Source organism: Strongylocentrotus purpuratus, unplaced genomic scaffold (genome assembly GCF_000002235.5).
Source record: "Strongylocentrotus purpuratus isolate Spur 01 unplaced genomic scaffold, Spur_5.0 spur5_scaffold_19, whole genome shotgun sequence".
NCBI lineage: Eukaryota > Metazoa > Echinodermata > Echinoidea > Camarodonta > Strongylocentrotidae > Strongylocentrotus > Strongylocentrotus purpuratus.
The window spans coordinates 16,483,262-16,555,350 of record NW_022145604.1 but is presented as its reverse complement, the minus strand read 5'-3'; the positions used below and the strand labels follow the sequence as shown (position 1 = coordinate 16,555,350).

General features: G+C 38.8%; 3 protein-coding genes across 4 annotated transcripts; 1 reads left to right on the top strand and 2 right to left on the bottom strand.

Moving 5' to 3' along the window:
• Positions 1 to 17,971: 17,971 nt before the first annotated feature.
• LOC115926065 (glycoprotein-N-acetylgalactosamine 3-beta-galactosyltransferase 1-like) lies at positions 17,972 to 25,193 on the bottom strand. The gene is made up of 3 exons (XM_030990426.1): positions 24,841 to 25,193; positions 21,356 to 22,035; positions 17,972 to 18,766 (listed from the first exon to the last, which is right to left on the bottom strand). The coding sequence occupies exons 1-3, from the start codon at positions 25,112 to 25,114 to the stop codon at positions 18,317 to 18,319; spliced, it is 1,404 nt and encodes a 467-aa protein (XP_030846286.1). The 5' UTR covers positions 25,115 to 25,193; the 3' UTR covers positions 17,972 to 18,316.
• A 13,840-nt stretch (positions 25,194 to 39,033) lies between these two features.
• On the top strand, positions 39,034 to 44,487 carry LOC100888953. The gene has a single exon (XM_003728309.2). It carries the CDS (start codon positions 39,034 to 39,036, stop codon positions 44,485 to 44,487), a length of 5,454 nt encoding a protein of 1,817 aa, XP_003728357.2.
• A 6,275-nt stretch (positions 44,488 to 50,762) lies between these two features.
• LOC100888665 (probable ubiquitin carboxyl-terminal hydrolase MINDY-4) lies at positions 50,763 to 71,511 on the bottom strand. 2 transcript variants are annotated; one of them, XM_030990424.1, is made up of 15 exons: positions 71,382 to 71,511; positions 67,526 to 67,645; positions 66,262 to 66,514; positions 63,808 to 64,124; positions 62,517 to 62,905; positions 60,591 to 60,777; positions 59,968 to 60,084; positions 59,394 to 59,587; positions 58,746 to 58,809; positions 57,211 to 57,347; positions 55,789 to 55,852; positions 54,694 to 54,852; positions 53,541 to 53,721; positions 51,732 to 51,804; positions 50,763 to 51,042 (listed from the first exon to the last, which is right to left on the bottom strand). In XM_030990424.1, the coding sequence occupies exons 1-15, from the start codon at positions 71,445 to 71,447 to the stop codon at positions 50,994 to 50,996; spliced, it is 2,370 nt and encodes a 789-aa protein (XP_030846284.1). In that variant the 5' UTR covers positions 71,448 to 71,511; the 3' UTR covers positions 50,763 to 50,993. The 2 variants fall into 2 exon arrangements, with proteins under 2 accessions (XP_030846284.1, XP_030846285.1); XM_030990425.1 differs by lacking the exons at positions 50,763 to 51,042; positions 51,732 to 51,804; positions 53,541 to 53,721; positions 54,694 to 54,852 and adding an exon at positions 54,924 to 55,075.
• Positions 71,512 to 72,089: the final 578 nt, after the last annotated feature.

Here is a 72,089-nt window from a genome sequence, read left to right as displayed (position 1 = left end):
AATGAGTCGGTCGCATCGGATTGTTTTGATTCCAGAGTCGCCATCAGTACCTGATCTCCGTTCTCTTCAACTCTTGTATCCAATGAGGCTTGGTTTTCAAAGTTTCCTCTTCTTGATTCCATTAACGGCATAACCTCGTCTTCATTGTTCCTTTCTTCTTCGTTGGTGAGCCCTTGGTACTGTGATGCACTTGAACTGATGTCAAGTGGAATTTCACTGAGATTGAATGCAAGATTATGACAAAGGCAATCATCACGTAAGTTAAAATGAAGGAAGCATAAGAAACACAAGCACTCTGGACACGCTGCCCAAACTTCATCAGTACACATGAAATTGTCACATGTTTCAGGATTTCTCTGACCACACTGCATGTTTGGATGGAGCGGAGAATCTGGAGAAGATAAAAAGACAAAGGGAAAACAATGATAGTGAATGTAATGACATAATTTTCGGGACACAGGTAAAGTTATATTGAGCACAACAGAAACAATAAGTGTGATAATAATTGATCAGGATATTGAATAAATGAATAGAAAATCCCTTTTATATTCAGAACACGTACACAATCAATAAAATGAAGTGTGCTTTTTGTCCATTCTAACTGTATCAATATAATTTCACTTTAGTTATTATCATCAGTATAATTTCCTTGTACTGTGGACAGTCCTCTGATTTCTTTATGTTATTATGAATAGTCATGAACTATTATTGGAAGATATTTTTACCTGCATGGCTGTCAGACTGTGTTATCTGGTCACTTGCGATGGATATTGGTTCAGGCAATCCAGATCCACATCCTGTTGAATCTTCAGGAAGTGATGGCGATGATACGGGTAGAGGACCAAGTTTTGCTTCTGGGGTAGGATTACAAAAATTGAATATAAACACTAGTTTTAAACTCTCCGAAGAAGATGCCCCCCCCCCCAAAAAAAAAAATGAATAAGACTACAATAGTGAAATATACACACTAGTTCCAATGCCTCCCCCCCCCCCAAATAGAAGACTCATCCCAAACCTGCACCCACCCCTCCCCCCTAAAAAAAGATCTTACAAATGTAGAAGAATCCATTTATAATATTGAACATGCGCTTCGGTCTTTCCTCATTAAGATCTTGTAGGAAAGTTGGTCTAGATTGTTGTTGTTGTTATATTCTTGTACTTTCATAATGCAAACATTCTTATTCATAATTGTAATTAAGTTCATTTGTATATGCATATTCATTATTGTAAATATGGTCATTTTTTCATGCACAAATTCATTATTGTCAATATGTTCTTGTTGAGACTCTCATACTCCCGATCGGGGTTCGATAGAGTTTAATAAAATCTTATCTTATCTTATCTATCAAATTGGGAAAAGGAGTGTAATACCTGCATATTTGTCAGAAAGTCGTGCCAGGGGGATGTCAAATTCCTCATCAGACTGTGTTATCTGGTCACTTGCGATGGATATTGGTTCAGGCAATCCAGATCCACATCCTGTTGAATCTTCAGGAAGTGATGGCGATGATACGGGTAGAGGACCAAGTTTTGCTTCTGGGGTAGGATTACAAAAATTGAATATAAACACTAGTTTTAAACTCTCCGAAGAAGATGCCCCCCCCCCAAAAAAAAAAATGAATAAGACTACAATAGTGAAATATACACACTAGTTCCAATGCCTCCCCCCCCCCAAATAGAAGACTCATCCCAAACCTGCACCCACCCCTCCCCCCTAAAAAAAGATCTTACAAATGTAGAAGAATCCATTTATAATATTGAACATGCGCTTCGGTCTTTCCTCATTAAGATCTTGTAGGAAAGTTGGTCTAGATTGTTGTTGTTGTTATATTCTTGTACTTTCATAATGCAAACATTCTTATTCATAATTGTAATTACGTTCTTTTGTATATACATATTCATTATTGTAAATATGTTCATTTTTTCATGCACAAGTTCATTATTGTAAACATTTTCTTGACGAGACTCTCATACTCCCAAGAACTGGTTAACACTCAGATGATATCAAATTGGGAAAAAGAGGAAAAGGAGAGTAATACCTGCATATTTGTCAGAAAGTCGTGCCAGGGGGATGTCAAATTCCTCATCAGACGATTCTGAATCTTCAAGATATTCTGAATCGAGAACGATTCCTTGCCACAGAGTCCCTTCATAGTCCATGATCACCTCTTTCCCTTTTGTCATCTTCCCTGTCCACTGAAGGAGTGGTGAATGAACAATGTTGTTTGCACCATTCAAATGCCATTGCACCAAAACATCATAGCCTTTATCCGGTCTAAAAAGGAATAAAAAAAAAGAAAGAGAGATTTCAACAACCTTATTTTCATAACAATTTTGCATACCGGTATGTATTCGGTAATAAACATACATATTAAGCTGTTCCATGAGAGATGAACTGGTAAAGAAATTATAGCCTTATTTTTTATAATTCATGAAGAAATTATTATTCTGCATTAATATTGGCCCAACACTTGAAATTATAAAGTCAAAGACATCACCTATATATTGTTTTTTAACACCATTTCATTATTTATAAATATTTATTCTGGTAAACATAAGAATTCTTACCTTGATCCACTTTTCCCTTTGCTCTTCTTTGGTCTTGGCATACCTGCTTTGTTTTAGATATCTCCTTCTCTAAGTTGCACAGCCACATCTGCGATAATAAAAACAAGAAAAAAAATGAGACAAAATATTATAAAAGTCAATGATATACAAATCGGTTTCACAATGATTTGACACATAGGTAGAGATTAAAGTTACAATAATTTTACTACACCATGCATTCAAGTACATAAATAAAAATGTCAACAAGAACATGAACATGAATACCCTGGTCCCTGCCAATTTTTGGGACTGAATAAGACATTTTTTTTGTAATGAAAAAATGGTTAATCTAGATGAAGTCCAACTATTGTTCAGTACATTAATTGTAACTATCTTGATTAGATTACATATAAAATAGAACTTTCAGTTTTGGTCCCCGAAATGGGCAGGGCACAAATGACTTAAGATCTGCTAATGGTGGAGCTCCTAGGTAAAACCTTAACTATCTAGTCCAAATGTTAGATCTAGATAAAATCTATAAGATAGGTTAGTTAGTAACATTATACATCTTAATAATACTAAAAAAAGTTAGGACTAGACCTAGACTCTAGTCTAGATCTACACTAAGACTAAGTTACATCTACAATGTAGGTCTAATTTGTGTCTTTCTTTGATCAGAAATAGATCTGGTCTAGGCCTAAATCGTCGTCGTTAGTAATAGTATTGTAAGATAAAGACAAAGTAGATCCTAGGTCTAGATCTAGAGTTAGACCTAAATTACTAGTGTTGAATTGCTCTTGTTCTAGTTTTTCCTGTGTTTATCTAATCTACAGACAGTATTCATTAAATAATCTTAGAAAGCAGATATCTTCAGTAGATCTGAAGTTAGTTCTTATTATCAACAGTCAGACAGGATTTCGTGTTAGGTCCAACCAAAAACTGAATAGGCGGGACTGTAACATAATTTTTCGTGAGAATTTAATGATAAAATGAACTTTTTAGAAAAATATAATTGCTATAACCGAAGGAAGAATCTCTTATTGTTTTTTGAAAATATTTTATGTTTTAGAAAATAGATCTTAGAGCATATACTTACGAAATAATTGGATCCGGGCAAACTTTCCAGGGAAGCGGCCGCTTCGTGGTGCAGCAGACGGATCAATTTACGTCAAATTCTTCACCACGAAGTGTCCTGAGCGCGCGAGCGCGAGAGAGGACGGTTCGTGGTACAGAAATATCCAATTTATTGCAAGAGGACGCTTTACGATGACGTCGTTATTACGTAACCGCGCAATGTTAGACTCTGAAATTTTCACAAAATGTAGGTATTTATTAGTACATGAAAAAAATGCAAAAAAATAAAAATTGAAAAAAATGCCGAATTTGGCCAGAGAGGACGGTTCGTGAAACGGGTGACGAAATATGTTGTTCGCCTGAGTGTTTGAAAGTATACTGCATGTCTCTTGATTACATTTTCTAAAATTCATGTGAGCAATTTTTCCCTCGCGAAATAAGGTTGATTAAATCCCCTCCCCCCCCCTTCATCCCCACTCAGTGTTATTTAGGGTACGCATTATGCGTGTTCCCAGCGACCCCCCCCCCCCTTTCAGCAAAAGTCCGGTGTGTAAAGTAATACGGGTAGACCTTTTTCTTTTATCACGAGATGGAGAGTTTGGGAACACGCATGTTATCCCTCCGTTCACGGAGTGGGGGGGGGGGGCGGGCCCATTCAATGCTACAAATCCAAATTCTCCCACGCCCGTATATATCACAGTTCGGCAATATATCGTGCTAACAGCGGAAACAAACGATTCCTTCTCTGGTCTGATTGAATGATCGCTTTGGAAGCTTCAGGAATTAATAATTATCATGCATGAAAGCTGAACATGAAAAATGTGTTTGTTCCCTGTGAGGTGCGGCCAGTGGCGGATCCAGCCGGCGGGAAGAGGGGGGGGGGGGCCCAATCCGTGAGAAAATATTTGGTTGCGACTTAGCCACCGGTGAATAAGCGGGGGGGGGGGGGGGGGGGGAAGAGGCACTTTTTTGGGGGGTCCAATTTTCCAGTATATATTTTGCGCGGACTCAGCCAGCCGGTGAATAAGCGGGGGGGGGGGGGGGGGGGTGAAAGCACTGTTTTTGTTTTTTGGGCCTAATTCGTGAGAATTTTATTTTTGAACCGTCAGGCCCTCCCCCCCCCCCCCCCGTAGATACGCATCTGCGGAGGACCCAGCCGGTGACAAGGGGGGGGGGGGGGGGGCAAAATCTTAAGAAAAAATTTAGCGCCGACTAAGCCGGGCGGGGGGGGGGGGGTAAAAGCACATTTTTGTTTGTTTTTTGGGGTCCAGTTTTTGAGGAAAATTTAGCGCCGGCGGAAGATCCAGCCGGTGACAGGGGGGGGGGGGCCAAAATCTTAAGAAGTTTTTTTAGCGCCAACTAAGCTGGTCGGTTAATAAGCGGGGGGGGGGGTGGTGTCATGGGTGCCGCTTTTGTTTTTTGTTTTAAAAAAGGTTAACTTTATGTTATTATTCTATTTTCTTAAACCTTTTTGGAGGACTGTGGGGGGGGGGGGCAGGCCGGAAAAATCGCTACGTGGATCCGCCCCTGGGTGCGGCCTCCACGGCGGTTGCCCCACCAAAGCTGTAAAGGTTTCAGTTCGCCAGCATCACAATACCATTCTCGTACTGTCTGTAACCAATTACTGTTTGCATATGCCTTTTTGAAGCGGCTCGATACAAAATATTTCATTCACCTGTTTACGAATAATGTACCTCAATAGTCATAATTCAAATACATCAAATTATTGTTGCTCTGTATATAGGACAAACAGGCTCTCCTTACCTAACAACATAGTGATATTGCTATTAAACATTCTGACTGGCATTGCAATACAGTTATTCATTAATACGTTTCGAGGTAATTAGAAATTTGGTTACATTACGAAAATGGTCTATTTATACTAGCTTGAATGTGTTGCCCTCTCCTTTGAAGTCGAGTCCTGTCTGTCCCGTATTTCAGATTCAAAATTAGGTCATCCTGCATGTCTAGACAATTGGGTTAAAAAACTAGTTATAGCATAATTCAACCTCCCCTATATAGTTTTGAGCCTCCGTAGTACAATGTTTGCATTGACATTGAAATAATAGAGTTTCTATGTACAGAAAAAAAAATATCAAAGGGCATTTCTATGTACAGGAAAATATCAATATCAAATCAAATGGAATTATAACCATGTGACCTCCCTTCCTCCTCGAGAAGTTTCGAGAAGTCCGGACGAGAAACAAGGAATCAATTTTACTTGGCCTATAAGGAGATTTCCTTCGTTTTGTTTTATCCCACCCTTATTGTTCTCTCTTTCTTTCTTATTTATCTTCGCCAATTTTTCTTCTTTCTCCCAGCAATTTCTTACTTTGCAATTCTACCTTCTATCGTGGTATCAATTGTTTCCCTCCCCACCGTGACAGGAAAGCTCTAATACGACAGAATAATACGAATGAAATTTGTTTACAAAATAGTGTGTATTTAAAGGTACTATGTCCCTTTTGCAGCCAACCTCAAATTCTGTAGAACTTTGCAGGAATTATGAATATGTCATGTATGTCCTATCTGTGAAATTTAAACGTTAGCAGTGTCCTCATATTCAAATTATGCAAGGAAACCCGTTTACTTGCTAGACTTCACTGTCAGACACTATTGAGTGACCGACTGGCTTTTTTCTTCTTTGGTTATAATATACATGAAAAGAGTTGTAAAGGGTACATGAGCATTTGTCTACATCAGTAACCCACTTCTTGTGATGGCCAAGATTAAACTGATTGAATCTTTGCGCAGCATAAAACGTATGATTGTCTGAAAATCAAGACTATTAATTTTGGGCTCTATTGCCCTAAAGTCTATTTGACAACTAATAGTCGTTATTTTCCCACTTGAAGACATTTTCAAGCCCCACCTTTTTTAGGGAAGTTCTAAATTAGTATTATCTTTCAAATGCAGTTTGAATTTAACTTTAAAAAAAAAAATTTGGCCTGCAAATGGGACATAGTACCTTTAAATCACAACGAAAGAATAGTGAAGAAGAAGGAAACACACATACACTCAGGGAGAAAGGAAGGGGAGATGAAACAGAGAACAGAACGAAAGAAAATGAACTTGGAGCCACATAATTATTATCACATTAAAATTTTCATTTTAAATACAAATCTACCGATTTTGGAAATGCTTGCCTTGCATGCATAAATTTATGTTTAAATACACGTGATACAAAGACAGTGTTTATATTAAGAGCAGATAAAAGGCCTAATTCTAACAGATGAGGTAATCATTCAATTTATCACTATGGTTTTCAGAATTGGATATAATTATCTTCAGTATCGTATATTACATCAGTCATCTTGTGGAGGCACGATGGCTCATTGGTAGAGCAGTGGATCTGTGGATCTGGTAACCGGGAGGGTCTGGGTTCGAAACCAAGTTGATGTATTTTATAGTGCCCTTTGGTATGGCATTAAAATCCTCAAGTCCCTCGGAGAGGATTTAAACCCGTCGGTCCCCTGGTTTCTAACTTACAAGCATACACGTGCTTGTATGAAGGTTACGTGTCACTGTCGGTCATTAATAGGGACTTTTAGATTTGCGTGGACTGATACGTGTGACGTCCATTCAAGACAGCGCATTAAAAGGACGTCGATCGTACCAATCTACGTTGTTGTTCGGCAAATCTAAAAGTCCCTAATGATGATGCATGCACACCTGCTTGTGCTTCAGACTTTCGCAAACAATAATCAATCGTGTAAAGACACATTTCGAAAATGCATGTGAAGCGTTTGTATATAAGCTCATAAAGTTATATTTTGTGCTTACCTCTTGTCATTATTGTAATCTAATAATGTATGATTGATAATGTTCGTTTCAGGATTTCATTGATCAATGACCTTCCTCTCCTCCCTTTCTTTCTATCTCTTTTCTCTCCTCCCTTTCTCTCTCCTCCATTCCTCTCACTTTATCTCCTCTCTTTCTCTCCTCCCTCTATATCTTTCCCTCTCCTATCTTTCTCTCTTCCCTTTCTCTCTCTCCTCCCTCTCTATATCTCTCCTCCCCTCTCCATCTCTCCTCCATCAGTCTCTCTCTATCTCTCTCTCTTCCTTTCCTCCCTTTCTCTCTCTCTATTCACTCCTCCCTTTCTATATCTCTCTCTCTTCTCTCCTCCCTCTCTCTATCTCTCCTCCCCTCTCCATCTCTCCTCCCTCAGTCTCTCTCTATCTCTCCTCTCTTTCTCCTCCCTCTCTCTCTTCCTTTGCTCCCTTTCTCTCTCTCTCTCTCTCTCTCTCTCTCTCTCTCTCTTTCTCTCTATTCTCTCCTCCCTTTCTCTATCTCTCTCTCTTCTCTTCTCTCCTCCCTCTCTCTCTCTATCTCTTTTTGTTATCTTCCTTCGTCCCACTCTCTCCTTCCTTCCTTCCTTCCTTCCCTTTCTACTTCCACCATCTTCTAAGACAATATTACAAAGCTGTAGAGAAAATAAAGGGTACACATACATTCAAAAAAAAAATCAAATACTCAAAGCATTGGTTTATTCAATCAATTCAAATTAATTGCAATAATGATTAAAATGCTTGAACAAACGATTTGCATTGTCCCCGAATAAAGTCAACATTTACACGTATAAACGTCATTACATTAATGTTACCATACATCAATAAAACGTGCTAGCTCTCACAAATTCATGCACGTACGTCAGATGCACACGATAAAAATATCTACATATCCAAAAATTAATAAAATGACACAATCAAAGAAGTAATGTTTGCTGGCATCTTCACAAATATCGTCACATCTTGTGAAAAAGTATTCAAAGAAAAATGCCAAGTTCTTGGCGATTTTTCTTATTCAATTTCAAATTCTTATTTATTCATTTTGCTGACCAATGGTTAAAATTGTCAATAATATATATTTTTTTTTAAAGTGCAATTCTTGTATTTATAAGTACTTCATTATTTGTAAGTACATCAATTTTTCAAAGAGTAAGAAGCTTTTACTTTAACAGTGTTTGGTTAACTGTCGTAAGAAATCAAAGAACAACCAAAGCTACATGTAGCTTATTAAGGAAAGTAAACATAATACAGAAAATGACAAGAAGTTTCTTCAGACAGAATAGTATGAATGAATAATGAAAATATCAAACATAATCATTTGTTTAAGGGAGACAAGCAGAACGCTTATTTAAATGAAGGGAACACACACAGAACAAGAAAGGGGAGAAAATAGAACAAAGAATGGATTTAGTGTCACACATCACATTAACAATGTTATGGAAAGTCTCATTTTAATATGTAACTGAAAATGTTTGCCTTGTATGCATAATTATGTTGAAGATAAAACATGATACATCGTAAGCCATGGTAAAAGATAATGGCCAAATAAAAAGACAAAATGATTACATTATTGTATCAGGGGTATACGGTAAGAGGTACCAAGAATTTCACTCATGACAGTAACATCCTAACTATTTTTTTCTCTCAGTGTGAATAGGGTGATGATGGGCTGACACCTTGGTGTGAACTGGTCCATACAGTACAAGTCCATTGCAAACTGATGATAAATCTCCCTCCAGCCAGGTAATTTTTTTTAAAAGTGGTACATTGTATAGGCCATGGTAAAAGATAATGACCACAAAAAAAAGACCAGATTAAAATTATTATCGATCCTAACCATTTTTTCTCAGTGTGAACAGGTCCATACAGTACAAGTCCATAGCAAACGGGTGATGCATATCTCTCATGCCAGCAAATAAAATAAATATCGCCCGAGTGTGGATAAGTGCTTTAAACTTCCGGTTCAAGTGTTCTACAAACTCGTTAAAAGGTCCTTCGCAACAATCAGTGTACAGTACGTCTATCTCTAATACACAATTAACAACTAAATTCTCATACCCTTACCAAGTTAAGTAAATTGTTAAAGGTATTACAAAGTTTTGGGAAATTTTGAAAAATGGGTGGATAGTGATTCTTTACAATTTTAATATATTTGGATGCCACTGTGGATGTATTAAAAACACCAGAAATTTTAGCCCCTAAAACATTTCTGCTTTCGAAAAAAATTGAATATAAAGATTTACCGGTGCTCCCAGTAAATTTTGATAAATTTCAAATAGCTCCTACGGCCGTACAATGGTAGCTGTGACCATGAAAATCTCAGAGTATGTAGTTGTGGTATATAATTTTCGAACGAGAATAGCTAATCAGACAATTTTAGTCAATAAACATTGTTTTATAGCTTAATTAATAACTTGACCTTGCTATTCAATATAAAGAGTTTATATTTACAATTTCATAACTTTAGAGTCGATTTCGACCGCGACACCGATCACTGAATATTGTAGGATCGTATATGCTTCCAATATATTCATTTGAACCAAATTCATGACCCCATACCAAAACTTTGTATTACCTTTAAGTAGGCCTACCGTATGTGAAACTTTGATTTGTCCTGATTTATATTTCGTGAGAATGTGACATATTAAGGCTTACATCTAACAATATTCAACAAAGGCCCTTATTCGACCAGTCCACCTTTTTTAATTCACGAGTTATGAAAAACACAAAAACGTTTAAAAGGTGTTTGAATAGTTTTGTCGTTAACTGTACATGCAAACGCTCTGCATACATCCTACAACTAGATGGAACTTCGACTGCGCGCAGTCGAAAATGATGCCTCCGTCATAGAGCAATTTTACAAACCAAAACAGAAGAAATTTTTCAAATTCAAGTTCAATTGTAATCCATTAAGAGGTTCTCAGAATATCGTGATTACAAGCAATTTCTCATATACATATATGACCCTTTGATCTTTGACCTGATGACCCTAAAATCTACTCAGTTCATTGGCTCTGCAAGATGTCCTGAGTTAAATAGTAATCCATCTGTCAGTTCTAATGAGAATGCGTTCACAAGTTATTTTTGGATACATAATGAGCCCATGACCTTTGACCTCATGACCCATGAATCTACTCAGTTCATTGGCTCTGCAAGATACATACATGTACATGATCGAAATTTGGCAGGAATCCATCAATCTGTTCTAATGAGAATGCGATCACAAGCTATTTTTGCATACATAATGAGCCCTGTGACCTTTGACCTTTGACCTCGTGACCCCAAAATCTATTCAGTTCATCGGCTCTGCAAGATACATACATGACCAAAGTTTGGCAGGAATCCATCGATCGGTTCTTGAGATAATGCGATCACGAGCTCTTTTTGCATACCTAATGAGCCCTGTGACCTGTGACCTTTGACCTTGTGACCCCAAAATCTAATCAGTTCATCGGCTCTGCAAGATACATACAAGACCAAAGTTTGGCAGGAATCCATCAATCGGTTCTTCAGATAACGCGATCACGAGCTGTTTTTGCATACATAATGAGCCCTGTGACCTTTGACCTTTGACCTCGTGACCCCAAAATCTAATCAGTTCATCGGCTCTGCAAGTAACATACATGACCAAAGTTTGGCAGGAATCCATCAATCGGTTCTTCAGATAACGCGATCACGAGAACGGGACGTACGGACGGACGGACGGACGTACGGACGTACGGACGTACGGACGGACGGACGGACGGACAACCCGAAAACATAATGCCTCCGGCTACTTCGTAACGGAGGCATAAAAATTCATTGTACATGTAAATGTTCATTCATGTACTGTACATAATTATAATGCAGCCATGTAAAATATTAAGGCACATGCACATCAATAAAGGGTTAAAGGTAAAGACCAGTATTGGAAACGCCCCAATTTAAAAAAATGAAATGGAAGCTCTCATTACCAATCATGTGAAAGAATATGTTTTGACTAATACATGATGATAAAAAATTTGCCAGGAAACCGCCTACTAATTCATATATTTGGTAAATTTGGTTCTCTCATGGTCTGTGAGAGATATAGGGTAGTCCCATATACATCTTTCTGTGTATAGTGCTTGTAACATTACGAAGAATGGGCCAAATTTCTTATTATTTTGATGATTCCAGAACCTTGCAGATGCTAGATGCTAGATGATCAACCTTTTCTGATCGATTCCACAACGTTTCTTTCACAATGCAATCGCATGACCATAACTGGTCTTTACCTTTAAAAAAAAAAGTTTAGCCACACCGGTAATAGAGAACTTGAGTCAGTGCCATTTTTATACTCTTGCCTTTTTCCCCATAATGGAAAAAGCAGTAAACCACGATACTATGCATGAATCAAATATACACTGCACAATTTTGAGGATCTGCTTGGACTGTATGTATTTAAACCTATGGGATAGATGCGACTCAATAGTATTAGAACTTTCAGGGCTATGGCCCCCAGGAAATTAAACCAATTACAGTCTGCATCAAGCCCATAGATTTAACCCGAGTATCTCAATGCAGTGTATATTATGTGTATTTTTCCTCAAAATGTGGAAATGAAAATTGATATCCGCCTGTTACTTTCAAGATATATATATATATGTACATTTACATCTATTTGTGTCCTTATACATTTGTGACTTTAAAACCTATTTCTACTTAAATATTGAAACACGGTTTTGTTACACTTCATAATTTTAATATCTAAAACAAATATAATTCAAGGAATTTGTCATTACAGTAGTACATGCTCCTGTATATTATTTTATTTAATTTGTGGTGATATTGTATAATCATGAATTACATTTACAAATAAAATGTTGTCATCCTTCCCGATATTCAATAATGAAAAAGTAGTGGACTTTTCTATTTTCTATAACTGGAGTTGAGGGAGGGAGGGAGGGAGGTATGATGCCACAGCAAGGGAGTGTAAACTTATTGCATTTTAAATTTGCGGATTATCAAGCATTTTCTGGATTAAAGTGAGATACTTTGTTTCCCCTGAAGTATTTGTCAGAACTTTAAAATGAATACTGTACAGTGTAAGTATTCCATTTCTATTCAAAAGACCGCTGTGATTAAAGAGAAATGCGTTCAAGTGAACAATATCTTCAGCAATACAAACATGTATCTGCACGGCAGGGATTTTTTTTTCTCACAATGGCGCACAATATCACTATTGCTAAGAGGCTGCACGACTATATTTGGATAACTGGATTCAGTGATGGATAGGACACTTCACAAGACTGTATATCCGTGAGAGGGCCCCACCCCCCTCTCATCTCTACACATACAGTAAACCTACAAATACTACAAATAAAATGTTGAAGTCTGTTGGTGAAGCAGTCTATTATGTGGATCAGACAGTAATGCAACAATTATATGGTATCCAACTTTGACTAATACTTAGATTTTGAAAAAGATGTAGTTTTTCATTCAAAGGAGTTTTTTTATTCATTGTATGTTGGACAATATGTGGATCAGACAGTATTGCAACAATTATATGGTATCCAACTTTGACTAATACTTAGATTTTAAAAAGATGTAGTTTTTCATTCAAAGGAGTATTTTATTCATTGTATGTTGGCCAATATGTGGATCAGACAGTATTGCAAACAAATATATGGTATCCAAACTTTGAATATTGACTTAGATTTTGAAAAAGATTTAGTTTTTCATTCAAAGGAGTTTTGTATTCATTGTATGTTGGCCAATATGTGGATCAGACAGTATTGCAAACAAATATATGGTATCCAAACTTTGAATGTTACTTCGATTTTGAAAAGATGTAGTTTTTCATTCAAAGGAGTATTTTTATTCATTGTATGTTGGCCAATATGTGGATCAGACAGTATTGCAAACAAATATATGGTATCCAAACTTTGAATATTGACTTAGATTTTGAAAAAGATTTAGTTTTTCATTCAAAGGAGTTTTTTTATTCATTGTATGTTGGCCAATATGTGGATCAGACAGTATTGCAAACAAATATATGGTATCCAAACTTTGAATATTGACTTAGATTTTGAAAAGATGTAGTTTTTCATTCAAAGGAGTTTTTTTTATTCATTGTATGTTTACATTGCATGAAGGCATACTGCACAAAGCAGGAGAGTTGGCAAGGACATGTACATACACATGTATGTTTCACATAACATCCTTTTATATCCGTAAAAAATGCATTCAATACATGGATACATACAATGCACATAGCCTCTTGGTCTGCCCACACATCATTCTGAGTCAGCTGCGTGTCAAATATGCAGACTGCTTACATTGATAATTATACACAACAGGACATGGGCAAGTCTTGAGATACACGTATGCATACATTTTTCTCTTAAAGGTAATACAAAGTTTTGGTAATATATAAACAAGGTGGGATTTTGAAATTTAAAATTTGCCTTACCATTGTGAAACCTGTTAGAATAAACTACTTTGAAAAATTGGGCTCTAAAACGCTTAGGATTTCGAGAAATTAAAATATCAAATTTATAAGTGCTCCCGATAAATTTCAAATAGTGCCTACGGCGGTACAATGATAGCTTCGACCATGAAAATCTTGGAATATGCAGCTCTGATATATAACTTCCAAACGGGAATAGAAAATTGGTCGATTTTAGTCAAGAAACATTGATTTGAAGCTTTAGTGATATTACTCTTGAGAGAGAGCTTTACAACATAAAGCATTTATTATTTTCAATATTTTCAATTTTCAATTGTGACAGCGATCATTGAATATTGTAAAATCGCTTGTTTCCAATATGTTCATTTGAACCAAATTCATGACCCCATACCAAAACTTTGCATTAACCCGTCCATATTTTAAATGTGTAAAGCAACATATGGAACCCTTCACATACCGTAGTAAACAATTTTTAGTCTGTATGTGATTGGTAACCTCTAATTAATTACTCAGCCCAAAAGATCATCTTCCAAACTGAATATGGACATCCTGGTAAAGAATCAATATTCTAAATAAACAACCAACAAGATGGTACATCGATATAACCAGGCAACACCTGTGACCTGTCAATAGGGAGGAATCTATCCCGTGGGAAAATAGATGTTTATTCTTCCCACAATTGTCCTGGGCTCTGATTTGTAGAACTTGTTATCACCAACTGCATTTATTTGCAACCAATTATCATTGATTTTTATGACATTCCGGTGTCTCTCCGGTAGTTGCTAAACGCAACGTAAAAAACAAACTAAAAAAATCCATCTCTGGAGTGAGTTTTTTTGTCTGGAGTGTTTTTTTTTTTTTTTTATTAAATGCCGACCAGCATTTCACCAACTTTTGCATTGTACATACAAACTTCAGTAAGATACTGATTTGTGCTTACGTGACTATCCTTGCTTCTGTGCTAACAGTAAGACATGCAAAAAATTGGTATGAGAAAACTTTATCGGCTTTTAATGGGTTTTTAAAGTAGTGTAAATGTCAGTCAAAAAAAATCAATGGTTTTTTCAAAATGGCGTTTGGGGTGTGTAAATGGCCTTATATCAAGTGACAATGACCATTATTAGCTACTAAAATAGTGGCATTTGATTGGCTGAGAGCAAAGTTGTAATAGAAATGTAGCATTTGTTATAGATAGCAAGTTTTACGAAGCAGGGCCCAGTTTACAAATAAAGTATTCAATATTCATATATATTCCTCTACTACAATCACAACAGATTTGGAGGTGTGTTCAATAAAGCCACAACCATTAATGTAAATGCATTCCGTCTTTCAAAATACAATAGCTATTCTAAAAATCAATACTTTGTGACTAGGACAAAAATGGGTAATAGCTCTTATGAATTTGCATAAAAAGACCCATTTACATTGCAAAGAAAAATCAAACTCAACGGTTTTTACTTGCAGTGTGAATGCCCTCATAGACTGTGATTTTGTTAGGAGTAACAGCTGGAAGGGAATCTTCACACCGATTGTGTATAGAAAAGTGTGTGGAAAATACCTCTGAATATTGCATCTTTTCATGTCTTTTACAAACAACAGTACATATATATATATACACACATGTGATCTTTTTTTTCTTGTGACCTCTAATTACAACCAAGAGTATGTATTCGCATCTCTTCAATTGGAACTTGTGCGTTTAATTTGATTGAAAATTTGGAACTTACATGTATGTTCCCTGCTTTCATTACAAGAAAGCAGTACACTTACAAATAAAATTTCACATTTTTAAAAGGTATACCATCAGAGATTCTGGACAAGAGTAACCAAAAAACAAAAACAATCAAATGACTCAAATATGTGAGCCAATGGAACGCACACACACTGATCCAATTCTGTACTCCCAGTAAGAAAAACTACCGGTAATATCTGTACATTACATGTACAGTGTACGTTGTCGACAAAAATACTGAAATATGATACGAATGACAAACATTGCTCCAATTCTCTACTCCCAGTAAGAAAAACTAATATCTGTACATTACATGTACGTTGTAGATAAGATACAAATGACAAACAGTGCCCGTGGCAAAATTTACATATGTGTATGGTAAGAAGGAAAACCATGAAAGACTACATGTAGATATATACATATATTGTAAAATAGATATCCAACTAATCTAAAATACTATCTACATATGTACTTTGTATTTACATGTCGTAACAATGTGTTGAAGAATTAAAAAACTGTAGGAGAGTACATGATAAAATATATTGGATGAGTTATTTTAAACACTTGTTTGATAGAAAATCATGTCCATTTACAGTGTAGTAGTGTACCTACCGGTAATTATGCTGATCACACAGTAAAATGTTTTTACCCATTAAATATTAAATATTCATTCCCTCAGAAAATGATAAGTCTTTAAATTCATTCATCATGGTGGCATTATGATATGCCCTTCACATGCACATTATCTGATGTTCACCTGAATTGAATTGAATTGATTTGATTTGGGGTTCTAGATTTCTAGATATCAGATTTCAGAAAGTCTTGGCGAACTAGAGTCACATGTCACCTTGGCTAGTAATCGGATTTGAACGTCTGTTAACCCAAACAATTGCATGACAGTTCTGAAATTAAACATGTGTTAGTGACTAAAAATTGTGCCTGACCACATTTACGATGAAAATCAAAGATCTGTTCTCTGCCAACTTTGAATGAAAAAAATTCTATAAGTGCATCAAGAGTTAAAGGCTTGATCAGACCTCGGCCATAACGATAACAAGTCAATAACTGTAAGGACTCAATCTTAAAGATAAAGTTGAGTTCTGGTCATGCGATGGCATTGTGAAAGAAACGGTGTGGAACCGACCAGAAAAGGTTGATCATCTAGCATATAAGAATTTGTGTGTATTGCAAGGTTTTGGAATCATCAAAATGATAAGAAATTTGGCCAAGTCTTGGTAAAGTTACAAACACTGTACACAGAAAGATGTATATGGGACTACACGAACACGTGGCGTAAAAAGCCGGCCCCCCGATTTTTATGATGTTACATGCATATTTAGAATATGAAGGCATTTGAAGAGCCATGCTTTTCAGGGAACATGTCTTATCTGATGTTCTTCCACACTTATTTTTCACCTCTTCCCAGAACTCAACCTTCTCTTTAAATCGCTCATTTGTGTATTTGTAATCTCAATCGAATATCATTTTTATACGTGTAGGTCGGACCTCAATGATAGGATAATGAACCTTGCTCAACGATTTAATTGTTTCATTGGGATCGCGAGGTGAGCAATATTTTTTAATTATTTTTAAGACAAGCCTCAACGATAAATATGTGTGTTCCACTGTGAATAGCACCTTGTTCATGTGAAGAAGGGGTACATGTAGAGGCAGTGTCTGCCTGTATTATAGCCTATGTAAAATTTAGTTTACAACTACCGGTAGGTTAAAGGTATAGACCAGTTCTGGTCGTGCGATTACATTGTGAAAGAAACGTTGTGGATCAGAAAAGGTTGATCATCTAGCATATAAGTATTGGTGTGTGTACTGCAAGGTTCTGGAATCATCAAAATTATAAGAAACTTGGCCCAGTCTTGGTAAAGTTACAAGCACTGTACACAAAAAGATATATATGGGACTATACGATATCTATCCAGTCCGGATAGATATGATAATTAATACCAAATATATCAATTACTAGGCGGTTTCCCAGCAAAACTTGTATCATCACGTATTAGTCAAAACGTTCACATGATTGGTAATAAGAGCTTCCATTTCATTTTTTGAGAGGGGGGCGTTTCCAAAACTGGTCTATACCTTTAAAGTTTTATGGATATGGGTACAGGTTGATTGGGCTATCAAAAAAAGAACCCCTTGGCATGGCAAACATGTGTTGGCATTTTATCAATGTTTCTGGTTTCGGCTCAGCAATTTTTCATATTTACCAGGGTGATCAACTCCACAATAAAAAAAAAAATGCAAACAAAAAATCGAAACTTCGAAAGAATGTGAACTTTTGCACACATGATGAGCACAGAGCACAAAGTCCTTTGTGACTGCTTTCCTGGAAGGCAGGAAAGCTAGATGGGATTCTTAGACCCCCTTTACAGTGAGCGCGGCCGGCCTAGCACTGTAAACGCGCAAAAGGCCAACTGCGAGGCCAAAAGTGGCCGCGCATTTGGCCCTGCTCTGAAGGTAGTCTCGGCTGCGGCCAGGCCCAGGCTTTTTCACTGTAAACGCACGCAGGGCCAAATGCGCGGCCAACTGTTACCCCGGAAGTGAAAGTTCGCCGTGTACAGTATAGGAAATTGGGGAAAAGATCCGGTATATTGCTTTTTGATCTGAAATGCAAGTAGATTTCTTGTGTTTTGCAAGAAAACAGTGCTTTTGCAATACAATAAATATTTTAAAGATCTAATTCAAATCAATAATTTATTAATAATCTCACTTACAAATACAAGATCACCTAACAGAGTCCTTTTTATCTTCTATTTCACTTTTCTTTGTTTCATTTTTTAACACATCTACAATTTCTTTTTCTATTTCTACAGGTTTTTGTTCCGTTTCCTTTGCTTTTTCAAGGTCCGTCCTTTCATTATCAACGTTTGCTTCCTTTTCTTGTTTTGGTTGGCTCTCTTGTTTCTCCTGAGCCTCTTCCCGTTGTTTCTCTTGGCTTAACTGTTCTTTCCCTTGCTCCACTTGTTTATTTTCCTGATCATCATGAGGCTGTTCTTGTGACTGCTGCCTGGAACGTGCCTCTTGGAGAATCTCCTTGGGTACATCGGCTGGACATGGGTACGTTCCGACACCAAAGGGACGCAGATGATAAACAAGGTATTCCAGGTTGTACAGAGCGGCAGGTGGAATGTAGTGGAAGGTTATAGAGTAATCTGAACAGCATCCTTCAAAACCCTGCAGACAGGATGAAGAATTTATTTTAAAAATGTTAAAAATTATTTGTACGCGGTATATGAAATAATAATAATAATTATAGTTCGTTCTTTTATAGCACATTTCAGGACCGAAGGCCCTCTCAAAGCCCTTTACAATGTACAATCTACGTTTACATAATAATCTTGTAATTACTCGAAGCATTCATCAAAAAGGTGAACAGAGGAATACAGCAATATCATGTCAGGGTTCCAAGCATATCATACCGATTTCTCCCTGATTTTTTGCCTGTACATGTATTTTCCCTGTTGGAGTTTCAATATTTCAGAATCATTTTACCAATTTCAAACATCTTAATCCAGTGGTTACGTGTCTTAACTGAAGACAAAATAAAAGAGACTGTGTACTACTTTCTTTCGGGTCCAATTGATTTCTGACTTTTCCCTGATTTATGTGCGTTATCTCAGTCTCTGACTATTTATAGCCGACTGTAAAAAGGGAACTCATCTCCCAGATTTTCCTTTATTTCCAGGACAGCTGGGATAGCCTGGAAATCACTTGGTATTGCTTCACATAAATTGTGGCAAAGCAACATCGCAAACTTCGGCATGTATAGAATAACGAGGTATTCTCAGATTCATGAACAGTGATAATTACATGTAGGCCATTAATGTGAGCTTTACATGTATTACTGACATCACAAAACAGAGGGTGAGTGAGAAATTAATCCTTTTGGCCCGAATTCACAAAGGAGGTTTAGATTTAACCCATGGTTTAAACCCTCATTTAGATAACCCATGGTTTAAAATAAGCGCAAAATAAGCGACACAAGTCAGAGGTCCAATATTAAATGCGCGCACAGCAAGGTACGCTTATTTTGCGCTAATTTTTAAACCAGTAAATTCAGACCTTTGAGGCTTGTTCACATATATGGTGAGTTAAACCATCTGTACGTTTTTTAACGTGTAAATGAATACTAGCAGCTGCACAAAACAAAGAACTTGCGTGTATGCAGTGAGCTCTGTGTTATGAGATACAGAAATGTGAAAACGTATTACACATTATGTCACTATACTAAACTAGATGGAACTTCGACTGCGCGCAGTCGAAAATGATGCCTCCGTCATAGAGCAATTTTACAAACCAAAACAGAAGAAATTTTTCAAATTCAAGTTCAATTGTAATCCATTAAGAGGTTCTCAGAATATCGTGATTACAAGCAATTTCTCATATACATATATGACCCTTTGATCTTTGACCTGATGACCCTAAAATCTACTCAGTTCATTGGCTCTGCAAGATGTCCTGAGTTAAATAGTAATCCATCTGTCAGTTCTAATGAGAATGCGTTCACAAGTTATTTTTGGATACATAATGAGCCCATGACCTTTGACCTCATGACCCATGAATCTACTCAGTTCATTGGCTCTGCAAGATACATACATGATCGAAATTTGGCAGGAATCCATCAATCTGTTCTAATGAGAATGCGATCACAAGCTATTTTTGCATACATAATGAGCCCTGTGACCTTTGACCTTTGACCTCGTGACCCCCAAAATCTATTCAGTTCATCGGCTCTGCAAGATACATACATGACCAAAGTTTGGCAGGAATCCATCGATCGGTTCTTGAGATAATGCGATCACGAGCTCTTTTTGCATACCTAATGAGCCCTGTGACCTGTGACCTTTGACCTTGTGACCCCAAAATCTAATCAGTTCATCGGCTTTGCAAGATACATACAAGACCAAAGTTTGGCAGGAATCCATCAATCGGTTCTTCAGATAACGCGATCACGAGCTGTTTTTGCATACATAATGAGCCCTGTGACCTTTGACCTTTCACCTCGTGACCCCAAAATCTAATCAGTTCATCGGCTCTGCAAGTAACATACATGACCAAAGTTTGGCAGGAATCCATCAATCGGTTCTTCAGATAACGCGATCACGAGAACGGGACGTACGGACGGACGGACGGACGTACGGACGGACGGACGGACGGACAACCCGAAAACATAATGCCTCCGGCTACTTCGTAACGGAGGCATAAAAACGCATTAGCACTGTTCATGCAAATGTGAGTACAATGTACATGTACCTCTTTATTCTATACATGCAGAGATTAGGAATGTTCTTTTTGCTGTGTCATATCTATAAGACTATAAACAAGCTATTAGGGTTTAAAGATGAAGTTGAGTTCTGGTCATGCGATTGCATTGTGAAAGAAACGGTGTGGAATCGACCAGAAAAGGTTGATCATCTAGCATATAAGAATTTGTGTGTATTGCAAGGTTCTGGAATCATCAAAATGATAAGAAATTTGGCCAAGTCTTTGTAAAGTTACAAACACTGTACACAGAAAGATGTATATGGGACTACACAAACACGTGGCGTAAAAATCCTACCCCCCCCCCCCCCCCCGAGTTTTACCATGTTACATGACATATTTAGAATATGAAGGCATTTGAAGAGCCATGCTTTTCAGGAAACATGTCTTATCTGATGTTCTTCCACACTTGCATAATAAGAATGATAATGCTTACAAATTATTTTTCACCTCTTCCAAGAACTCAACCTTCTCTTTAACTACCTAGTGAAAATCACTTACCTCATTACGTGGATAATAGATATAATCCCAGTACCAAAAAGCATCCGGGAGGCCTTTAGGATCAAGATGGGCTTCAGGTTGGAACGGATGAAAACGATTTCGTTCCAAGGAATCTCTTGAATCCCCAGCAACAACACCAGAATTTTCAAAGCACTTGCCAATCTCCACATCTTCTGCACCTCCCTTCTTGTCCATTCCCCAACATTTGGAAGGATCCTTAAAGGCAATCTCCACCAGGTTCTTAACACCGGTCCTGCTGGTCACGTAACCGCCCCCTCCGCTCATGTAACCCTGCTTGACGTAGCGCTTGAACTTGTGGCCAAAGTAAATCGACGTATCGGGGGTGTACGATGACAGGAAGTAGCGTAGGTTTTCCACGATGACAAATGTGTCATCGTCTGCTTTCAGGAACCAGTCATAGTCGTCCAGGAAGTTGTCGTAGATGTGCTGGAAGGCTCCTCGGGTCTTCTGCCAGAGGAAGTCCCGCCCTTCTTTAGTTGCTACCTTCACGATGGGGACCTTGTCCGATGGTTCAGAAGAGATGAATATGACCTTGTTGCACCGCTTCCCCCACGTGGCAAAGATATGAACGGCCTTTGTATTAATGTTTTGAGGACCAGTCATTATCCAGCACAAAACACGTACCTTGTCATAAAGGACTTGTGCAAGGGCGTCCTGACCTGCAATTGGAAAGAACAAGTGATGAATTACAATTTATATCTCTCCTAATGATATTGTTTTCATCCTTCTTCCATCTTATATTTCTGTATTTCATTTGATATCTTATAGAACTACTACCTCTTTTTTCATATTTCTTCTGATTTTCTATGTATTTCTTTTCTATTTCAAATATCTTCTAGATCTTGATTCATAATGTACATGTATTTGTTTTCATCTTTCTGTCATATAAGCATTCTATCTTTCCATGTTATTCTGTGTTTCTATCATTCTATAATTTTCTCTTTCTATGTTTTTCTCCATGATAATCATTGTTTTCATATCCTTTTATCGTTTCCTCATGATAACTTTCCACGTCTTCCTGTTTGTTTCTATTCATTCATTTGCCTATCTCTTTGTTATTTTTTGGTTATTTTTCAAAAAACGAAGACATTATAATACACTTTCTCACAGGTTTTTACGGCAAACGGCTGCACAATTTCAGTACAATTGCATACTGTACCATAAGTTATTGACTGTAATCTCAGATCCCTATTATTAGTAGTCCACATTATGACGACGATGACCATTATTATGGTCACTAACTTCACGCACCCCTTCATCGGTATCAGTATGCAATTGTATTGTAATTGTGCAGCGGTAAGCCGTGAAACCTGTAAGAAAGTGTATATTATAATGACCTGGTTTTTAAGAAAATACTCCAAAAGAGATTAAAAAAATTGACGCGAAACAGGTAAAAAACATAACAATGTTTAAATCATGACCATTATTTGAACAATTGATGAAGATTTAGTTGATTTTTGGTATGTTTTACTTTTACGGTAGTAGACTATCTCACGCCAGAGTTACGGGTCAAAAATGGATACAAAAGTACAGTCACTAGCGCCAACACCTGTTAATATTAGGTAAACACCTGAATGGTGTCAAATTCCACATGAGAGCCCACTACTAGTACTACCGGTATGTGTTTTTCACTGGTGTAGATCTGGGCCCTGTCTCGTAAACAATGCGATTAATCATTAATCTAAACTTTTTGTTATTGATATCCATCGCAACTATACATGTATCAAACTACAATGTATCATCGTACAATGTACTAGAGATTGGAGACTGTAACTTAATCGTATTGAGATTGATTGGAGGACATGCCATTGAGTCGGATCAATCATAACTCTTTATAAGACAGGCCATGAAGTTCATATTTTAATAGAAGAAAAACAAAATGAGTTGGTGAATGGTGATATAGTCAAATTTGACTTATTGCCATATGAATTATGATAATGAATATACTACTGAAAAGGGAGTAGGAATACTGTAGGGAGGCGAGTTGGCTCAGTCGGTAAAGCGTCTGCCTGCCAAAGATCTTGGGTTTGAATCCCACCGTGACCATCCCAGACGGATGACTGAAGCCTGCCACTCCCTTTTAATCATAGATGCGGGCTATTGGAAGTGGAAAACACTCCGTCCATCAGATAAGACGTTAGGAACCCACTGCACTATTCGTATAAGAGTACATGTAGGGGGAACCCTGGTGTAGTGGTCCACCTGCACACCCCAATCAGGCCGAGTATATTCGGCATCTGCAAAGATCGGTAGTTAATTTGAAGCCTGAAAGTGGCAGATTATCTCGAAGAAGGAGACCAGCCTACAACAAAAAACTGACACCACACTGAGCACTCGACCGAAACGAAAGCTTCAGTTTCTATCTGATATCGAGGGTTGTGACAAAGTTAGACGGTTTTAACTTTTAGTTTTAGATTTGGATGGGCATTTAATATTAATGTCTGACTGAGCATAATTCTCTTCATATTCATAACAATTATAAACATCACATGTCATTTAGTATTCAGATATTAAAGGTATAGATCTAGGTCTAGACCAGTTTTGGAAACGCCCCCCTTTCAAAAAATGAAATGGAAGCTCAAATTATACAATCATGTGAAAGAACATATATTTTGACTACTATGTGATGATGGTTGATACTAATTTTGCCCGAAAACCGCCTACTAATTGGTAAATTATTATATCTATCTGAACTGGATAGATATCGTGACTTCGTGTACGTGTTGCGTAGTCCCATATAGCCTACAGTGTACATCTTTTTGTCTACAGTGCTTGTAACTTTACCAAGACTGGGCCACATTTCTGATCATTTCGATGATTCCAGAACCTTGTAGTACACACCAATACTTATATGCTAGATGATCAACCCCAGCCCGCCCCCCCCCCCCTACTCAGTGTTATTTAGGGTACGCATTTGCATGTTCCCTCCTTTTGAAAACACAGAAAAGTCTTGTGTGTAAAGTCAATACGGATTACGGGCCAGATTTTTGTGTACCATGAGCCAGACATTGGTGTGTGAAAAGTATCCCTTTACCGGACATTTTGGGAACACGCATGCGTTCCCGACGACCCCGGAGTGGGAGGGGGGGGGGCCAGGTGATCAACCTTTTCTGATCGATTCCACAACGTTTCTTTCACAGTTATACAATCGCTAGACCGAAAGCTTCAGTCTCTATAATCGTCGGTTGTTCCACTGAGACTATGTCTGGCTTCACTAGACCTCCGGTTAATAACCGGAGGTCTAGTGGAGCCTGGCCTGACGTAGTCTCAGTGGAACAACCGACGATTATAGAGACTGAAGCTTTCGGTCTATACAATCGCATGACCAGAACTCGTCTTTACCTTTAAAGCTAAATAAACAAAACAAGTCATTCAATGATTCAATCTTTAAGAAATCAAAGATTCTAATGGCTTAGTTATTCCAGAGCACGTCTTCCGTCATATCACTCTCGTGTTAGTCTTACCCACAAAATTATGATGGTGAGAATCTTGAAAATGTTTCAGTTCGCTTTCTAACACTCGGTTCGTGTCGTCAACAATAACATGTCCATCGGGCTGCCGCAGCGCTTCCCCGGCCCCGTTGTTTGAGTCTGAATCAAACTTTTGCATATGCGAAGAAGATCTAAACTCGTTCAGTCTTGAAAATTTCACTGTGAGGTAAGTTATACAACATCCGAAGAATAATCCAAAGCAGAAATTCCATATGAATCCCCTCGTATTCCCTTTGACGGCCGCCATGTCCGGTGTCCTTTAGCCGAACCAACTTCACTTCAAATGATATGCTTCTACACGCTCCATGCAGCTCCAAGTCAAACGGAATGACTTACACATGTACTTGTACTATATATACGCGGCAGGTCGGCTGGCAGCGCGCGCCTAGGGTTTGGGGAGCGAAGCACGCCCACTCGACCGGGGCCCGAGCTTACCATAGAAATCTAGTCCAGCCTGTAGACCGTTTCGGTGTCGCGCGCCCAATCATTCTTGAGTTCCTTGCTGTTATATCTTATACCATTGTTTATGTTGGGAACAACTTTAGAATACCCCACCATGCGAACTAAAGGTTTTTTTTTGATCCGCCAACCCAACGCTTCAACTTGTTAAAGTACTACAACTTGGTGCCGAGATATAGTCTTGAATGGAAATCGCAATCGTGCCGCCAACGTGCCAACGAGCCAACATGAGTTGAGAGACTGAATTTATATCGCCAACGTGCCAACGAGCCAACATGAGATGAGAGACTGAATTTATATCGCCAACGTGCCAACGTGCCAACGAGCCAACATGAGTTGAGAGACTTGAATTTATATAGCCAACGTGCCAACGTGCCAACGAGCCAACATGAGTTGAGAGACTTGAATTTATATCGCCAACGTGCCAACGTGCCAACGAGCCAACATGAGTTGAGAGTTTTGAATTTATATCGCCAACGTGCCAACGTGCCAACGAGCCAACATGAGTTGAGAGACTTGAATTTATATCGCCAACGTGCCAACGAGCCAACATGAGTTGAGAGTTTTGAATTTATATCGCCAACGTGCCAACGTGCCAACGAGCCAACATGAGTTGAGAGTCTTGAATTTATATCGCCAACGTGCCAACGTGCCAACGAGCCAACATGAGTTGAGAGTCTTGAATTTATATCGCCAACGTGCCAACGTGCCAACGAGCCAACATGAGTTGAGAGTCTTGAATTTATATCGCCAACGTGCCAACATGAGTTGAGAGACTTGAATTTATATCGCCAACGTGCCAACGTGCCAACATGAGTTGAGAGACTTGAAGATAAATCGCCAACGTGCCATCGTGCCAACGAGCAAACATGAGTTGAGAGACTTGAATTTATATCGCCAACGTGCCAACATGAGTTGAGAGACTTGAAGTTAAATCGCCAACGTGCCAACGTGCCAACGAATCAACATGAGTTGAGAGACTTGAATTTATATCGCCAACGTGCCAATTACGTGCCAACGAGCCAACATGAGTTGAGAGACTTGAATTTATATTGCCAACGTGCCAACGAGCCATAGTTGAGAGACTTGAAGTTAAATCGCCATCGTCTTAGAAAAGGGCTTATGAGAATGAAAAGAGACTGTTTTCATAAATAAAAAGGAGACTGTTTTCACAGATGAAAAAGGGCATTTATGAGAAAGGGAAGGGGCTCTTTTTTAAATGGGGGCGCTTATTAGAAAGGAAAGGGGGCACATGTGAAGATATAAGGTGCGCTTATCAGATTTGAATAGGGCAATTATCAGAGGTGAAAAGGGGCACTTCTATCTGAAAAGAGGCACTTAAATTATTACAGATTATAAAGGGCACTTATGAGAATGGAAAATGAACACTTAATGGGAACTTGTCGAACGAAAAGGGGTACGTGTAAAGAAGAGGGTTTTTTATGTCAGAGGTGGAAAGGGGAAGGGGCACTTTTCAAAGTAAAAGGGGCACTTTTTATGTAAAAAGGGGCACTTCTTACAAAGTTAAAAGGGCACTTTTCCTGTTTTAAAAGGGGCACTTTTGGAGAACTTGATAAAGTGGGGGGGGGGGGGGGCACTGTGCCCCCTTCCGGGAGCGCCGCCTCTGATAAACATACATACAACGTACATCACACATAATTATGTGTATATACTTTTATAAACGTTATAATTTTAAATGAAAGTTTCGCTTGTACCAGTTAAATATTCGTCTAATAGTAAAATATCCTAAGCATTAAATGACTAATCGAAACTGTTTTATACTCGACCAAATGTAAAACGTTTTGTTAACTATAAAGGTCAGGCGATATTCATCCTATTTCATATACAATCATATGAACGAATTATCTCATGACTGCTCTCCTAATTTGGTAAGTGGGTTATTTACATAATATGTTTGCCATTTTCTCTGTTATTTATTTTGGTTTACAAAATATTAACGCTGTTGATTATGCTTCAACTGCAAGCTTGACTGCTGATACCGAGTGATAAGTTATACTTATAATGATAGTGAAACAAGGCATTTTCAGAATCTGTAGTAGTACCTAGTAGTAGTACTACTACTACTACTAAAGTTCAAAGCTTGCGCGCTTCGCGCGAGAGGGGAAAACTGATTTCAGACAAGGATTAAGAGTCGAGAATGGTACAACGAATCGTCTTCTTTCTCTATGAATTTAATGAAACGTCAAAGCTTGCGCGCTTCGCGCGAGAGGGGGGGGGGGGGGTAGGAATGATTTCAGACAAGGATTAAGAGTTAAGAATAGTACAATGAATCGTCTTTTTTTTCTAATAATTTTTGAAAGGTCAAAGCTTACGCGCTTCGCGCGGGTTTTCCATATCCACCGCTCCTTATGTATTTGTTTGTTTAAAACTTCTTTTATCTTCTTTTTCTAATTTCCTCATGTTATTCTTTATTTCTCTTTCTTTTCCATTTACATTTTGCTTATTAGCACCTGTCTTTCCTTATGGTATTTTTTATTTCCTCCTTCTTTTAAATTTTCTTTCCATATTATTATTTTGTTTAATCTTCCATTTCTATCTTTCCACAAGTTATTCTTTGTTTTGAACACCCAAGGACACCAGGTCCCCGTCACCCTAGGCACTGGAGTTTGCGTTACCTGTAACTCTCACCCTAATCCTAACCCTAGGACACCGGGTCCCGCGTCACCCGAGGACACCGGAATTTGTGTTGCCCTAACTCTAACTCTCACCCTAACCCTAACCCTAGGACACCAGGTCCCGCATCACCCTCCGGAGTTTGCGTTACCCTAACTCTCACCCTAACCCTAACCCTAGGACACCGGGTCCCGCGTCACCCTAAGACACCGGGTCCCGCGTCACCCTAGGACGCCGGAGTTTGCGTTACCCTAACTCTCACCCTAACCCTAACCCTAGGACACGGGTCCTGCGTCAGCCTAGGACACTGGGTCCCACGTCACCCTAGGACACCGGGTCCTGCGGCACCCTAGGACACCGGAGTTTGCGTTACCCTAACTCTAACTCTCACCCTAACCCTAACCCTAGGACACCGGGTCCCGCGTCACCCTAGGACACCGGGTCCCGCGTCACCCTAGGACACCGGAGTTTGCGTTACCCTAACTCTCACCCTAACCCTAACCCTAGGACACCGGGTCCCGCGTCACCCTAGGACACCGGGTCCCGCGTCACCCTAGGACACCAGGTCCCGCATCACCCTAGGACACCGGGTCCCGCGTCACCCTAGGACACCGGAGTTTGCGTTACCCTAACTCTCACCCTAACCCTAACCCTAGGACACCGGGTCCCGCGTCACCCTAGGACACCGGGTCCCGCGTCACCCTAGGACACCGGGTCCCGCATCACCCTAGGACACCGGGTCCCGCGTCACCCTAGGACACCGGAGTTCGCGTTACCCTAACTCTCACCCTAACCCTAACCCTAGGACACCGGGTCCCGCGCCACCCTAGGACACCGGGTCCCGCGTCAGCCTAGGACACCGGAGTTTGGTTACCCTAACTCTCACCCTAACCCTAACCCTAGGACACAAGGTCCCGCGTCACCCTAGGACACCGGGTCCCGCGTCACCCTAGGATACCGGGTCCCGCGTCACCCTAGGACACCGGAGTTTGCGTTACCCTAACTCTCGCCCTAACCCTAACCCTAGGACACCGGGTCCCGCGTCACCCTAGGACACCGGGTCCCGCGTCACCCTAGGACACCGGAGTTTGCGTTACCCTAACTCTCACCCTAACCCTAACCCTAGGACACCGGGTCCCGCGTCACCCTAGGACACCGGGTCTCGCGTCACCCTAGGACACCGGGTCCCGCGTCACCCTAGGACACCGGAGTTTGCGTTACCCTAACTCTCACCCTAACCCTAACCCTAGGACACTGGGTCCCGCGTCACCCTAGGACATCTGGTCCCGCGCCACCCTAGGACACTGGAGTTTGCGTTACTAACTCTAACCCTAACCATAGGACACCGGGTTCCGCGTTACCCTAACTCTCACCCTAACCCTAACCCTAGGACACCGGGTCCCATTTCTGTTTGATTTTCTTCTTCTTTTGCAGTTTTACAAATATATAACAAACAAAACATTGTTATACATGACAAAAGAGTATATGTGAAACAAAGTAAGGTTGGCTGTAACTAATCAGAAACATCAATCAGGTTTTTTTTTATTGCTTGATTTTCTTTTTCTTTTTCAGTTTTACAAATATATAACAAACAAATCATTGAACATTTATACATGACAAAAGATTAAACAAAGTAAGGTTGGCCGTAACTAATCGAAAACATCAAACAGGAGGGTTGACAAAGTAAGCAAAGCTTGATAGTATGACTACCCTCAATGGATACATAATAATACAAATATGGAGACAAAAATATTGGTAAAATGGAAAAAAGGGAAGAAAAAAAATTAGTAGGGGGTGTACATCAAAATGTACAGATTTTTGTGGTAGATGGATTTTTATTGATATATTATGGTTATAGTATATTATTCCTCTATTCCTCTTTTCTTGTTTTCAATTTGTTTTACCCACGACCACTTCTTCTTCTTTTTCTTCTCCTTTGATCTTCATCTTCTCAATTAAACCACAAAGATATTTATGGTTTTCTTTGAAGGCGTCACTGTGCAACACTCTCTAACAGTGATTAACAGTAAATTCTCCCAACGTTTTTTTCTCTGAAACTAAGACATAAATCAGGCATTAAAAAATCTTAACGCTATATTGAGCCAATTCACTGCTTTGCCGATTTACATTCACCTAACGTTACCATGTGCGCATGCGCACCCTTATTGTTATCATTGTTGTAGTATTATTCCTCGATCTATATATTCCCCTTTCTTTTGTTTTCAATTTGTTTTACCCACGACCACTAGGCCCTACTTGTTCTCCGATCTTCATCTTCTCCCATTTCTCTTATTCTTCTTTTTAATATTATCAATAATGATAATATTAATAATAATAATTCTGTTTAATTCTCATCTGTCTTCGGACTATAGACTCTTTCTATTATTCTGTACTTCATTCCTCTCTCCTTTGATGACTTTGCCAGGATTGGGTTGTCTGCCAACGATGTCCACACTGTGTGACGTCACCAAACCCTGTGCGTAGCACATCGTTGGTCGTTGTCTCTCACCAACATGCATGTGTTGAACAAAACTTTGCCGAGATTGTTTTGCCTGCCAACGATCCTACGATGTCCGAGGCGCAGGAGGGGAGGGGGGGGGGGGGGGGGGGGGCGGGGGAGGAAACTGAATTAGGACATAAAATAAGAGTCTGTATGATACAACAAATCGTCTTCTTTCTCTAATAATTAATGAAAGCTAAAACCTTCCATGCTTTGCGCGGGGGGAGGGGGGGGGGGAACCGATTAATGAAACACCAAAGGTTCCACGCTTCACGCAGGAGGGGGGAACCTGACTTCAGACAAGGATTAAGAGTCGAGAATGGTACAACGAATCGTCTTCTTTCTCTAATAATTTAATGAAAGGTCAAAGCTTGCGCGCTTCGCGCGAGAGCGGGGGAGGGGGGGGGGGGGAGTGGCGGGAACTGAATTCAGACAAGAATAAGGAGTCAAGAATGGTACATCAAATCGTCTTCTTTCTCCAATAATTGATGAAAGGCAAAAGCTTCCGCGCTTCGCGCGGGGGAAAACTGAATTCAGACAAGAAATAAGAGTCGAGAATGGTACAACAAATCCTCTTTGTTTTCTAATTATTAATGAAATTTCAATCACCAGTGGCGTGCCAACGTACTGACAATGGATCATAAATCGCCATCATGCCAACGTACTAACACTGAAACATGAAGTTAATAACGTGACATTTCAATCATTAATTTCATATCGCATTAATTTGAAACAGCTCCCCCAAGTACTTTTAAAGAAATAAAATTGTAAATCTCCATCGTGCCTAGAAAGACAAATGTGAATGTTATATTCCTTATTCGGTCAATGGCCAGATGACGGACGGACCAACGTGCCAACGCTCCTTATTTCCTATATTATTTTCGTTTGGCAATGAGGGACGGGCCAACGTGCCAACGCGCCAACGCGCCTTATTTCCTTTCTTTGTTTGCCATTTAAAGTACACCACAAGTTCCTGATTTTTTTCCCCCATTACTTTTAGGCTACTTATTTCATATTTTAATTCAGTTTGTCAATGAGGGACGGGCCAACGTGCCAACGCGCCAACGCGCCTTATTTCCTTTCTTTGTTTGCCATTTAATGGACACCATAAGTTTCCGATTTTTTTTCACTCTTTACTGATACTTTCCGACAGTTGTTACATTGCTTTTTGACGATTTTCAAGCAATATAAAGAGTAAAACATTCCAACTAAGGTGAGAACATCTTTAACAATCTATAAATAAAATACTTTGATGTGTAAGAGGTAATAGGAAGGAGTTAAAACATAACAAATAACCATATTTCCATGCTCGACTTGATGCGTTAGCAAATTCAGAAACTGGTCACGAATACGAAAGGAAGGGACTACACTAAATTGGTACGTTGGCGCGTTGGCGACCAACGGAGATACTACGTTTTGGTGGGGTATTCTAAAGTTAAGCCTATGTTTGATTTGGTTTGATTAAACTTGAACTTGACTTGACTTGAACTTGAATCAGCTGAGAAAATAAAAATATATACAAAAACGTGCAGAAGCTGGACTAATACATGCAATAGAAATCGTGCCTAAAAATAGTAATGCCCTCATAGTGTGGTACGGTATGTCACTGAAACAGCTCCCGTAGGACTTTTGTGCCAAAATTGATTTTTTGGCATTTTTGGATTGATTGGGGTCCAAGCTATCAGAAATTGATGGGGTTCAAATTTTCCCGACCCTCAACCCCTCTCTGGGGGGGGGGGTAGTTTCCTATCATGAGACCCCCTAAAATTGGGTGTGTCATTCATCTAATGACTGGTTTCACAAAACTTGAGTTGTTTTCTAGAACTGTGATTATCCCTCAACAGCGAGAAAGGTAATTTGAAGACTTTCAGTTGGATAAACCCTCTAACCAACCCATCCCCATCCCTACCCCACCCCCGTCAGCCCAAATTGCGTACCTTTGTCATTGTTCGGCCAGCTGTTTTAAGGTGTAGCACTTTTATTACCATTATCATATATATTTACTAGTCCATTTCCAAACACAAAGAGACAGAAACAAACATACACAAACCTTCATGTATACACATCTACCCCCCCCCCCCCACACACACACACACACACACGCACGTTCATGCACACACACACACACCCTTCCTCCCACACGCACATACTCACACACACCCAAACATTTACAGGCAAGTGCGCTCGCGCGCACACAGCGCGCACACATTCCTACATAATTATGCTGCTCTGTGATCATTGTTTCCAGCTCTTCTGTGGTAAAAGTTATTTTGTTCCTTGGTCTTCGCAAGTTTGACAGAATAAAGACCCCTATTTTGCAGTATATTGCCTGATTTTCCAAGGTAAGCATAAACATATAGCCAATGGCAAATCTAGATTTTAAAATTTGTGATGTGGGTCTTCATTATCGGTTAGAGAAGAAGAAAATAAATTGCAAAAACAAGAGAGAACTTTATTACTCTTGATCAATCAATCAATTTAGATGGTTAAATTGACAAATTGGTAAACATTTTATGCATTGATATATATATATATATATATATATATATATAAGATCATGGACCTATTACAGAAGGACATTCAACGTTATTCTTTCTTTGATCCAATGAGATCCACCGCCTTCTGATTATGTGCATCTTAAAGAGAACATTCAGCTGTTTTAACAATACGACTGCTCAAGCTTTGCTCAACCAAAGAGAGATCACAGTTTTAGTCAAAACTTCCTATCACCCTTGTCAATTGGACTGCCTCTTGCTATCCACCCTCGAGTTCGTGACAAGAACCTTGTTCAAAACCTTTCAGAAGTCTACATTGGAAGTGACTATCACAAGATACTTGATCTAGAAAAGAGAGTTGAGCAGTCAGTTCTTCAACGAATGAAGGATGCTGGGTTTTTTTGTCTTCCTGATTTTGTCAAGAAGGGTGTGAACATCTGGTTTGCCATTGACAAAATTGATATCTTGGAAGACACACCCACAGGGCAAGGAACCTTTCACGGGACAGTGGTTGTAATCAACCAACAGGCTGTAGATGGAGAGCCAGTGAATCAACCACTTGTCATACCCGAGAAACTTTCTTCGCAAGACCTTCTAGCATTTGAGATGAATGTGCTTCCAGAGCCAGTCATCAGAACTAGCCCACTGAGATTTCAGGCCTACAAGAAGAGGAAACAAAATCTCATTTCTCAAGAATTCACTCATACCTGGGCTCTTGTGAACTACCTTACAACAGATGACAACGGAGAAATCATCCAAACTGAACCTCAGCTGCAAGATGAAGAAGCCCAGCGCAGTGGAGAGATGCCAAGTGATGCAGAGTCTACAAATGATGAGGAAACTGAGCCTTCTAGCAACAAGGGGAAAGCTGGGCCTTCAAAGGACAGAGAGGAAACAGACTCTGTCGTGATCATCAAAAAGCAGGTGAAGAAATCAGATAAACTAGCAAAGAATGATGTTCTTCCAACATGGGCTGCAACTAGGTCATTATTGTTGTCTCAATCCTCTCCCGCTAGCACGCCTACAAACACAGCGGTGGTTGCCCCATTATTCAAGACATCGCCAACTGATTATGGGACCCTCTATACTGTTCTTCGGTTATCACAGGGAATATCTGCGACTGTTGTTGGCCCTCACAGAAAGACATTGATAACGCTAGATCTCGATCTTTACTCCCGAGCGTTGAAGATTCAGCAGTCGGTGGGAAACGCCAACTGGATCTTAAGAGCTGGAGCTCTCCACATTGCTTTCGCTGCCTTACATGCTCTTGGCAAAACCATCGATGGTAGCGGTCTTGACACGTGTGCTATCGAATGTGGTGCGTACACCTCAGCATCTCTTCGCAGGATCTTTGGTGGTAAAGCTTATAAGCGTGGCCTTGAATTCCACATTACTGCAAGCCTTGCAATCATGATGTTGCGTTTTGATGCCATACTATCGGATCTTCCCAAGGGTCCAATTCGCATCCAGTGCAATTCTCTCAAAGAAAAACTTCATGGACGTGACCCAGAGATGGTGGAGATCTATGAAGAAATCCAATCCTGGTACTCAAGCAATGTCAAACCGCTTGAAGAAGCTGAAGACCTTGGCGAGTTTGCCCAGTTCTTGACTCAGTATCGTAACCAGGTGGAGAGTCTTCTACATCTCATTAGTTCATGTCGATCAGGGGACTGGGAGGGCTACTTGTCATCACTAGAAGACCTCACCAAGTACTTCTTTGCTCGTGATCTCCTGAACTATGCTCGCCTGATGCCAGTCCATCTCGCTCAAATGAATGCCCTAGAAGAGGATGATCCAGAAACATGGAATGCCCCCAAGTCTGGAGACTTTGTGGTGGCAAAGTCAGAGATACCCTTTTCTCTTCTCTTCACTGATCAGGCTCTAGAGCAAGAAATCAAGAAACCAAAGGGGAATGGTGGGATGGTTGGACTCACAAGAAATGATGCCGTTCTGGACCGACTAGTCACTACCACACCTCAACTTGCTGCTCTGGTAAATCATTACCTCAATGACTTCCCAAAAGCTACTGGAGCTTCGGTGAGGAAGGAGCATCATCAGCTCTCAGGAGACATTGCAGTGAGGTCAAAGAAGAATGCTCTGAAACTACGCCACCTAATCGAGCTGCACTGCGGAGTCAATCCTTTCAAGGAGAAGACACAATTGAAGAGTCTGGTTTCATCGGCACTTGTGTCAAATGAGGCGAAAAGTGACATTCTCCACTTTGCAGAAAAGGGCCAGAAGCGCTTTAAGGAGTGTGTATCTGATCGTTTGCTTTCATCATCAACCCTCTCGGTGTGGGACAAAATGAAGAAACTGAAGCTGAAATCCTTTTCGAACTGGATGGAGAAAAGGAAAGTGCGTGTTGGAGACAAGGTCATCAAGTTGCGGGAGGAACTTGCTGGGAAGATTCCTTATCATCCAAGGCAGCCACCTAAGCTTAGTTCCTAAACAATAGGTGAATATGAAATGTCAGTGGTTCCCCGTTCACTATGTGCTGTCGATGGTTCTTTGTACATCCCAACAGACAAAGCAAGTCTGATGCATGCAGTTGAAGATGCAAAGGCAGAACCTCCCGATGCTGTAAAACAGCCTGATGTCGTGGAGGATAATCATTCAACTTCCCCACAGGTTGAAATGATGCAGGAAGAGGTTCCGGTTACCGTAGAACATGAGATAACGCAGGTTCCTTCTGGAGCAGCCCAACAACCTAACCTCTTGCATGATCTTCCTGTCAAGGTGCTGATAATTGACGTCATGGGTGTACTTCAAGGCATGAAAAAGACACCTGCCATGCAAAAGATGTCAGACCTGCAGAATGCATTCAACAGGCGCATCGAAGGGATGATGGCTAGCTATGATGAAGGTCGAGTTGTGTTTGATCGATAAAATTATGGAAGAGTCATTAAAGAACAAGACTCGACAAAAGAGAGCAACTACATCAGTAGAATACGAGATACACCCAGAAATGAAGCTCACAATGTCCATCAAGGAGCTTCTATCTTCATCGTCAACCAAGAAAAAGCTGACGTGCCTGTTAGGTCAGGGGCTGCTTGATAACTTTTCACAGAACACGGACAGCCCTTTCAAGCTAGTGGTTGTGTATGATACCTTCATCAAGGGACATGATTTTCAGGAGGCGCACACACATGAAGAGGCTGATACCCTGATTCCTAATCAAGTCCTTGCCTCTACTGCTAGTGGTGTCTTGCAAGAAATTACTGTCTGGTCCTCTGACACTGATGTCCTCCTTCTCTTAATTCATCTAGCATCTTGTGGAAACGATGCAGTGCCCACTTCTCTACAATTTTCTACAGGCAAGTGTACAAAGAAACGAGAAATAGATGTGCTGGAGCGGGTTCAAGTCATTGGACATTGGACAAGGCCTCCTTGGACTTCATAATTTTTCTGGTGCTGACTGGGGAGGAAAGTTTGTTGGGATATCCAAGAATACATGGATCAATGCCTACTTAAAGCTTGATGATGATGATCCTGCCATTATCTGCTTCAAAGAACTGAGTGAGGGTTCCATTCCAACTGAGCTTAGCAGTGGAGAGCTTCCAACACAGGTGAAGGCACTAGAGCATTTCATATGTCGTGTTTACTGTTCATCAGGTACAACAACCCTACCATCGCTCAGATGGGAACTGTTCCGATCAAAGAACCTGGAAGGTGAGATGTTACCTCCAACTCGTGTCGCATTACTACCTCACATCCTCCGTGCCAATTACATCACGATGAGAGATAAATCATACAAGACTAACTACCCAGTGCTTCCTCCTATCGAAGAGAATGGATGGTATTCAGATAATCGAGGATGTCTTCCAGTCAAGTGTCTTGCGCTCCCTGCACCACGGGCAGTACTTGAGCTCATTAAATGTGGCTGCAAATCAGGATGCAAGGGACGATGTAGCTGCTCCAACAACGATTTGCCCTGCACTCCTCTCTGTAAACGCTATAGTGGAGACTGTGAAAACCGGACAAGGGAGGATGCTCCAGATAGTGACAGCGATTGACTTTTACTGGAAGTCTGATGAACTTTCCTGTTGTCATGGTAACCACGAAGTAGGTGGTTACCCCTTTCCTGATTTTATTTTATGTTTTGTTTTTAACTGGAAAATGTTTCCAAATAATTCTTTGATTTAGATCAAGATTGTGCCATATGTACAAGTATTTCGGAACAAAATAGCTCAACTTGTTTCTGTTGTTTTGTTTTTTTCTCCGGGGCGGGGGGGGGGGGGGGGGGGACCATATCAACAAAACAAAATGCACATTTTCGGATTATTTTGCATTTGAAAAAAATATTACATATATAATTTGTCAACTTTCTGATTGACTGATGCAATTACAGTGCCTAGAAGTTGATATTTGAGAATTTTGTTATATTATCATCTGAAGGCGCCATCTGGTGTTTAAGTAAGTTATTCATTTGATAGAATACTAAAATAGGGATGATTTTTATATTAACAGCCTAAAATAACAAGTGTTAATGACATGTGATAGGTTTCACAATTATTCCACTGTATAATAACACACAACACACAATAATGCCATTTCCACTTATTATTTCAAAATTCTAGCCCAAAAGAAAGAAGAAGGGCACATTTTTAAGGAAATATTTCCCAGTTTTTCACAATTTTTCGCAAATTGCGCCCCCATAAGGTCAAAGTGAAAAAGTTTTATTACGCAATATCATTAAAAATGAATCCGTATATACCTCAGACAAGTTCACAGTGAAATTGGCGAAAAAATATATGAATTAGGGTGGAAGACACCAAATTTCCCTATTGCGCTTTATATATGCAATTTTGGCGCCCCAAATGGAACCCCCCCCCCCCCCCCAGGAAGTGAAGGAGGGGTCTCAAAATTTGAACCCCATCATTTTTGGCCAATTGGGACCCTTTTGAAGCCAAAACAGCCAAAAAATCAATTTTGGCAAAAAAATCCTACGGGATTACATACCATACCGCACTATCATGCAGAGACGTAATAAGTCGGGAGGGGGTAAAAAACTGAACTTTGCCCCTATACTAACCCCCTAAGAGCCCCTTCACAAAAAATCATGGGAGGGGGGGGGGCAAAACTAATACTTGACCCCCTACCCCCAAGGGCCCCCTCACAAGAAGAAGAAAAATGCATGTCTTTATTTTGCATATTACAAGTGCTCTAAAATAAAACTTAAAAGCATTTTTAAATAAAGAAATTCTTCCTAATTGGTATAGCTATATACGCTCCCTCGAATATATCAACTGGCTGGAAACCCAATCAAGCCGATCTAGCAATTAAGGTAGGGGCCAAGAAGTGGATACATGTACTTCCATGGCATTTAGCAAGGGTGAGAGCTAGGGAGCAAATATTGTTTAAGTTGATTTGGATGCTAATTTTATGAAGTTGGACAGAAAACCTATTGTAACTTCCAAACAAACCAGAACTTGTGAAGAGCGCCACCTTGTGGCGAAGTTTAGACACTGTATATAAAATAGGGCTGACGATATGAACCCGGGAAACCGAATGGTCTTTCAACCTTCTTTCTCTGTCTAGAAAGTGCTCTATTTACTTGAATACTGGACATGAATCATGGGATAGGTCACTAGAGAACGCATTTGTTTGCATGGAGAATGTTTCGATGAGAAGAAAGCAGAATTAAAGTTTGTTTTAGACAGATTATAACCAGTTTTTCATCGATTAACCTGTCTTAGTTGAACTGTCATTACTGTGTAGCTGTATTGAGTAAGTGCAATGCACCGTGACAATTTGCTAGTATTTACACCTGAGATACACGTGAGAACTTATTACGAGGTGAATGACCTTTGCGACATGTGAGTGTTGTGGGAGCAAAGTAAAGAGGACAGAGCTGAGAAGCGTATGGAGCAAGTCAGATCACGGGTTCAAATATTAAGGCGCCAGTCAGACGCATGAGAGAACAAGAGAGATTTTACAAGATGGCAATATCTAAATTATGGCACCTACATTAGTTGAAAGACCTAGCTGTTTCACTGCTGATGAGGTCCAAGGTCTATGTGCGTGAAGTCACCTGAATTCTGAATTCTGAATAGAGAACGAAACCAAGTAATAGATGTCATGGATCCATACTATGCACCCTCACAGTTGAATGGGGAAGATGTAAGGCAAGAGAGTTATCTTTTGCAAGATGAAGATCCTTTTATGCCCCAAGGCCAAGCATCAAGTTTGGAGAGTGAAGATCAGCATGTAGCACAATCAGGAAATAGGCCTAGAGTTATTAGACCTAACATGGCTGCCCCAAGGGAGAGTCCTGAGAGTATGAATGGAACAACAGACCATATATCTGCCGCTGCTGGAAATATGATAGACCCAATGATAATTTGTATGCAGCAGCAAAACCAACTTATGCAAATGTTGGTTCAGTGCAACATGAGAGCATCGTTGCCATCACCACAGGTAAAACCATTTTGTGGTAACCCACTGGAATACAGGTCGTTTATTAAGTCCTTTGAGCATGCTGTAGAGTCCAAAACTGCAGATAACACGGATCGGCTGTATTACCTGGACCAATACACTAGAGGGGAAGCAAACTCCATTGTCAAGAGCTGTATGTATGGACCAAGTGAAGCAGGCTACCTAAAGGCAAAGGAGCTGCTAAGGAAAAAGTTTGGAGATAAACATAAAATAATGGAAGCTATGATGAATAAAGCTTCACAATGGCCTGAAATCAAGTCAGAAGATGGAGAGGAGCTTCACAAGTACTCCACATTCATAACTGAGTTGCATAACATGGCGATAGATTTGAACATGGAATTGGAAGTGAATCACACACAAAATGTAAAGATGGTCATAGGAAGGTTGCCTTTTAAGTTGAGAGATAAGTGGAGGTACAAAGCTGATGACATTGTAGAAGAACGGCAAAGGAGAATTACATTTGGTGATGTGCAGGCCTTCATTGCCAAACAGACCAGGATTATGACAAACCCAGCCTACGGGGACCTGAAATACACACAGTCACAGAGTCAGGGAAGAACACCTGGAAGGCTTGGAAAGTCTGCAGCTCCACATAAAGCCAGCCTTAACACGGCTATGAGACAAGACACAAAGACAAGTGGCAATGGTCAAGAGTTTGCACATACAGCCAGCAATGACACAACTATGAAAGTTGGAATAATGGAAGGAGGAAAAGAAATCTGCACTTTCTGTAATGATGAGAGCCACCAAATCGAGGAATGTAAGATGTTATCATCACAGCCTTATGATGACAGGATAACCTTCTGTAAGAAAACTGGGCTATGTTTCAGCTGTCTAAAGAAGGCCAGGCATATTGCCAAAGATTGCAGAAGGAAATTAAAATGCAGCAAATGTAACAGACTGCATCCGACAGCATTACACAGAGACTGGAAGGGTAATTCTAACAGTAACAGTCAAGATAGCAACAATGCTGACAGGCAACATGTCAGACTGCAGCCCCAAGAGGCAGAAGCATCGTTAACCCCTTCAGTAGTGACACAGATAAACAATCATGAAAATGATGATGGAAATGTAGATGATGGCCAACAAGCAACGGCAAGGAATATCAAGTGCAGTTATATTGATTCCAGAGCTGAGTCAGCTGACGTACTACCTGGAATAGTCCCAGTGCTGATTCGTTCACAAGACACACAGGTCCAACTGAAGACATATGCATTGATTGATTCAGGAAGCAATGCAGTATTTTGCACGGATGAATTGGCAAGAAACCTGAAGGTTAAAGGGAAAAAGATGAACATTCACATGTCAACCATGACAGATGAGAAGGTGGTGTCAAGCCATATCATAAGTAATCTGGAAATTACTGATTTACATGGACAGAACAGCATAAACCTTCCTGAAGTATATGCTCGAGAGCAGATACCAGTGTCAGAAGATGACATACCAAGAGAAGGAGACCTCGTGAAATGGCCATACCTTCAAGACATCCAGCTACCGACCTCAGATGAAGATGTGCATGTTGGTCTGTTAATAGGAAGTAACATTCCAAGGGCCATGGAACCAGTCGAGGTCATAAATAGTGAAGTACCTAACGGCCCTTTCGCATGTAAGACAGCTCTTGGCTGGATAGTGTACGGAGCAACTAAGGATCAGGCCAAGCAACATACAATTCATTCTCACAGAGTAAAGGCCAAGACAAACATAGATCAACAACTCGAAAGTCTGTTCAATCAGGACTTTAATGAGAGGATTATCAACGACAAACAAGAGAAGTCGCAAGAGGACTTGTCCTTCATCAAGAAAGTTGAAAAGTCAATTAAGCAGCAAGATGATGGACATTTTGAAATTGGTTTGCCTATGAAAAGAGAGGAAGTTAAACTTCCTAACAATAGGAGTCAGGCAACGCAGAGGGCGGCTCACTTGAAGAAAAGGTTTGAGAGGCAGCCAGATTTCAGACAGGACTACACCGAATTTGTGACCAAGATGCAGAACAAAGGTTATATGGAGAGGGTGCCCGAACATGAAACCAAGAGGGATGATGGCCGTGTTTGGTATTTACCACACCATGGAGTCGTACACCCACAGAAGAAGAAACTTAGAGTCGTCTTTGACTGCTCGGCCGAATTTGGAGTGTTCTGTCTCAACCGAGAGCTGTTACAGGGGCCGGATCTAACTAACACACTGTTTGGAGTTTTGACAAGGTTTCGGCAAGACAAAGTGGCCTTGATGGCGGATATTGAAGGCATGTTTTCGCAAGTTCGAGTACCCAAAGACGACAGAGATCTCCTTCGCTTTCTTTGGTGGGAGAAAGGAGACATTGAGCAGCCCTTGACTGACCATAGAATGAAAGTACATGTATTCGGAGCAGTATCATCCCCATCATGCGCTAACTTTGCGCTGAAGAGAGCAGCTCAAGAACAAGCAGACAGTTTCTCAAATGAAGTCACAAGCACAATTCAGAAGAATTTCTACGTAGATGACTGTTTGTTCTCAACTCCCAGTGTACAACAGGCAGTTAAATTGGCAACAGATGTAACAGCTGCATGTGAAGGGAGAGGATTTCATCTTACCAAGTGGGTTTGTAACGAACCAGAGGTAATGAAGACGATTCCAGAAAAGGAAAAGGCAAAGAGTGTTCAAGATCTGAGCTTAGACAACAAGAATCAAGTCACAGAAAGGGCCCTTGGCATCATATGGTCCACAAGTGAAGATACATTTGGTGTCAAGATAGATCTGAAGGCCAAACCGCTGACAAGAAGGGGGATTTTATCCACAGTGAGTTCTGTGTTTGACCCTTTGGGCTGTGTGTCACCAGTGGTGCTGCCAGCAAAACAGCTCCTACAGACATTGTGCAGATCTCAACTAGGATGGGATGCAGAAATTCCAAGTGAGCTGATGAGGAAATGGCTACAATGGAGGACTGAGTTACCAAAGCTCATGCAATTCAAGATGGATCGATGTCTGAAGCCAGACGGCTTCGCACCACAATCAGTCACCCTGCATCATTTCTCCGATGCGAGCGAAAAGGGCTATGGTGTTGTCTCATACCTCAGATGGGAAAATGAAGACGAGGTACAGATGAAATTCGTAACAAGTAAGGCAAGAGTGGCACCATTGAAAGAGGTGTCCATTCCCAGAATGGAGTTGACAGCAGCGAATGTAGCAGTGAGGATAGACCACATGATCAAGCAGGAGCTAGATATTCCTATTGAGGAAACATACTTCTGGACAGATAGTCAGACTGTACTTGGATACATCAATAACAGTACTGCTAGATACAAGACTTTCGTGGCAAATAGACTAGCCGTGATTCGTGATGGATCAAAGCCTTCTCAGTGGCGATATGTTGAGTCTTCGCTCAATCCAGCAGACATATGTTCGAGGGGAATAACAGTGGACAAGTTTCTTGAACTTGAATATTGGAAGGATGGACCAGCTTTCCTTCGGCACCCAGAGAAGGAGTGGCTTGCAACGAGTGAAGTCCCTCATTGCAAATTGATAGATGAGTTGGAAGTAAAGAAATCCTGCCTCGCCACTGAAGTTACCCCAGAGAAAGAAGTGCCAAACCACACTCATGAAGTGATTCATCACTACTCAGACTGGATTAGGATGAAGAGAGCAGTGTGTTGGCTGAGAAGATTCATAAGATGGATCACATTGAAATCTGAGGCCAAAGATGTGTCCGAAGGTGACAGTTTGAAAGGACGGATTACACTCCAGGAAATGGACGCAGCTGAGATGGTGATCCTGAAGGTTGTGCAAAAGGAAAATTTTGCACAGGAAGTCAAATGTCTGGAAAGCAAGGACCCCTCTGGGGTACAAAGAGGAAGACAGAAACCAGGAGTGAAGAAAACCAGTCCAATCTATAAGCTTGATCCAGTGCTTGATGAGGGACTGTTAAGAGTGGGAGGAAGACTCCAGAAGAGTTCCCTACCAGACAATGCAAAGCACCAAGTAATTCTCCCAAAGAAAGGGCATGTCTCAAAGTTGATCCTGGAGAATCTACATAAAATGTCAGGACATATGGGGAGGAATTACATGCTGTCCAGCCTTCATCAGAAATACTGGATGCCCAGTGCCAATGCAGCTATCAGGAGAATGATCAGCAGCTGTATTTCTTGCAGACGCCATAGAGCTAAGATTATGCAACAGAAGATGGCAGATCTGCCAGCTGATCGAGTGAGACCTGATGAACCCCCCTTTACGAAGGTTGGAATTGATTACTTTGGACCATTGGTGGTGAAGAGAGGGCGATCAGAGGTAAAAACATATGGAGTGATGTTCACCTGCTTAGCTATCAGGGCAATACATATAGAGAAGGCCGAGAGTCTGAGCACTGACTCATGCATTGCTGCCATTAGGAGATTCATCGCCAGACGGGGAACAGTAAAAGAAATGAGGTCAGATAATGGCACAAACTTGATCGGAGCACAAAGAGAATTAAAACGTGAGATTGAGAACTGGAATCAGGCTCAGATCAGTGATGCTATGTTGCAGCGCAACATCCAGTGGACATTCAACCCTCCGGGTGGCTCCCATCACGGTGGCGTGTGGGAGCGTCAAATTCGTACTGTGAGGCAGGTGCTCTTCAACTTGGTTAGGCAACAAAGACTGGACGATGAAGGTTTACAGACCTTCCTGTGTGAAGCTGAAGGTATCATCAATGGGAGGCCTATAACCAAAGCCTCAAATGACCCCAACGACTTGGAAGCATTAACGCCAAACCATTTGCTTCTGATGAAGTCCCAACCAGCACTACCTCCGACAATAACTAGAGAAACTGATATCTATGTAAGAAGAAGATGGCGACAGGTCCAGTACATGTCGGATCTGTTCTGGCGCAGATGGACGAAGGAGTATCTACCCCAGTTACAGCAAAGGCAGAAGTGGGTGGAGCCACATCGCAATCTTCAGGTGGACGACTTGGTGCTCGTGGTAGATCAGACAATACCACGAAACTCTTGGTTGCTGGGCCGAGTTACTCGAGTACTTCCTGATGCTGAGGGCTTGGTTCGAAGAGCAGAGGTGAAGACGAAATTGGGCATCTATTTAAGGCCGATCAGCAAGCTGTGCTTCATATTGGAAGGGGACGCGTAAGCAGAACGAGTTATTTGACACCCACTGGATCAATGTGAAATCGTTTTTGGAAACCATTTGTTTTGTGAATATCGAGCTTGTGAAATTTGAAATAGAAAGAGAAACCGCCACAAGTTTTTTGTGAAATTAGAAATGGAGATCATTTACCTTTTCGCAATGGAGGAGCTTAATTGTTCGCCAAATCACCTTCACACCTTTGAAATTGATATTTGTTGATATTGGAGCCTACAAGTGAAATTTGATCTTTTTTGTGAATCGCCTGTATCACCGCTCAGCTAAAATTGGATCAATGTGAAATCGTTTTTGGAAACCATTTGCTTTGTTGATATTGGAGCCTATTTTAATTTTGATCTTTTTTGTGAATCGCCTGTATCACCGCTCAGCTAAAATTGGATCAATGTGAAATCGTTTTTGGAAACCATTTGCTTTGTTGATATTGGAGCCTATTTTAATTTTGATCTTTTGTGAATCGCTTGTATCACCGTTCAGCTGAAATTGGATCAATGCAATTTGCCATTAATGAAAACAAATATGTTTTGATTTGCAAAACATAATTGTGAAAAGGAAGCATTTCTACAACGTTTAAAGTTTATAAAATTGGTTTTAATACCACAAGGAATTACATTTGAAAAGCCAGTTGTGCCTGGATTTGGATATCATCACGTTTGTTTTGAAATTTGATGCCCATCAAGAGCTCACTTTGATTCTTTCGCGAAGAGAGGAGCACGTTTATCGCGATAGGCTCAAGTTTACATGGAGAGACTGAAAGTATGTACTGTAATCCTGTGCATATGGAGCCATAACATTGAGGTCTGATAATATTAGCGAGCCAAGTGGACATGGACATAATTGTGCTACGCTTGTTTGAACAGAACTATGAAAAAACTCTAACAGAAGACTGAAAGAAACTCTGTTTAAGATGCATGAAAGTTATAATTGTTTTTTGGAAACAAATTTGTCTAAGTTTGGTGTACTGTACCAATCCCATCATTTGTTTTGATGTAAAGTTAAAGAGCAAAAGGAAATTCATATAAGTGCATGTCATACAAGTTATTTATATCGTGCTACATTTCACAATAATTGATTAATGCTTGTAAGATTGATTTCTTGTTGTTGCTTGGAAACAGGTCTACTCGTTTTTCAAAATTCATGACTGACGTATTTTGGAATGAAGACATTTCTTAATTGCTTTTTGAGTATTTTGGGGGGCAAAATTTGGAAAAAATGGCAGTCACTAAAGAAATTCTGGTATTCATGTATAACCACTAAAATATAGAGTATCAAACAGCTAATTGTCAAACATACCAGTACAGTATTTCATTTCGCTTTGGTTTGTCAGTGTACTTTAAATATCTTTAATCAAGGAATTTTCAAGCAAGTTGACAGACATTTTGAGGACTAAATGGAACATCCTTTTTTTTTGTAATGATAATTTGTTCTGTTTAATACAACATGTGCATGATTCTGATAAGTTGTAATGTCTTTGAAGTCAACAGACATATTTTGGAAACCATGACAATAAGTTTAGAAGGTTGGCAATGTTCTGTAAATCATGATTTGGGTTTCTTGATGTGTTGCCAACATGAGGATTGTAAGGGTTGTTTTTCTTTTTAAGATTCTGGGTATTAAATGCCATATGCTCACAGTAAAGGCAAATGCAGTGTGTATCTGAGTTTTGAATCAAAAGTTATATATTCAGACCACAAGACATTACCAGTTGTCTTGAAAGTGTTAAGAGGTGTTGTTTTTTAACGACTTTCATGTTGTTCAATGCAAAGTGCATGAATTTAATTAAGTTGAAATTACAAAAATCAAGGTGTTTCATTATGCAAACGATAAAGACAATAATATTGCCATTGTGTTATGGTATTTTGCTATAAACATGAGTCAAAAATTATTACATGCATTATTGTTTTTTGAAACAATTTTTTTTTTTTTTTTATTGATTGTTTTTTATACATGCCATTTATTCTTGGTAGATATGTTATAATGTTAGATGTAACATGACACAGAGATAGTTAAGAAAATATTCTTGGTAGTTTTGATTATTTAGTACATGTATTGTTTCATTGAGCCTTGTATACATGTATGTCAGGTATGCCAAATAAAAAATAGCATCCGTGTTGTTACGAAGCGAGTATTGGCTTTCGGTTCATAGAAAAATTGCAGCTATGTTGTAAGTTGTTATTCGCTCTATTGTGAGTGGTATAGATAGATTGTGAAGTTCCAATCATTTGGCAGGATGAACAATACGTGTATACCAAGGACAGTTGACACTTGACAGTTTTATCAGTTTAAAAGCGTTCTGTATTTGTTGTTGCGAAAAACCTTTTTTAGGAAATCAGTATCACCGTCACAGTTTGTGACTTGCTTTATTGATTATCACTGTGCATTACATGAGTAATTAGGTTTTAGTTATACGCCGATAGGCTACAGTAATTTGTTGGTAGATTGATTAGTGAGCTAGAGATTTAGGATCATTTTATTGGCATTTGTGTTTGAGTACATTGGAAGCTCAGTGTAACAAGGTCTTTGGGGCCCTTAATTCCCAAGTTTTGACAGGCATGTTGTTTTTATTGGACTTCGTTCAACCGAGTTTCCGTTGTATGTTGATGTTTATTGATTAAGTGTTATAAAATGGTAATTTCCAAGTGATTTATATTGAAAATTAAGGGGCCGGAAATGTAACTTCCAAACAAACCAGAACTTGTGAAGAGCGCCACCTTGTGGCGAAGTTTAGACACTGTATATAAAATAGGGCTGACGATATGAACCCGGGAAACCGAATGGTCTTTCAACCTTCTTTCTCTGTCTAGAAAGTGCTCTATTTACTTGAATACTGGACATGAATCATGGGATAGGTCACTAGAGAACGCATTTGTTTGCATGGAGAATGTTTCGATGAGAAGAAAGCAGAATTAAAGTTTGTTTTAGACAGATTATAACCAGTTTTTCATCGATTAACCTGTCTTAGTTGAACTGTGTAGCTGTATTGAGTAAGTGCAATGCACCGTGACAATTTGCTAGTATTTACACCTGAGATACACGTGAGAACTTATTACGAGGTGAATGACCTTTGCGACATGCGAGTGTTGTGGGAGCAAAGTAAAGAGGACAGAGCTGAGAAGCGTATGGAGCAAGTCAGATCACGGGTTCAAATATTAAGGCGCCAGTCAGACGCATGAGAGAACAAGAGAGATTTTACAAGATGGCAATATCTAAATTATGGCACCTACACCTATACTTCTACTACTACTAATAACAAAAACAATGTTGACAACGATGATGATAAGGCAAGACTTTCCTAAATTCAGTCGCCCAATATCACTTAAAACAGACACTCATTCAATCAAGATCCACATTATCAATGTTATTTTTGAAAGGAAAGGGTTTCAAGTAGTGGCACTGATATATCTCTTTCATGTTGCACTTCAAATTTCCGAATCCCAAGAACAATATGTTCTATTTTGGGGTAATTAAACTATACAGGCATTGCCAAATGAATAATAAACTAATCCCTCCATCACATCTTTCTTCAGACAAGTCATCATTTACGGTACATTAAACGTACATTACAAATACATGATTGTTTGTCTATGTAAGGTAGCCTTCAGATAAGCCAATTAAGACAGCCTACAGAAACAAAAGCAAAGTCAGCCGAATTATGTCAAAGTGTTTTCATTTTTATTATGCAGGAAACTCTTGTAACTAGTTGTAAACAAGCAGAGAAACGTTAACTGTACTGTAATTTCAATACTTTTTTTTTTATATTACAATAAATAATATACTCTCCTTACATATCAAGGTACATTCATTTGTAATTAATAATTTACACATTCTGTAATAAGTCGATGGTAATGAATATTGCTCTCACTCCATGCTTTAAGAATCACTTGTGGTAAAAAGAAATATCAATTGGCACATATTCTCTGGATTTCAACTGGAATAAAATATATTGCTCACTCGAAGATAGTTTATATTAAAACTTTTGATTAACTCTTGGGAAAAAAAAACAGCATTATACCAAACAATTGTTTTAAATATTTGGTTTTGAAAATAACTTTATAAACGCTTTACAGATTAAAAGCAGAACATTTCTATTCATTCAATTTGAGTGAGATTAAGTACATTCACCTAAATTAGTTTAAAATTGTGTAAGAAGTACCTTCTTATAGTAAGTACCTACTTACACAAATGTATTTCAGAGATATGTAGAACTGATTATCAATGAAATATAAACAAGAATGTTCTTCTTCACCTTCTCCTCCTCCTCCTCCTTCTTCTTCTATATTTATTTCATCTAATTTGGAATCCACAAACTTCCTTTTTTTGCCCCATGATAGCCCCTGTATAGGTTTGGTCAGCACCGCCCCCCCCCCCCCCCCAAAAAAAAAGGATTGCAAGGTTCTCTTTAACTTTAGTTCATAAAAAGCAAGATACTGGCAATTACAAGCTGCTCTAAAGATTTTCTCTGGATGTGGAGTATTAAAAAAGAAACATAGTACTATCAAAATGCAATAAGTTTAACTTCATAGTACCATATCAATTCAAATTTTTTTTCTACTAGAAGTCTAGAACCAACATCATCTTTTATATTACCTTATAAATTCATCAACATAGAACATGAATGAGACAAGCTTTGCATAACAAGGTATAATTGCATCAGTTTAAACAAAATTTAAGTCAAAAGCACTTCAGGAATATCTAACTTTTCGAGCTAAATTGATTTAATATATATAATCAAACACATTTCATACCATTACCCTACTGCTATTCCTACTGTCAACAAATTGTTGATACTGTATCTACAGGCAGTCTTTCAGTTTTTTAAGGCCTGCCTTCATCAGCTTGAGTTTGCCAAATAACCTGCTATTTTAACTATCCAGATCACAAATTAGCCAGCATCCTCATCAGCCCACAGTTGCAAATAGCGGATATTTGGTCGAAAAAATAGCCCAAGAAATCTTGTTCTTTTTTCTAAAATATACCGATATTTGCGAAATAGCTGGCTAATTTCCTCTGGTCCGATCTAGTTTTAGATGAGCATATCGGTCTGGTGACGACGCAGTTTTTGAGCTTCGGGATAATATCCCTACTCCCTAGTCTGAAAATAGCGGGTTATTTGGCAAACTTGAGCTGATGAAGACAGGCTTATTGAGCAAGCTTTCACAGCAGAATTCACAATTAATGCACTTTGAAACAAAAATAAATCAGTGGGACTTCATCAACCCATTCAGGACTACTCCAAACATGGCCTACCAAGAATTGGAGAACTTTCAGTTGGGTGTTGGAACAGAAAAATATTCTCTGAGGAACTTCCTTCCAAATGGCAGATAATTCATAGTTTTGCAGGCACAAAACCTTCTCAGCTGTACGAGTGTCCAAACTGTAAGACCATGCTGACTGCACGGCCTACTGCACTTCATAGAGTGGTGAAGTGTGACGTCATCAAAAATCTATTTTTAGAATTTCTCAATTTTGTCTTCATTTTCCAAAAGAGCATCAAAAATAATGTCTGAATATCGAAAACCAATTGATTATATTAAGTATTGGCTGAGATATGACCATCTGAATAAATAGATGTCCTATGGGAACTCATGCAGTGTTATAGTGCTCTGGTTCATAACATTAGGAACCAGAGCCCTATAACACTGAGTTCCCATTAGACCTATATTCACTGGTTTTCAACATTCAGACAATATTTTTTATGCTTGGAAAATGAAGAAAAAATTGAGAAATTCTAAAAATAGATTTTTATGATGTCACAGCTTCGGTAAGCTATAAACTTTTTACTATACATGTAGCTGCCCCTAGCTGACACAGGCAGAGACTGACATAGTAAGCTCTGCTCAAAAATGTATTGTATTGTGTTTTAAGTTGTCAAATTAGAGTCTGTGCCCGCAAACTGGATGTTTGACATAATACCAGTCACGCATGAAACCAAACCTCTAGATAATGATTTCTCCATTCGGGATATTGTAGATGGTTGAATTTCTCACGAAAATCTGATGGTTCGCCGAGTCCTCAAATCTCATATAACAAACATATCATTCTCTGTCTGTGCTAATAAACTGCAGACACTATCTTTATTAAGAGGATGGAGTTCTTCCTTTAAACTTATGTTGCACTAGAAGCACTATCGCAAAAACCTCTCTTGCGCCATCTCATGTCAGCTGTAGCGGTATCATCCCGTAACTTGCTGCTTCCCTAGCTGCATGTGCTGTTGGTTCTCTCACTGATTCCTCTGTCTGCAAAGTGGAAATTAGGTATTGGGCTACCCACTGTTGGCAAGTTGACCGTAAGACGCGCTGTGCAATGAACCGTACGCTAGGGCGGAAAACTTCATCAGTTTAGTATCACTTTGAAGGACGGGAGCCATTTATCATCAGTCGTCCCTTCTCAGTGTCCATAAAGAGGCGACGCTTTATCTGTTAGATAGATGGTCAGCTCCGAGTCAAGATTATCCATATGAAGACTCCAGAAGACTGTCCAGCATTTGAAGATAATCATAAGATGGGTTCCGATCCATTCCAATTGACTACAGCTTCTGGCCATCTACAAAGATTGATAAAATATTCCAATTCCAATTCAACCTCAATTTCAAATTCATATTGAAATTCAACATTAAATTCATATTGAAATTAAAATTAAAATTAAAACTAAAATTCAATTCATTTCAATTCAATCCAATCCAATTGCAACTCAACTTCACCTTCAACTTCAACTTCATATTAAAATTGAAATTGAATTAAAATTAAAATTAGAATTAAAATTAAAATTCAATTCATTTCAATCTAATCCAATTCAAACCGGCAATCCACATCAATTAATTTATTATGATCCATTCATCAATCGCAAGTCCACCAATCAATCCCACGTTTGCAGTCTCCTATCTCTTATGCACACAGTTGCGACTGAAAGCAATCGCAAATAAGTTGCGATTAATATCAACTCTAGTTTATAAGACGGGCCCTGAACTGGTTCAATCTTGATCAGCTTGATTTCCAATTCAATTTCATATTGAAATTGAAATTGAAATTGAAATCATTTCAGTTCAATTCAATCAAATCCAATCCAATCCAAACCAATCCACTTCAATTCATTTATTGAAATCCATTTATCAATCACATGTTTGCAGTCTCCTATTTCTATGTACATACATGTAATTGCGGCTGAAAGCAATTGCAAACAAATTTGTGATTAATATCAACTCTTTATTAATCAGCTTGGTATTATTGACTTACTTTGTTCTGATGCAGTGTTCCAGTGGGGGTATTAGATCATCACCATCTGCAGGAGGACATGTCTGAGTAGTGTCTACAAAGAAGAAGATCAATAACCATCTGTATTAGCACCATAGACATATAAAACTCCTAGACACAGGGTAGCACTCACAGATGTTTTAAACAAATGGAATTTGAGGGTTCAGTGACTCAAAGACGTAACTCCATATTTTGCCAAAATGAGTATTTGATATCAAAATGTTCAGAAAAATGTTGGCTTTCCAGGAAACACAAAGACTTAACTCCACCCAACATCCCATCGAAGTCAATGGCTATTGAAACATAGACTTAACTCCTCAAGGCCCAAGTGCTCAGTGACACATAAACCATTTTTTTTCTAAGAATGGCCAAAATAGAGTTAGGACTTTGTGTCACTGACCCCTCAAATTAGGCTCTACCCCTTTAGGGACATTACACCTCTCTCAAAGCACCCAATATCACAGGAACATTGATCAATACCAAAGATCAATAACCATCTGTATTAGCACCATAGACATATATTAAACTCCTAGACAGACGGTAGCACTCACAAATGTGTTAAACAAATGGAATTAGGCTCCACCCCTTTAGGGACATTACATCTCTCTCAAAGCACCCAATATCACAGGAACATTAGTCAACAATACCAATAGACCATCTTCATAATGTAATAATAATAATAATAATAACCTACGCTTCTATAGCGCATTTCATCATCAGAGAAAATAACAATGAGCTTTACAATATTTATCAAACAAATCAAATTTAATGCACAAATCTTTGCGAAGTACTTAGTTACCAAGGCGATGCGCTAGTGCCCTTTGGTAAGGCATTAATCCTCATTACTACAATAGGTCTCTCAGAGAGGACCTAAAGCGGTCGGTCCTCTGGTCGCTTACTTACAAGCATTTATGCTGTCTTTAATAGCAGTCAGGTAAAATAACAACCACTACACTACACTTCATTTCATTTGTCTGTTACAAATAATTGTATTTAAAAAGTCAGAATGCAAATTGCGTACATTATTTGTTGCTAGGTAGGACAAAGGTTATGGCTTGTAGAAGTATGTTTTAAGATGTGTTTTGAAGAAGTAAAGAAGTAATTACTACATGAAAATAAGAGAATATATGGGTTCATGTGCACAGCAGAAGGGCGCAAACACATGTTTATCTGTTTGTTTTTGTTTTGTTTTGAAATAAAATGATAAAGTAGTAGTATAGAACATGTATCATATTTTATTTATGTATATCACTGTAAACAATTCAAACCATGTACAGAGTGAATCAAATTACGTGGAGGTAGTCAGGCAAGAATAACATTTCATTTCTCATAATGTCCATCCAACGTTATTGAATCCGTTTGTGCTCTTCTGCCTGACAACAAATATACAGTGCGTCCCAGAAAAAATGAAACCGAGAATTTTAATAAAATTATGGAAATGAAAGTATTACTTTTAACAAACAGAGCTTTGTTATTCCCAGCACATTTTTGCTAATTGAGGTGTCGTATGAAAGGGCAGAAAATGCACTTTCTGGAAACGTGATTTTCTCTTTGAAATCAAATACCGTTCGCCACATGACTTTTTGGTACCCTTTCTTCAAATCGTTTTTAACCACTCATGTGTGAATTATGCATCATATGAGTTGCATCAAATCAAAGAGGATGATCTAAGCTTTACAAATATCTGTCATTTATTAATTATAATTGTGATTAAAATATGATAAAATATTGATAATTCTCAGTTTCGTCTTTACTGGGACGCACTGAATAGCAACTTGGAAGAAAACCTACCGACTGTGAGTCTAATCTCCTCTTGTTGCTTGGCAAGTCCATCATAGTAATAGAGATCAAAATGTCTCTCCATCCTCCAGTCTCCAATCAGCTCCTTCTTGAGAGAGAACAGGACACTGAAATGGCTCTCACTGCACACAACCCAGATAGGGAAACGGGGCGTCTTGTAGTAAGTTCCGACCTAAATGATTTTTTTTTTTAATTCAATAAATATTTAAAAGAATAAAAATAAATTGATTTAACAATTTAAAAATAATATTGTCTCCACAATATACAGAGCCACCAACCTTGTGCAAGCAAAAAAGGAATTTCAAGAAAAAAAGGAATTCATTAAAATGAAACTTGATTTGAGTGCTTGACTTGAGATGCTAAAGTCGATGCGGCACTAATATCCTTTGGCAAGATATTAACCTGCACTTGCTACTCTCCACCCAGGTGTTAAGTGGGTACCCGGTAGGATGCGACCGTCATTGTTGGTCAAACAGCTTGTGAGCGTCATGTAACGCCCGGCTGGAATGCTCCCCAGGGAGTGGAGATCCAATGACCGGGGTAATGGTATATTTGTAAAGCACTTAGAGACATTTGTATTAAGCGCTATATAAAAATTAAATATTATTATTATTATTAACCATGCATGACACACTTCCAATGCAGATATGTCCATCCTCATGGTGTTATTTCCATATTAGGACCTATAGTTGAATTACAAGTAGTGAGTTTTTGCGTGTTCCAAGTTGAGCATGTGTCTTTCATGTTTATAAATTTGATATCCCACAAATTATATATCACTGGAAAGCTTTATGAATTGGCTATGTGGGGTGGTGTGGGGTCAAGACTTATTTTTTATTTATTTTTTTCGATTGAGAATTCAAAATGCATCACTTTCATTGTCTTTATTTATACATGTACATCAAATTAAGTTAAACGAATTTTACAGCCACCTATTTTATCAAAATTGGTTGGATGCCTTTGCCCGGCCCAAGAATATCATTAGTTTTGTTGACACAGTTCGATTGACAACAACAATGGCCAAATATTTTTAAATTGAAATGTTGATAGAGAAAGCAGATGTAGATGACAGAACTAATGATTGCATGTTACTATGCATTATCTAATTAATTACTATGCATTACCGGTATCTACTGGTACATACCTGACATGACTTGTAGTGTTCAAAGAGAGAGAGAAATCCGATATCTGAGCGACCACTCAACCCCTTTAGCCTCGTAATGTCCCTTCCTGAACCTAGCTCTATCGTATCATTGAAGACATTGGACATCGCTTTACCGGTCACTATCAGGTTTACCATCTCCTGTAAAAGATAACCAAAATAAGTAAGAAAAATATTGGATATCACTTTACCAGTCACTATCAGGTTTACCATCTCCTGTAAGGATAACCAAAACAAGAAAGAGAGACATTGGATATCGCTTTACCAGTCACTATCAGGTTTACAATCTCCTGTAAGGATAACCAAAACAAGAAAGAGAGACATTGGATATCGCTTTACCAGTCACTATCAGGTTTACCATCTCCTGTAAGGATAACCAAAACAAGAAAGAGAGACATTGGATATCGCTTTACCAGTCACTATCAGGTTGACCATCTCCTGTAAAAGATAACCAAAACAAGAAAGAAAGACATTGAACATCGCTTTACCGGTCACTATCAGGTTTACAATCTCTTGCAAAAATGACCAAAACAGGAAGAAAAGAAAAAAGAAATTGAGGACAGCATTCTTACTGCATTGTAAATCATGTTACATCAGATTATCAAGGTTATTTATCAATTATCAACCTTTGGGAGAATAACATGCCAATTTAATCAGGCATTTTCAATTTGGACAGATGTTATGTCAGACAGCAGTTCAGTTTTAAACTGACTAGTACCTTGGTGACAGAAATGATCTTAATGTGCACTTAAGTGGCACTTACGTGTAAGTAGTACTTATGCCACAATCATCAATTTCAGGTGGTTATCTAGAGTAAATTACGCTGACACAAAGTAACACACTTTATATTTATACAAGCAATACATTAGTCATCACATAATTAGAGCTTTGCAACAGGTATTATGTCTCAAGTTGAATTTTTTTTTTTTTTAAAGTGAAATTATTCTAAATATAGTAGGATACAGTGACTTATTATGCTGGAATGAATATTAGACATTGTTATTTGAGGTGGGACATCGGTTTTCAGTTCTAGTTTATCACATAGTTTTACCAAAGTTTCTAAAAACTCTCACATACCTGCGTACAGTATCCATGAGCTCCAAGTAATGTGTTCTCAATATTGTCCATGTCTTCCATTACCCTAAAGAAAGAAGAAAAAAAAAAGGAAATATATTAATATTTGTTTTCTTTTTTTTTAAAGGTATCGTTTAACAATGTTAAATCTGCGATGCACAGCCCTACATGTTATCAGTGTCTGTGATGTGGTGTAATATTGAAGCCCTCAAAAAAATTGGGCTTCAAAATGACCAAGAAGTGCCTAAAAAAAAGAAAAATCATTGAGTGACCATTGAGAAACACAAAATTTGATTTCGATTTCCAATCATAAATATCATGATAATCAGACAGGCGATCGGCTTGTAAAAGTCATGGGTTCCTGACTGACCTAAAGGTTTCTAATTATCATTGCAGCTAAATCCAGGATTTTGTTTCAGAATCTGAGACAAAGTTACCTAATCCCTTTAAATAGACAAGTTGTAGGTGATGCAAACAAAACCTACCAAATCCTTATAATGTACTTATAAATGTCACATGAGAAATATCTTTTTTTAATATCATCAGGTAAATTCCAAACAAACTACTGCAATTAAATTTTATCCCAAAATATAAAAATGTGAAATTTAATGATCTCTTCTTCCGGTGTAAATGCTGCTTCAAGGTGATGAAGATAAAAACGCACAGATTGTGTGTGTATATGTGGAGACTTTCACATATCCTGTTATTCCACATTTTAACTTTTTGTTCCTGTTTTGTTGGTCCATATAATATATGCATGTGTAAGTAAAAAAAAAAAATATAAAAAAACATTCCCCGGCCTTGTCGACATTACATCTGCATCCCCCTCCATGATTTTAGAGTTATTTTATTATTAGAGGGACATGATTCTGATTGTAAATCAACATCAATATTTCCATTGAACGTTGATTATTACAGTTTAAAACCATCAAGGCAATTAGCATTACAGTATATTCCAAAACAGATATATGAGCAATTACATCACCTTTGCAACCTTCTTAAAATGAGTAAAAGTATCCTAACTGATTTGAGGGCTCATGATTCAGACACAGTTGAAGTCTATTTGCATCAGGGACCTTTTCAGGGCCTGTTTCATAAAGCTTGTTATCAATAAAAAGTGCCAATATTCCAATATAATGTTAAACTTGTCACTTTTAATGTATTTTATGAAATAAGGCCCAAATTTCACTCTCCACATAGAAAACCCACATAATGCGGGACCTTACTACTTGTAGCTACTTGCGCCCTCTATACAGCCAACAATGCCTAAGCGGTACATGTTGATCCCCCATGGTCCCCTTTTTCTTATGTTAATTGAGAGCTGATTCGATGAGATAACCACTTGCCAGTGACCACGCAGGGAGGTCTAATCCCTCCTGGCCAAACTAGTGCAGATAGGCTTTAAGTAGGTTTGACTGTACTTACATGTCAATGGTTCTGGAGAAGAGGGTGGAGTAGAGAAGGAGAATACACCCTCTTCCCCTGCTATCTGTGTATGTACCAATGTTTCCCTGGACAAAGTCTGCAAGCTCATCTCTAGACTGGAACAGATTCAAGTTAATCTGAAACGCAAGGCAAAAACATATACTTAAGATTCAGTGTGAACACAGCCAAGAGATTTTGTTCTATTTGTATACAAAATATATGGATGTCTTCAAAGTTAAACAGATTCAAGTAAATCTTAATCAAGTGGGGGATTATAAAAAGTTATGAAGTTATTGTTGAATTTTTAATGAAAGAGAATGTAAACACACACAAAAAACTTAGTATGAACACATCAATTATATCACTTTTAATTGCTGCATAATTTCAACGATTTTTGTTCCCGAAGAATAAATGAGATGGATTAGTTTGTCTAATGGTCAATTATGTGGTCTAGACATGACTGTATAGATATATACAATGGTCAAGATACAGTATAGTATTAATGACTGCTTTGAGAGAAATAGTTGTTTTTATACGCTCAAGGATATGGTTAGAATTGTGCTATTACCCGAGGCGTGCCGAGGGGAATAGCCCAATTGTAACCTTCCCGAGAGCGTATAAAAACAACTATTTCTCGAATATTAAAGCAGTCATTAATACTTTTATATGCCGAAAAAAAAGAAAAAAAGAAAAAAAAAAAAAACAACTTTTGTCGAAGATGGGATTCGATCTCTTGCGTACAAAAGATGATGTAACTAAAATCAGCGCCTTAAACCACTCGGCCAGCGCGCTCTGTCACCATGTATAGTAGTTTTCTTTAATATATACATTAGAATGAATTGAAAACGGCTTCGCGTGGTCGATGCTTCGCCGCTGCTCCATTAAACGGGCCCTTCTTTTACTTTTGCAATGCATATTGGCACGAACTTAGATCAAGATCTATCGGCAGATGTTGTTTTTTTTTTTTGGAAGTTTATTTTCGTCTTCATGTCAACAATGCAAGATAAAATTGTCGGTAAGATCGATCGAGATTCAATTGTATTGAAATTACCGACCAATTCTTCGCACACGTACGGTATCCTCGATCGCTCATACCATTTTTTAACATGTAAACCTATGGGGTAACCATGGAGACTGACCTATTTATATATTCAAAATCCCAATAACCATGGTTATTGGGATTTTGAACTGTTTTTTAACCATGGTTACCGGGAATTTTCGGGAACAGTTAAAGTTTATGAATGCAATTTCGACCAATCAGATTGCTGGATTACTTAAGTGAGGTATATAATCCCGAATAATGACTATTGTGTGGTGACAGTTATGGTCACTGCCAGATGTTTAATGTCAAGATTTGACTGATACATCTCTCTAAACACAAAATCAAATAAACGCACATAAAAATGCTAGTAGGAAACTTGGTGACAGGCTACACGTAAGTTGGTCTTCAATGATATGCACTTCCCATCGTGTATAACATCACAAAATAGACATATTTCAGCCATGATGAGAGTAGAAATGTTTCATTGACCTACCATTTCTGTGAGCCCATCATTCTTGTACCGCCCTCCGCCTGGAAAATGAGGTTTAATAGCTGGTCTAAAAGAGAAGAAATTATATTGTGTGCATGAATTAATCAATCAATTTTAAATTTGTTTAAATGATAAGCAAAGGCACAAAAACACAAATTGAAGATGAAATTAAAACTAGATGGATCTTCGACTGTGCATAGAGCAGTTTTACAAACCAAACAGAAGCAATTTTTAAAATTCAAGTTTGATTGTAAACCATCAACAGGTTCTCATAATATCATGATTACAAGCTATTTTCCATATACCTACATGTATGACCCTTTGGTCTTTGACCTCATGACCCTAAAATCTAATCAGTTCATTGGCTTGATACAATCAGTTCTACTGATATTGTGATCATGAGCTATTTTTGCATACATAATGAGCCCTGTGAAATCTGACTTTTGACCTTGTGACCCCAAAATCTAATCAGTTCATTGGCTCAGCAAGATACATACTACATGTCTTGAGTTTGATGGTAATCCGTCAATCAGTTCTTGCGATTTAGGAAAACGGGACGTACAGACAACCCGAAAACATAATGCCTCCAGCTACTCTGTTGCATGATACAAATATTTTACTGAATTCAACAATCAAAATAAATAAACTTACAAAGCAATGACTGCATTCCTCTTCTGTCCTGCTCTCCACACTATATCACAGATGGCCTGAACCAGACATTTGATTCTCGTCTTTTCTGGTAGCTGCTTCAAATTGGCAGCAGTCATTGGGGTGCTACCTTCACTAAATAGCAGTCTCTGTAGCATGCATGCCTGAACTGAAGCTAGCAGACCACATGGACCACCCTTTAAAAAAAAATTATTATAATAAACTCAGTCATTACATATAAAATCCCATTCTTAATTAATGGGCAATGGTGTTTGTAAGGTTATTCATGACCATTAGTAATGTTTAAAAATCTTAATATCATGTTCTAGAAGTTGGTTCCTCCTTGCATCATAATAATTTACAATAAAACAACACATGTTTTGAATCGATAGCAAGTGTTTTCCAACTATTTTCATTAATTCTGTTGAACCAATTATTACAATTATATTTACATTTGCCAGAGCTTAGCAATGCTTTAAATGCTTGATGTCATAACATGCACAAAATGTAAAAATGACATAGTTTATCTAACAGTAATGCATTATTATTTTTTAATATCATGATCAATATATATTACCTTGTGTTGTACTATTCCATATGAGATGTCGGATAACTCATTGAAACATAGTCCCTGTAATCTCCACTCATCATTAAAGCACCCAGTCCCTTGACCAAACAGTAGAGTCTTTAATTGCTGTATAATGATGATAAGAACATATATATTCTGCTTTAAAGCACATACATTGCATCATACCTGTCAAATGGAACACACTGTCTCTGTCCTTTTGAAATTATTACACTAGATTTAGCTCTCATTAGAAAATTTAGGAAAAAGAAAATTTATAAGAAGAGTTACGAGAAAAGTTGTAAAAACTTTTAGAATACTAATTTTTACCATGTATGGGCCCCCTTTCTCCTAAAAATAATTCAGTTTTGTTTACAATGAAGAGCACATACATAACAGGTGTGAAATCCGTTGGTTTGTTTTTTGCTCTTTGTATACAGGTTCGATGTTATTAACGAAGATAGCTCATGAATGAATGGTAGGATTATTCCTGGAAATGCACTGTGCACTGATAACGGCTGCCGGAGCTATAGCTAGGGTAATAATTTCCAAGGCTCTTTGGAAGCGCATTTGGAAGCTACATCACAATGTGTCGTGTGCTATACAAGAACCGATTATTATTCTTTGAGTCTTACCATTGCTAGTTGTAGAGTGATTGCCCTGCAATCGATGGGTTTCTTGCTGCTTGGTGTGTAGGATCCAAGTTGGATGCCTCCGAGTTCATCTTCAAGCTCGTCTACATCCCCCATCTCTAGGTCTCCCAGCGTGGATACCTCTTTCTTCTGACTGCTCACCGATGGCGTATCCAAAGATGGGCCCTTCCTGTAATGAAAATCAAGGGGAACTAGATGGAATTTTGACTGCGCGCAGTCGAAAATGATGCCTCCGCCATAGAGCAATTTAAACAAGTTTGGAGTTTAAATCTCCAGTGATTCTTGAGATATCATGATAACAATCTCAATGTATGGAATTTCATAAGTTGACCTCTGTGACCCTTGACCTTTGACCTACATGCTCCAAAATCTAATCAGATTGTCTTCCTATGGTGATACACACTATCATTAAGTTTGAAGTTTAAATCTCCAGTGGTTCTTGAGATATTATGATATGGTGATACATACTATCATTAAGTTTGAAGTGAAAATTCTCCAGTGGTTCTTGAGATATCGCGATAACGATCTCAATGTATGGACTTTCATAAGTTGACCTCTGTGACCCTTGACCTTTGACCTACGTGCTCCAAAATCTAATCAGATTGTCTTCCTATGGTGATACACACTATCATTAAGTTTGAAGTTTAAATCTCCAGTGGTTCTTGAGATATTATGATAACAATCTCAATGTATGGAATTTCATAAGTTGACCTCTGTGACCCTTGACCTTTGACCTACGTGCTCCAAAATCTAATCAGATCGTCTTCCTATGGTGATACATACTATCCTTAAGTTTGAAGTTTTTACATCTCCAGTGGTTCTTGAGATATGATAACAATCTCAATGTATGGAATTTCATAAGTTGACCTCTATGACCCTTGACCTTTGACCTACGTGCTCCAAAATGTACTCAGATTGTTTTCCTATAGTGATACACACTATCACTAAGTTTGAAGTTTAAATCTCCAGTGGTTCTTGAGATATCATAACAATCTCAATGTATGGAATTTCATAAGTTGACCTCTGTGACCCTTGACCTTTGACATACGTGCTCCAAAATCTAATCAGATCGTCTTCCTATGGTGATACATACTATCCTTAAGTTTGAAGTTTAAATCTCAAATGGTTCTTGAGATATCGCGCTAACAAACTCAATACAAGGAATTTCATAAGTTGACCTCTGTGACCTGTGACCTTTGACCTACGTACTCCAAAATCTAATCAGATCGTCTTCCTATGGTGATAAATACTATTCCCGAGTCTTAAGTTTAAATCTTAACTGGTTCTTGAGATATTGTGATAACGGTCAAACGGGACGGACGTACGGACGTACGGACGGACAACCCGAAAACATGATGCCTCCGGCACCACCTTCGGTGGCGGAGGCATAAAAATGGAAGTGCACAGTTAGAGTTTTTAACCCATATAGATTCCCTAAGGTGTGCCAATCACAAAAACCTGTTAGGTTCTTGATGTTAGGGGTTCAATGTGGCTACAGGTATACTGTATTCTAAATAGGAGCTTCAAACATTACTTCATAAGTCAAACTTACTCGAAGTTGGACTTACACATTATGGAGAGCCATTTGTAGCCTTAAAATAAGATATATTTATAAGCAAAAATTCAAGTAGTTTAGACTTTTCATAAATTCCACATCAAGAACATGAAAACTCCTTGAAAATATGAATGATTTGATTCAAAATTGTATGCTTTTTAAAATAACTTGTAAAAAATATTTTCAAAGATGCTAATGGCTTTCCATAGTTGCTCCAATTTAGAGACAAGTTCAACTCAAGATCTTTGTGAAACACCCCCCTGGATAACAATTGCTGGAGGGCAAGGACCGTTACGCGTGACAGACATATGTACTGTTTAAGAAGCCATCATTATCATTACTACTGAACGTACCTAGAGCTACCTCCCGATCTGCTTCCAGGTCTACTGACATCTGAGTTATCATCAAACGATCTTCTGTGCCTTGAAGACCTATCAGGTTTTGTTGACGACGATGACAACGAAGATGGATGTCCATTGGTCTTTTCACTTCCTGACCCTTGAGACGTTCCCTGCGAAGCCTGACCAGGAGCCTCCATTGACCCTAACGTGTTCTCTGGCGAGAGGTCAAAGCCAAAGTTCTTGAGCAGGCCACGACTTGAAGATGATGTCGTCTTCTTGGGGGGTGAAAGGTCGAAGCCTGAGGAGGATACTTCAGGTTCAAAGGTCGCAGACTTACTTGTTGCTGTCAGGGAGAGTGCGGGTGTCTTTGAACTCTTATGGCCTCTTCTTCTCTCACCAGCCTGAAATGAATTATAGATATTGTACAAATCGAGGGTTCAGTGACACAAAGACGTAACTCCATATTTTGCCAAAATGAGTATTTGATATCAAAATGTTCAGAAGAATTTAGACTTTCCAGGAAACACAAAGACTTAACTCCACCTAACACCCCCATTGAAGTCAATGGCTAGTGACATATAGACTTAACTCCTTAAGACTTAATAGATATAAGGTCAAGTGTTAGCATTAGGTATATGGTGTTGGGACCAGAGTTGAAGTTAGGATTTCTATTTAATAGTGAAGTGAATTACTGCAGAGCGATTGTTTCTAAGAAAAGTAGCGTGTCTTTAAGAACTACCCATGGGCCACATACAGTTCCAAGATTACCAGGACAGGACACACAAAATAGTCAAGATATAGTCATCACATTCAATACCACTTTAATACTGATTTGTGGAACTTGATCCTATAACATTAAAATGTACACTTTTTTTTTATGGAGATTAAACTTAAAGGTATAGCCCAGTTTTGGAAACACCCCCCTCTCAAAAATGAAATGGCAGCTCTTATTACCAATCATGTGAAAGAATATGTTTTGACTAATAGGTGATGATACAAATTTTGCAGGGAAACAGCCTACTACTTGATATATTTGGTAAATTTTTAAAAAATCGATCAGGCCTGGATAGATATTGCGAATGCACTTCAACATGGAATATTTGGGAACATATTTCTGCTTTTTTGCAAATTTAGGTCGAAGTATTGCCATTTAAATCTCTGAAGGCAGTATTTAAACAGTATTGAATGGATCTTTTGCACCCAAAACCCTTAAACCGCAATTTTATCACTACCGGTCTTTATCTTTAAACCGAAGTGTATCTTTCATCAAAAATAAAGTGAAGTTCCACTGATATTGACTCACATCAAGACTACTGGTGATTGGTCCTGACAATCCTCTACTCTTAGAAGCACTGCCCGGCCGAGAGGACTTCTTTCCAGAGTCATCCATCTTCCTTGTCAAAGACGAGGAGGAGGACGAGGAGGAGGAGGAAGGTGAGATCAATTTGCTTCTACTCTCATCAGAACTAGCAGATTTCTGTGAGGTACTGGTCTGGAGATCTTTGGCAAGCTGGAGGTCGGTTGGCTTCACGTTTGGTCGGTCTTTCATTGTGATCACCATCGTGGGTTCACGACCCAATGATCCTTGACTAACATCTGACTGAGGTAGACCGGTGAATTCTGCACAATATGGAATAGGAGTGATATATCAGTGACATCGGTGATAACAGTGATATTGACAAACAATGGATGCTGAAATTACATGTATGAACTACCGGTAAGACTATTTTGGTCGACAGGTTTGGTGAATTTACTTTTTTCTATTTGGTATTGGAAAACATTTGCACTGACATCATTTTATAAATCCAATGAAGATATATACATAAACTAGATGGAACTTTGACTGCGCGCAGTCGAAAATGATGCCTCCGTCATAGAGCAATTTTACAAACCAAAACAGAAGAAATTTTTCAAATTCAAGTTCAATTGTATCCATTAACAGGTTCTCAGAATATCGTGATTACAAGCAATTTATCACATACATATATGACCCTTTGATCTTTGACCTCATGACCCTGAAATCTACCCAGTTCATTGGCTCTGCAAGATGTCCTGAGTTAAATAGTAATCCATCTGTCTGTTCTAATGAGAATGCGTTCACAAGCTATTTTTGCATACATAATGAGCCCATGACCTTTGACCTCGTGACCCCAAAATCTAATCAGTTCATTGGCTCTGCAAGTAACATACATGACCTAAGTTGGCAGGAATCCATTAATCCGTTCTTGAGATAACGCGATCACGAGCTGTTTTTGCATACATAATGTGCGCTGTGACCTTTGACCTTTGACCTCGTGACCCCAAAATCTAATCAGTTCATCGGCTCTGCAAGTTACATACATGACCTAAGTTTGGTAGGAATCCATCAATCTGTTCTTGAGTTAACGCGATTACGAGCTGTTTTTGCATACATAATGAGCCCTGTGACCTTTGACCTTTGACCTCGTGACCCCAAATCTAATCAGTTCATCGACTCTGCAAGATACATACATGACCAAAGTTTGGCAGGAATCCATCAATCGGTTCTTCAGATAACGCGATCACAAGCTGTTTTTGCATACATAATGAGCCCTGTGACCTTTGACCTTTGAACTCGTTACCCCAAATCTAATCAGTTCATCGGCTCTGCAAGATACATACATGACCAAAGTTTGGCAGGAATCCATCGATCGGTTCTTTAGATAACGCGATCACGAGAACGGGACGTACGTACGTACGTACGTACAGACGGACGGACGGACGGACAACCCGAAAACATAATACCTCCGGCTACTTCGTAACGGAGGCATAAAAAAGATGGACAAAAGCTTACAAACTTATTGTTTTAAAGTACAATCCGTAAACATACTAGAACAGTGGAATATGATGAACTCATTCTCTGGCCTTACAACATAGACATTCTTTTAGAATTTAGATGAACAAATATCTGCCAAATTAGCTTCTAACACTCTACCAGATAAAATAAAAAAAGACATTCTCTGAGACTCAGAGAGTATATTATTCGCAGATTTACATGGTGTTCAGATTTATCATACCCAACGTGGGAGTATTGCATCCATAATATCAAAGATAGATATTATTGGTATAGCAAAGCAAGTCCAAAGCAAAGAGCAACTTGCTCTCCCACATCTTAAGAGAGACATCTGCACAAAAGAACCAATGGAAATTGTCAGTTCCTCGCAACTTGAGTTTGTTATAACAACTAATATAATTTGTCCTAACATAAAAGGTAACATCATTTCCAGAATATGGCCCGAGCATATCATCCTAAATTTTGGATGTAGTCTGTAACAGTAGGACAAATACAATAGACTTATCCAACTAATCTTGCTAAGGAGTGTCATGGTCGAGTGGTGTAAGGCACTTGACTGGAGATGCGAAGGTCCAGGTTTCGAATCCCGGCACGGCACTAATATCCTTTGGCAATTAGGATGCGAAAGTTCATGTCATTGGATGAGCAAGTGTGCGCTTGTAAAATGGCGACTGGCTGGAATGCTCCCCAGGGAGTGGAAAATGTGCATACATTGTGTGCAGGTAAGCCTGAATCAGATGACCGGGGTAATGAAATATCTGTAAAGCGCTTAGGCACATCGTTGTATCAATGTATTGGGCTCTATACAGCGGAATCTTATTATTATTATTAACATCATTTCCAGAATATGGCCTGAGTATATCATCTTTAAATTGTGATGTACACTGTAGTCTGTAACAATTGGACAAATACCATAGACTCTGATATCCAACTAATCTTGCTTACCAGTAGGACTAGTGTCCTTGTCTTTGGGAGATTTCACTCTCTGCTGTTTCTGTTCAGACTTCTCCTTCTGTTTCCCCCGTGATGATGATTGTGAGCTCCTCTTTTCCGGTGAGCTCTTCTTCTCTGGTGAGCTAAGATCTGTGGAGGATCGCTGCTCAGGGACACGCTCACTGTTGTCCTTACTGTTTGACCCTCTCTCTATCAGAAACTTGACAATGACTTCAATCATGGATCGATAAGGCTCGGTGGCATCCTGCAAGTGGAAAGGATACACATTTTGATTTACAGGCAATACATACTTAAAAGGATCCCTTGGGAACTAGTTAAACCTCATGTACAATTTGATAAACCCAACACATACATCAAGTTTCTTTAATTTCAGTTCATAAATAGCAAGATAATCTTCTCCTCCTTCATCTGTTAATCTTCAAAGGGCAATGCAGCCTATCACGAAGATCTGTAGGAAGATTACCAGTTGTGCTTGGTTGGGTAATCCCTTTTTTTGAGCAGCTTGCTCAGGAAGCTATACTGGGATGGTAGGTGATGCGAGTAACATAAGTGCAGAAATGATTTGTGGACAAAGCACTTGTCAATTTAAAGTAAAATGTCCTAAGTCCAGTGCAAGTAAAAACCATGCTTAAATGGATTTCATATCAAGACGAGTCCATGTCTACTCCCTACAGCCATCAACACACCATGTGATGGCTGCAGGGAGACTGAACACCGGGTCTAAACCCTACTCTGTGCAAGAAGTGTAGCGTATTGATGTGCATCGGGTGTTACTCTCCTACACATGGGGCTGTCAGTCAACGTTCTGTCCAAGGAGCAGAGTGTTTTCCCCTAAACTCCCTAAACCTGAGCCTGAATCGAGAACAGAGGGGAGGGCCACACTTGCACACAACGCAGCGACAATCATTTTGTAGGCCTATTCTTGTCTGCTCAGCACAGGACTCAAACTCAAGCGCATGGCAAAAGTCATAAGTGCCCGACGATGATCCGATTGCGCCACACTGCCTCCTCCAATCAGGCAGGTCATCAGGAATCATTTTTCTAACACACCTACAATCATTCTGGTATTTCATGTTTTCCTACTTTGTGATTTTATGCAGTAGCCTAATACAATTATGAGTGTATAAACAGGCATGTCTTGCATGTGTAAATATTAAGTATATTGGAATGTTTTTGTCTTCTTTTTCGTGTGGGCATTGCGCATAATGTCAACAATGGGGATGCAGGACTTGGAACGGCTTAGGGTAATGCTTACCTTATTTTTCCTCATGATTTTCTCAATGTGTACCTCTTTAGCTAGCTGAGATCTGTTACCAATACTCGCCTCTGTCCTTGGCATCTCAGAGTCCATTACTTCCAATGCATTCTTGCACTCCTGCATGGTGGAGAAGTGAAACAAAGAGTGTAAATGACAGTCTTTTAAAGAAAAAGAAAAAATCTGTAAATTGGAAGAAAAAAAAGTTTGAAAATTAAAGAGTCGAAGCATTATAAGTGTAGTGATTCAGCCCGAGCCAATACTGCTCTGGCGGATATATGCGCGCAAGTCCCGCATTTGGCGACACCCGCAGTAGTTTCCGCGGTCAAGCCCGTCACTGGGTATATCAGATTGGAACTGGAACTGCAACCGCGCTACATGCCGTCTGCTGTGTTCCCCTGATCTCGAGTCTACGTAGACCGAATTTTCCGTCTCTTTCGTTCGTTAGCCTCTTATTGGGGTAGGGTCGGCCGGCTCTCTCTTTAGAGACGGAAACCGTTTAATCACATGTCCTTGCTAACGCCACGACCAACTCTGGTCGTAGCGTTTTGCCCCCAAAATCCCCCAAAATGTAATTTTACCTCATTCATTGATTATTTAAACTTAGGAGAAGGTTTTACTACCTCAGTTCCACTTACCAAATTTGACTGTATAATGCGTTTAATGGTCCCTTTTCAGGAAATTACGGGTCTAAATTGACAGCCGTGTTGAAAGTCATGCAGTGGTGTTCCGTAGTCTTCCTGCGTATGTTATTATTTTTTATTTATCTAAATCTCATCCCTTCTAGTCTGTGCGCAAGGCAAAAATGATTATGAAGGAGATGCTGTGATAACGTCATTACGAACTCGTAGCTCGTGCACATTGATTTCCATGCATGTCCTTTTCAATACATTGAATATTTGTATTTTAGTGCTAACAAAATAATATTAAATCTATCGTTTTTAATCCCTTGGTTCTTGAAATGTTTTTCTTTTGATTGTTCATTTCATTTTTCATGCATGTTATTTATTTCAACACGGATCACTTGCTTCAGCCAATGGCTGTTCTTCAGCAAGTCCGTGCAATAAAAATCACATACAAAATAATATAATTATTTTTCCTTCACACCACACACATACAATTTTAGATTTTTGTTCTGCTATTAATTATAATAATAATTCTAATTATTTCCAAAAGAATACCATGGAATAGATAAATTATTCTCAGACAGTGATTAATGAGGCACAGAGGCGACGCTACACTGGGTAGGGGAGGGGGGGGGTGAAGTCCCTTTGAAGTCAACGCCCAACCATGCTTTTTCTTCAAAATTATTCAAGAAAATGAGAAAGGAGAAAGGTCATGCTTGCAACGATACCCTGTCGCCGCCCCTGTTTTACCGCCCCGGCGCTTTGCACATTTTTTTTTTTTTGGGGGGGGGGGGTGGGGTGGGGTGGGGGTGAGATGAATAATTAAAATCCACTCCAAAAAATTGCTTTTAATAGATGTAGAACAACAAGATAAACAGAGCAAAACAATTTTGAGTAAAATCGGATAACAGACTATATAAGGTATAGTTGTGAGTTATGAGAAACTATGTAACTTAGAAAATCGTCCATGTTATATTATTTGTATCATATTGCATGCATGATATTTCACAAACTCTATTATGAACTTTGAAGAATATTGATACTATTTTGTTTAATATTGTTTATTCATAATCATTTTTTTTAAATCAAAATCCACATTTTTCACGATTCAACCGCAAAAAAACACCAACAAAAAACAACTCTAATTTGTGCATCCACACTTAAACATATTGCTATCATTTGGATGCTGGTGTAAGAAAATTAGATTTTTTATAGGGGAATTGAAAATTTATGTTATCAATATAAAGAAAACAATTAGTGGATAGTAGGGCAATGAAGTCACAGACTTATGAATGATTTGCCAATTGGTCTTGTGATTATCAAAGTTTTTGATGTCATTAAACATTCATAATTTTCTTATTAATTATCCGATTCATCATGCTCGTTATAATTATTTTCATAATATTTTATTCAATTGATTTTAAATCCGCTCTTCTTTTACTGTTGTAATTGTTTAATTTGTATTGCGTCTTAATTTGAATTGTATATTATTTTGTATGTGATTTTTATTGCACGGACTTGCTGAAGAACAGCCATTGGCTGAAGCAAGTGATCCGTGTTGAAATAAATAACATGCATGAAAAATGAAATGAACAATCAAAAGAAAAACATTTCAAGAACCAAGGGATTAAAAACGATAGATTTAATATTATTTTGTTAGCACTAAAATACAAATATTCAATGTATTGAAAAGGACATGCATGGAAATCAATGTGCACGAGCTACGAGTTCGTAATGACGTTATCACAGCATCTCCTTCATAATCATTTTTGCCTTGCGCACAGACTAGAAGGGATGAGATTTAGATAAATAAAAAATAACAACATACGCAGGAAGACTACGGAACACCACTGCATGACTTTCAACACGGCTGTCAATTTAGACCCGTAATTTCCTGAAAAGGGACCATTAAACGCATTATACAGTCAAATTTGGTAAGTGGAACCGAGGTAGTAAAACCTTCTCCTAAGTTTAAATAATCAATGAATGAGGTAAAATTACATTTTGGGGGATTTTGGGGGCAAAACGCTACGACCAGAGTTGGTCGTGGCGTTAGCAAGGACATGTGATTAAACGGTTTCCGTCTCTAAAGAGAGAGCCGGCCGACCCTACCCCAATAAGAGGCTAACGAACGAAAGAGACGGAAAATTCGGTCTAGAGTCTACGTAGCTTCGTGGAGCTCCACCGTCGAGTCTTCGAGATTCTACAGTGCTGCAAGCAGTGGTAGGATTTAACCTTACTTGAGCTTCTAATTACTTATCAGTATCGTAGTTGCCTATAATAACCGCCCCGTCACTATATTAGACCCTCTATTTTTCAACCTCCTTCTTCTCCTCTTTAATTCTTCTTTGTTTTATTTTAACTTCTCCTCTTCAACTTAGTTGCTCTTCTTTTCTTGCTCCCTCTCCTCTTCATCCCAAAATTCCTCTTCTATATCTTAGTCTTACTCATCTTCAACTTCAGTTTCTTCCTTTCCTCCTCCTCCTCCTCCTTATTTCCTTTCCTAGCCATGCTATATGTTGGCAGTGCTTTTTTTATTCTATGGCTATGAGAATTGATATCTGGTTAGAAATACTGAAGTACACTAGATCTATTATTATTAACAGAAGTAAAATGTTGCAGCGTTTTACGTCCATTCCGAAGAAATATCAACTTACCAACGCGACAAGGTCATTGTCTGGGATTTTTATTTGAGAGAAAATATCATCAAAATTGTGATTAAAATCAAAAAGTGCAAATGACACCAACTGAGTTAGATCTACAAACTGTAATGAACTAGATCTAGACCTAATAATATGATCTAGACCTAGATCTAACTTACTTAGGTCTAATTGTATGATAATTTTGCCATCCATTCATCATTTCAAATTTCAATCATCAGATTCATGCAATAAATTATCTTCTTTTTTTAGACTTTGGAGTTTGGACTTTGGTGGATTGCTTTTTTTGATAAAGAACTTGTAGCCTAAACCCTCTTGCGGGAATTAAGTTTTTGTTGTTCTTTTTCAGTTCAACTTGTAGCGCACGCCCAATCCGTCATGACATCAAAATTTGAGATTGTCATATCACCACGGCCAGGCCACGGGTAGCGTCCCCGTTGCTCCATTGGCCGGTAGGCTTAGCTTAGCAACCAGCTCAGCGCAGAATGTGCTGCTGTGCCTGTGCGCGATCGCGACATGTAAGAAAATTCGCTCTAAAACTTCTGATAAGACTATTAAAATAAAACTTACTTTTCGGCTTAAATACTCCCGAACAAGAGATGAAGCTATATTTTCCACAAAACCTGGATATGCCATGGTCGATAAAGGGTTTAGATAGATTGAGTAAAATATATTCAATTTAGTCTAGGCCTACAACACAATCGCGGCGTCCCTCGACTTCGAATTTATTTACAGGTCATATGGCAAGCCACACATGCAAAAAAAGTACTACGGTAGGCCGTGTGAGAATTTTGTTCTTACTTCTCATTTTTTTTCTCACTTAAGGTTATTATCAGGAGTGTTTCATAATTATTCAATCAAAGGCAATGCCCCAACCTCACCCCCCCCCCCCCCCCAAAAAAAAAAAATTAATGTTCCTAGTCCTGAGCCCGGCTGAGGCTGAGCAGAGTACAAACAAAAAGTTTTAAACTTGCAACTTTATGATGTCAAGTGAGAGTGCAACATTCATTTTGTTGTTGATCGGGATCCTTAGAGATATATACTTAATGTTAGTAGTTATATATCTCTATGTCGGGATCCCATTTATTTCCAAATTTATTCATCAACCCATCCATTTTTCATTCAATTTAGTCTTGAAACAAATCACCTTCCATATAATAATCATTGTTCAATCATTTTCATCATTATGCAATATGCATCCATTTTTTGCTCATCCCGATCTTCCATGTATAAATTTCGTCAAATTGTGATTCGTGCATTTTCTATTTTTTAAATCAT

Excerpts from the sequence above, each read along its gene's own strand:
- LOC100888665 (XM_030990424.1), bottom strand. The coding sequence starts at position 71,447 with ATGGCATATCCAGGTTTTGTGGAAAATATAGCTTCATCTCTTGTTCGG. Across the intron at positions 64,125-66,261 it reads CAAGGACACTAGTCCTACTG|AATTCACCGGTCTACCTCAG; the intron begins GTAAGCAAGATT and ends CATATTGTGCAG. Across the intron at positions 55,853-57,210 it reads TTCTCCAGAACCATTGACAT|GGTAATGGAAGACATGGACA; the intron begins GTAAGTACAGTC and ends TTCTTTCTTTAG.
- LOC100888953 (XM_003728309.2), top strand. The coding sequence starts at position 39,034 with ATGGATCCATACTATGCACCCTCACAGTTGAATGGGGAAGATGTAAGG.
- LOC115926065 (XM_030990426.1), bottom strand. The coding sequence starts at position 25,114 with ATGGCGGCCGTCAAAGGGAATACGAGGGGATTCATATGGAATTTCTGC. Across the intron at positions 22,036-24,840 it reads TCACCATCATAATTTTGTGG|GTCAGGACGCCCTTGCACAA; the intron begins GTAAGACTAACA and ends TTCCAATTGCAG. Across the intron at positions 18,767-21,355 it reads TCTATTATCCACGTAATGAG|GGTTTTGAAGGATGCTGTTC; the intron begins GTAAGTGATTTT and ends TCCTGTCTGCAG.